Source organism: Brassica napus, chromosome C7 (assembly GCF_020379485.1).
Source record: "Brassica napus cultivar Da-Ae chromosome C7, Da-Ae, whole genome shotgun sequence".
Taxonomy (NCBI): Eukaryota; Viridiplantae; Streptophyta; class Magnoliopsida; order Brassicales; family Brassicaceae; genus Brassica; species Brassica napus.
This window is the reverse complement of record NC_063450.1, coordinates 9366721-9437237: the sequence shown is the minus strand read 5'-3', so window position 1 is coordinate 9437237 and position 70517 is coordinate 9366721. Positions and strand designations below refer to the sequence as shown.

At 36.2% G+C, this 70517-nt stretch overlaps 8 protein-coding genes, 1 long non-coding RNA gene and 1 pseudogene across 13 annotated transcripts in view; 7 read left to right on the top strand and 3 right to left on the bottom strand.

Annotated features, from left to right (window-relative positions):
- Positions 1-7128: 7128 nt before the first annotated feature.
- Positions 7129-8250, top strand: LOC106407473 (glycine-rich RNA-binding protein-like). The gene is made up of 2 exons (XM_013848341.3): positions 7129-7550; positions 7742-8250. The coding sequence occupies exons 1-2, from the start codon at positions 7437-7439 to the stop codon at positions 8144-8146; spliced, it is 519 nt and encodes a 172-aa protein (XP_013703795.2). The 5' UTR covers positions 7129-7436; the 3' UTR covers positions 8147-8250.
- A 2609-nt stretch (positions 8251-10859) lies between these two features.
- On the bottom strand, positions 10860-21171 carry LOC106411390. 2 transcript variants are annotated; one of them, XM_048762831.1, is made up of 4 exons: positions 21024-21171; positions 20402-20542; positions 11182-13169; positions 10860-11095 (listed from the first exon to the last, which is right to left on the bottom strand). In XM_048762831.1, exons 3-4 carry the CDS (start codon positions 13072-13074, stop codon positions 11012-11014), a joined length of 1977 nt encoding a protein of 658 aa, XP_048618788.1. In that variant the 5' UTR covers positions 13075-13169; positions 20402-20542; positions 21024-21171; the 3' UTR covers positions 10860-11011. The 2 variants fall into 2 exon arrangements, with proteins under 2 accessions (XP_048618788.1, XP_013707594.2); XM_013852140.3 differs by lacking the exons at positions 20402-20542; positions 21024-21171 and adding an exon at positions 13503-13910.
- Positions 21172-26170: 4999 nt separating this feature from the next.
- Positions 26171-28110, top strand: LOC106410339 (3-ketoacyl-CoA synthase 9). Its single transcript, XM_013850833.3, has one exon. The coding sequence runs from the start codon at positions 26416-26418 to the stop codon at positions 27958-27960; it is 1545 nt and encodes a 514-aa protein (XP_013706287.1). The 5' UTR covers positions 26171-26415; the 3' UTR covers positions 27961-28110.
- A 149-nt stretch (positions 28111-28259) lies between these two features.
- LOC125590399 lies at positions 28260-31555 on the top strand. Its single transcript, XM_048763959.1, has 3 exons — positions 28260-30094; positions 30451-31314; positions 31403-31555. Exons 2-3 carry the CDS (start codon positions 30463-30465, stop codon positions 31553-31555), a joined length of 1005 nt encoding a protein of 334 aa, XP_048619916.1. The 5' UTR covers positions 28260-30094; positions 30451-30462.
- On the top strand, positions 31529-33515 carry LOC125590012. Its single transcript, XM_048762834.1, has 8 exons — positions 31529-31803; positions 31904-32002; positions 32087-32134; positions 32212-32280; positions 32368-32442; positions 32538-32606; positions 33203-33337; positions 33435-33515. The coding sequence occupies exons 1-8, from the start codon at positions 31588-31590 to the stop codon at positions 33504-33506; spliced, it is 783 nt and encodes a 260-aa protein (XP_048618791.1). The 5' UTR covers positions 31529-31587; the 3' UTR covers positions 33507-33515.
- A 10-nt stretch (positions 33516-33525) lies between these two features.
- Positions 33526-36214, top strand: LOC111203807. Of its 2 annotated transcripts, XM_048762833.1 has the most exons (8): positions 33531-33682; positions 33760-34158; positions 34241-34246; positions 34326-34669; positions 34805-35058; positions 35146-35227; positions 35351-35735; positions 35832-36214. In XM_048762833.1, exons 4-8 carry the CDS (start codon positions 34487-34489, stop codon positions 36095-36097), a joined length of 1170 nt encoding a protein of 389 aa, XP_048618790.1. In that variant the 5' UTR covers positions 33531-33682; positions 33760-34158; positions 34241-34246; positions 34326-34486; the 3' UTR covers positions 36098-36214. The 2 variants fall into 2 exon arrangements, with proteins under 2 accessions (XP_048618789.1, XP_048618790.1); XM_048762832.1 differs by having other exon boundaries at positions 33526-33682; positions 34241-34669.
- Positions 36215-44362: 8148 nt separating this feature from the next.
- On the bottom strand, positions 44363-46779 carry LOC106356532. The gene is made up of 4 exons (XM_048763958.1): positions 46596-46779; positions 46468-46541; positions 46269-46379; positions 44363-46174 (listed from the first exon to the last, which is right to left on the bottom strand). The coding sequence occupies exons 1-4, from the start codon at positions 46777-46779 to the stop codon at positions 44363-44365; spliced, it is 2181 nt and encodes a 726-aa protein (XP_048619915.1).
- Positions 46780-52260: 5481 nt separating this feature from the next.
- LOC106407088 lies at positions 52261-54306 on the bottom strand. Of its 2 annotated transcripts, XR_001281647.3 has the most exons (7): positions 54049-54306; positions 53699-53912; positions 53554-53600; positions 53379-53450; positions 52930-53089; positions 52618-52704; positions 52261-52538 (listed from the first exon to the last, which is right to left on the bottom strand). It is a non-coding gene; the product is annotated as an uncharacterized LOC106407088 (long non-coding RNA). The 2 variants fall into 2 exon arrangements; XR_001281646.3 differs by having other exon boundaries at positions 53699-54249.
- An 11844-nt stretch (positions 54307-66150) lies between these two features.
- On the top strand, positions 66151-68332 carry LOC111198169 (annotated as a pseudogene).
- Positions 68333-70050: 1718 nt separating this feature from the next.
- LOC106410776 (F-box protein At2g16365) overlaps positions 70051-70517 on the top strand; it is a 2287-nt gene continuing 1820 nt past the window's right edge. Inside the window, exon 1 of one of the 2 annotated variants that reach the window (XM_013851377.2) lies at positions 70051-70315. The gene's annotated coding sequence lies outside the window, so the exon portion shown is untranslated. The remainder of the gene's footprint in view (positions 70316-70517) is intronic. The other variant, XM_013851378.3, reaches the window with a different exon arrangement.

The window sequence follows — 70517 nt, the reverse complement described above, 5'->3', positions numbered from 1 at the left end:
GAGTTAAAGAAGGAAAAGTGAAAGCAATGTCTTCAAGTATTTTTACTAATTGGTCGGTTTTAACCAACTATGAATACAATAGTCGAGGGAGAATTTGGGTGGTATGGAAGAGCAATAAGACTTACTATTTTCCTTAAAAGTAGTCAAGTTATTACTTGTTCAGTGAAGTTGGAAGAGCTGGATGATGAATTTTTCTGTTCATCTATTTATGCGTCCAACTTAGCGGAAGAAAGGAAAGAGCTATGGAAAGACTTGTGTGATCACCATGACTCTCCTATCATTGATACTAAATCTTGGATACTTTTGGGAGATTTTAATGAAACTTTGGATATGGCAGAGCATTCAAATTTTGAAAGCTCACCTAGTGTTTCGGCTGGCATGAGGAGATTTCAGAGCATGGTAAATCATTGCTCACTGACAGATATGCCATATCACGGTCCTTTATACACTTGGAATAACAAACGAGGAAACGATCTCATTTCAAAGAAACTGGATCGAGTTCTTACAAATGATGTTTGGAATCAGTCTCACCCACTGGCTTATAGTGTGTTTGAAGCTGGAGGTTGCTCAGACCATCTTCATTGCCGTATTCACATGAAGATGACAGAAAGACAAGCTAAAACGCAAGCTGTTTAAGTTTGTAAATGTGGTCACTGGACTTGAAGAATACAAGCCTTTGGTTGATGCGTACTGGAAAGCTACAAAGCCTCTCTTTCTGTCCACCTCGACACTTTTTCGGTTCTCCAAAAAGCTAAAAGGCCTCAAACCTCTTATAAGAAACTTGGCAAAAGCAAAGATGGGTAATCTGGTAAAGAAATCAAGGGAATCTTATGAGGACTTATGCAGTAAACAGGAAGCAACTATGGCTAATCCAACGCAACAGAACATGGATCTTGAGTCGGCAGCGGCTAGTAGGTGGGACTTAGTTGCTCGCCTGGAAGAGAATTTTCTCAAGCAGAAATCAAAACTCCACTGGTTGAACATTGGAGATAAAAACAACAAGACTTTTCATCGTGCGGTGGCTACCAGAGAAGCTATAAACTGCATAAAAGAGATCTTGTGTCGAGATGGTACTTTAACTCGGGATGAAAATGAAATAAAGAAGGAAGCAGAGGGATTTTTCATGGAATTTCTGCAGCATGAGCCAGAGGACTTTGAGGGTATGGAAGTGGGCCAGCTCCAAGGTCTTCTTTCGTTTCGATGCTCGGAATCAGATTCTGAGCAGCTCTTACGGCCAGTCTCACCAAAGGTAATTAAGGATGTCATGTTTGCAATGCCAAACAAGGTAATTAAGGATGTCATGTTTGCAATGCCAAACAATAAATCTGCGGGGCCTGACGGTTTTAACTCTGAATTCTATAAGTCTGTTTGGGAGATCATCGAGGTAGAATTCACTACTGCAGTGCAAGCTTTTTTCGTTAAAGGATTCCTTCCAAAAGGTATTAATTCAATGATTTTAGCTTTGATCCCGAAGAAAGAACAAGCCACTGAGATGAAGGACTACAGGCCGATATCGTGTTGCAATGTGCTTTATAAAGTGATTTCTAAACTCATCGCCAATAGATTGAAACTGATCCTCCCCAAGTTCGTCGCTGCAAACCAATCTGCTTTCGTTAGTGAGAGGCTCTTGATCGAAAATATCATGCTTGCCACAGAGATTGTTAAAGATTACCATAAGGATAATATTTCATCAAGGTGTGCCATCAAGATAGATATCTCGAAGGCTTTTGACTCTGTACAATGGAGTTTTCTGCTTAACGCCCTCACAGCTATGAATTTCCCACAACAATTCATCCATTGGATCTCACTCTGCATTTCTATTGCATCCTTTTCTGTTCAAGTAAACGGAGAATTAACGGGTTATTTCCAGAGTAAGAGAGGTCTTCGTCAAGGTTGTTCACTATCACCATACCTATTTGTCATAGTGATGGATGTTTTATCTAAACTTCTGGACAAACCAGCAAGTGTTCAACGCTTTGGGTACCATCCTCGCTGCAAGAATTTGGGACTAACTCACTTGAGTTTTTCTGATGATCTGATGGTTCTATCTGATGGGAAAGCGCGGTCAGTCAAAGGCATTGTTGCTGTGTTTGATCACTTTGCCAAGGCTTTTGGGCTCAGAATCAGTATGGAAAAGACAACAATATTTCTAGCAGGCGTCACTGAAGAGGTTCAGCTAGAGATTACAAACAGGTTCCGGTTTGGTTCATGTCAACTCCTAGTACGTTATCTCGGCTTACCTCTTGTTACAAAATGCATGGGTGTAAATGACTATCAGCCGCTACTGGAGACAATTCGGAAGCGAATAGGAACATGGACTAACAGATATCTCTCATTCGCAGGGACACTAGAACTTATAGGCTCGGTTCTCTGGAGTTTATCAAGCTTTTGGTTATCTGCGTATCGCCTCCCGAAATCTTGTACACGTGAGATTGATAAAATATGTTCATCCTTTCTCTGGTCAGGATGTGACTTGAATCCACGAAAAGGGAAACTGGCTTGGGAGGAGGTTTGTAAACCCAAGGATGAAGGAGGTCTTGGTCTCAGATCACTCTTAGAAATCAACGACGTTACTTGTCTTAAACTCTTTTTGCGGTTGATATCTAATAACACTTCTCTGTGGGTGAAATGGATACAAACTAATGTACTCAAGAATGAGTCCATATGGTCAATTAAAGAGGATGATAAAAATGGGTCTTGGATGTGGCGGAAAATATTGAAGATCAGGAACATAGCAAGACAGTTCTGCAAAGTCGATGTGAAGAATGGTGCGACTACATCTTTTTGGTATGATCATTGGTCACCGATGGGATGCCTAATGGACTTAATAGGGCCGAGAGGACAAATTGATATGGGTATTGGCCGGTATGACACAGTTCTCACTGCACTAACAAAGAGAAGAAGAAGAAATCATCGATCCAAAGTGCTTCTCTCTATAGAGCAGAGCCTTAGAAACCTAGTTCCATCTGATGATCCAGATGAGGTATTATGGAAGGGAAAGAATGATGTGTATAAGCCGAAATTCATTACAAGAGACACTTGGAACCACATTCGCTCAACGACGAGTAAGGTTTCATGGCACAAAGCACTCTGGTTCAACCAAGCAACACCTAAATTTCGGCTCTGTACTTGGCTTGCATTACGAAACCGTTTAACAACTGGTGATCGTATGGCGGCCTGGAACGTTGGTATTGATGGTAGCTGTGTCCTCTGCAATCAGCACTTGGAAACCAGAGACCATCTTTTTTTCTCATGCTCTTACACTTCAATGGTGTGGAGGAAACTGGTTCAGAATCTGTATAGAGCCCACTTCTCTACAGACTGGTCTACCATAGTGGAGTTTCTGTCACAGTCGGGGGATGACCGAGAGACACTCTTTCTTGCTCGTTACGCTTTCCAAGCTGCAATTCACATGCTATGGAGGGAGAGGAACGCTCGTAAGCATGGTGAGGCTCCGTCCTCGTAGGGAACCATCATCAAGTTCATTGACAAGGCGGTCCGAAACAGACTGATGTCATTACGAAGGGACCACGACGCTAGAGCTTTGCGAGGTGCATATCAAACATGGATTGGAGCTGTCCAAGCTTAAACTATATTTGATCAAATTCCTAGTTTTTATTTCTAAAAAAGTTAAAGAACAAGTAGCATGAGCTGTAAAAAGTATATTATCTTTTGAATCAAATTTAACATTTATTCCAAAAAAAAAAGATAGTAGTAAATGAAATCCGGGTCAACAATCGTATGTGTTTTCTCTTATTCATCTAGTATCTAGCTAAACAATGAATTGGAACCATAATCATTCTTGATCTGAATCGCGAGTTAGATCGAAGAACAAACATAGATTCTAACTAAGAATTCTAACAAGTGGTATCAAAGCACAAGGCTTTGGGTTACACATCCTGGTTTTTAGTACTTATTAATATGTTTCTAGTGGTTTTCTCTATATTTTTTTAGTCTTCTATCTATGTCTTCAGGTATTATAGGTGTATGGATGCTTTGGGAGACTATGGTGAAACTTTACAGAGATTTTAAGGGATTTTGTGATGATTGGAAGCAAAAAAAGTGCAAAACATTATATGATCAATCGACTGGGTTTCAGAGCACATGTGGATAAATCGATCTAATGCAGAACAATGAAGTGGACGACTCAAATGATCTGATCGATCGATGCACGATCAATGGATTTGTAAAAGATATGATGGCTAAAAAGAAAGATATAATGCAGAACAATGAAGTGGACGACTCAAATGATCTGATCGATCGATGCACGATCAATGGATTTGTAAAAGTTCGGTTTGTGTTCGGTTCGGTTTGTTTTTTTGGATCAGTTTAATTATGTTTTTCTTAGTTTAATTTTTTAAGAGAAATTATGTTTTAAAATATTAATTATGTATAAATAAACTATGTGAACTACATTCAATATAAAACTGAAACAAAATCCTTTAAGAAAGTCACAAAAGTATATAAGAATTAAAACAAATGAAAGTTAACTAAAATTAAAAAAAAAAACCAACATTATTTGCTTTACGTTTTAGGTTTTAGGTTTAGATTTAACATCCACGTTTACATATATGAGAATATAAAAATACATACTTTTTTTTAAATCAAATATTTTGATGATTACATATTAGGTTAGAAGATATATGTTAATGAATGAAAAATGGAAAATATGTGATCTAGTATTAGAATTTTAGTATATTAGTATACTAATATTTTTAATTTAAATAATTACAAAAACACATCGGTATCTCGGGTCGGTTCGGTTTTAAACTGAACCATTCGGGTTGGGAAAATTTTCAACCGAATGGTTTGAAATAGACTTTGGTTCGGTTTGAATCGGTTTCGGTTCGGTTCGGATTTTTTTGTCCACCCCTATTTTAAATACTTATTTTGGTCCAAATGTTTAAACCCAAAAGACCCAAACCAGAATACTTGAATGTCCTTGTCTATAAAAATAATTTCTTTTTATCACTGGCTTCTGGATTGTAGATCAGGTTAAATAAAGTGGGTGAGCACTAGGAAGTTGCTAACCTTTTGGTCATTCGTTTTCAAATTCATACATAATCTTTTCTGACATAAAATAGAGTGAGAGGGAATGACGTATTCCATAAAACAATTTGGCAAATCTTGATCCGTATTCCACCTCAGATGGTAGAAGAAGCAACTCAGCTTTGTCTTTTTCTTTGAGCTAGGAATCTAGGAAAATGCTCAAAGCTATAAAACATGTCTTCTTAGAGAAGCTTTTGCCATTCTTCGGTTAGAGCTCTTACAAATATTAGAAAAAGAATTTCATATCTAAGTTTTCCTCTGAAGTCACCCTTATATAAAAACAATTTTTTTAAGTAAGGTAAGCACTCAATTTCTACAAGATGTCGGATTGCCAAATACGTCAGATCCAACAGCAATGCAATTACTTTGTTCAATCTTCAATAACTAGACCAATGAGTTAATATGCTTTTTAAAAGGAATAGCTGGCTGCTTCCAACCCCGCCTTCTATAAGTTCTTGGATAATCGTTTCAGGATAATGCCTGCTGCATCTTCTATCCGTCGAAATAGACAAATCCAATGCGTACGAAAAGTAAGCAAATTCTAACACTGAACCATTGAATGAGGCAACACATTTATTTTGATTATGATGACGTGGAAGAAGTCATGCGGTGCGAATCGTCACCCACACAACAACAATATTGATGAGATACCACATGAGGAAGAAGATGACGTGGCCATCTCCACAAGGACCAAATCAATTGTTTCCATACGTTATGTTATTTCTGTTTTGCTTTTCACTTAGTGGGATTATATTCCCATAATTATAGGATGTTTTTCTTTGCACACCTCTCACGTAAGTAGTTAGTTATTTAACTTAGTGATTAGGTTCACTCCTAACAATTGGTATCAGAGCACTTCTATCCTGCGGCTTCGCTTCACCGATTTGATCCGAACCACTTAATTGTGGTATCAAGTCAAAACACATTCCACCAAAAAAAAAAAAAAAAATCTTATTGTGATCTATGTTATGGGAATCAATGGAGAGTGCATTGAAGATTTAAAGACCAACCTCCTCAGCAAAGTGCATGATGAGATCCAAAAGATGAAGATTGATATGATGAAGCAATTCATCAATCTTGGAGAAACCATAAACTATCTAGCGGAGATAGTAATAGAGATGAAAGCTGGTGATGGAAGAGTCAATGGTGGTACTGCATCTCAACCAGCTACACAGATCATGAAGGTTGCAGTGGATCTGCAGGTTCCAGAAGAATCCGTGGAGCTGTACGACCGGATCTATGGAGCTCCTATCTTTGATGTCTATGATGACGAAGAGCCAAGCTGTGATGTCCACGGTGATGCGGCTCCGATCTTTGACATGTATGGTGTTGAAGACTTGGCGTTTCTAGGCTTTAAGTATTTTGAAAAAGATATTAATGCCATGGATTCAAAGATCGCTGAAGACATTTGTTGGTTCAGTTGTGTTATGGACAACTCAAGCTTTGCTCCTTTACCAAGGAACAATGAGTTATTCAAAGAATTCATTGATGTGTTCCATATTAAAGCTGTAATCACACGGCTTTGGATCCGAAGTGTTGCACACAAAACATATGGGCTTTCCATTTCTGCTCTGACGCATTCAATCCACAGCCATGAACTACTGACCGCAACACCAAAGAAGCTCAACGAAAAAAATCCAGTCCCTGATAAACCACCACCATTACGTGATAAAAAAAAATTGAAGGTTCACACGAGCTTTCCATGTTTGTGTCCAACCTTGAGGACAAGGTTGTTTGGAGAATGAAAATATTGATGAGATACCACATGAGGAAGAAGATGACGTGGCCATCTCCACAAGAACCAAATCAATTGTTTCCATACGTTATGTTGTTTCTGTTTTGCTTTTCACTTAGTGGGATTATATTCCCATAATTATAGGATATTTTTCTTTGCACACTTCTCACGTAAGTAGTTAGTTATTTAACTTAGTTTGTATTTAAGCATGAGTTGAGAGTTAAATGAAAAAGGAAAGAAAATTGTAGTAACTTGTTTGGTTTATTTAGTTTGTTCTTTCACAAACTTTTTTAGTTTTGAAGAAAAATCTTAATTGGCTTCAAAGCAACTTGTGTTCTAAAGTATCAGATGGGTCTGTAGGTTCACTCCTAACAAATATCTCCGCATCGAAAGTGACAAAAACACTTATGTTTGGATTCAGATCTACATATATCTCGAGAAATCTTTGTACATGTAATCAAACACACATGTTATGATGTACCGAGTCAGTGTCATGGTATCGTCGTCATTGACGCCTATATCTATTTAGAAACGACGTCTCTACACTCTAGGCTTCGGACACGTCATCTCCCTCGTAATTACCGAACCACCAAAATCTTCTCAAGAGTTTTGTTTCTTTGTCTACCTTTTCAGTTTTTAAGAGAATTTGAAGATGGATTCCGCAGAGAGCGAGTACAGGTGTTTCGTCGGAGGCTTAGCTTGGGCCACCGACGAGCAATCTCTCGGAAGAACTTTCAGTGAATTCGGAGAAGTTCTCGATTCCAAGGTCCGTTCAAGACGACCCGGATCGGAATAATCTGACCCGGCTCTGTTTCTTTTTTCGTTTTAATTTTTTTTTTCACTCTGTTTTTAGTTTTGTTAACTCGTTACATCAGTCCGTACGTTTCGTCATCTTCTTATTAGATTCTTGTGTATACGTTTAATTTAAAGATTTAATGTTTTTTTTTGTTGGATCAGATCATCATTGATCGTGAGACAGGGAGGTCCAAAGGGTTCGGATTCGTGACTTTTAAAGATGAGGAATCGATGAGAGCTGCGATTGAGAGGATGAACGGTCAAGAACTTGATGGTCGGAACATCACTGTCAACGAGGCTCAAGCTCAAAGTAGTCGTGGTGGTAACGGCGGTGGATATAATCGAGGAGGAGGTGGTTACGGAGGCGGCGGTTATGGAGGCGGGGGTGGTTATGGAAGTGGTGGGGGTGGATACGGAGGCAGGCGTGATCAAGGTGGATATGGAGGTGGTGGTGGAGAATACGGAGGTGGTGGTTATGGAGGTGGGCGTCGTGAGGGTGGTTATGGTGGTGGTGGCGGAGACGGAGGTTACGGTGGCCGATCCGACAGTGGAAACTGGAGAGAATGAGCCTTGTGTCTCTGTTTGCTTTTGGCTCTGGTTTTGATCTTTTGTTTATTTGGTTTGCATATGTAAAAAAAAAAAAAAAACGTTTGCTGCTTTGTTAGATTGAATCAACTTTGGTACAACACAATAATACAATTAAGTATTCTACACAACACAACATAACCGGAGACAAACGTTACACATAATCTTCATACTGCGTCTGGAAACGCTTGGACTAACTAATTAATGTTTGGATCATTCAAGAGCCAAGAAGAGAGCAACGTTCAAACCTATCAACGTTGATTACAACTCACAAGTCTTCCGTCTCCACAGTGAAAACTCCTTAAAAATTTTCAGTTTCTACTCGTCAAAATGAAGCACATCCACATGTTCATCTACACCGCATTCTCGTATCTCCCATGTGTCTCCGTCAACTTTGAACACAAAGAGAAGCTCGCTCGAACTCACTTTTCCTCGAACTTCGAATGTAAACAAATGCTCGGTCGAAACGAGTAAATTTTTAATTTCATTGTAAGGAGCAGCGAGACCAGTCTGCTTATCAATGATGTTACAAGTTACATCTGCCCATTCCTCGGCACCAGAAGCATCAAGACTCTTTTTAGCCAGCAAGATGCAAGCCATAAACCTCATGGGTGTAGGAAGAGGCCTCTCATCCAACTTCACTGTCACTGAATCTCCAGTAGCTCGGTAAGTGAAGTAGGCAGGCACTGATCCATTGGGTAAGAAGCGCATGTCTACAAGCTGATGCACTGATGATGGCGTCTGTCGCATAATTATTCAGGTCAGAGCAATTAGTATATAGTTAATATGTGTCTCTAAATGATAAAAGGAGCATTCTACTCATGGACTCACAAGCTCTTGCATAGAATAATGATAGAAACTCCGGAAGCTGTGGGAGTAACGAAAGCTGTCTCCACTCGTTGAATATGACTAGACGACGACAAGAGCTGTTCTTTACCCATGCTGAAACCTCTTGTATTTCTGTATTTTTCAAGTACAGCATTGTGATGAGATCAAGGGCATGCAGAGATTTCTGAAGGTTTACACAGTAGGACATATGCAAATCATCAAGACGAGGCCATGATCTTATTAGAGAGGCACTTCTTCTATTGCTGTTCCACTGAGCTTGAGGACTTGAATGTTTGTGGAAATATCAGGAAAACATTTCAGCAAAGAGCAATCAGCGAGATCAAGTTCACTGAGAGATTCCATGTTGATGTTTGTTGGAAGAAACTTTAACTTGGACCTTGCAAACTCAACTTTGGCAATTTACGAAGGGGAGCTCCACCGAGCTGGAGCAATGACTGAGATCCAGTTTCTGGAGATTAGTGGCATTTTTGATGGAACAGGGAAGCCCTCTTAGACTTGAGTAGGCCTGGGCGTTCGGATACCCGTTAGAATTCGGATCGGGTTTTTGGAGTTTTCGGATTTTCGGGCTTACGCTTCTAGGTCCCATACTAAAATTTTATTAGTACGGGTCGGGTTCGGATAATAACACTTCGGGTTCGATTCAAAATTGTATTGCATCATAAAAACCATAAAATAATCATATATCGTACGAATTTGGGTTATATCGGTTCGGTTCGGTTCGGATATAACCAAAGTAAAAAACAAAATTTTTGAAGTAAAATATAAAGAAAAACATCTAAATTAAATAAAAATTAATCTATCCCATATAAAATTGATAAAATAACAATAAAATGTTAAATCAAGCATGAAAACAAACATCATTTGTAAATAATATGTATTGCCTTATAGAGAGTAGACTTTTATTTCAATGAGCAAATTATAAAATACTTATTTATAACTAATTGTGTACTTAAAGCATTTATTAGAATTTTAATATTTATTATTATATATAATATTACCACAAATATTAAAGGGCAAATCTCCAAAATAGCACATTTCTAAGTTTATATCACAAAAATAGCATTCAAAAACTAAAATGACCAAAATAGCATTTTATCTTTTGAAAATTTTAATTTTTTTATTTTTCAAAATTTGAAATCTTATCCCCAAAACCTCATTTCTCAACTCTAAACTCTAAACCCTAAACCCTAAACTCTAAACCCTAAACCCTAAACCCTAAACCCTAAACTCTAAACCCTAAATCCTAAACTCTAAACTCTAAACCCTAAACCCTAAACCCTAAACTCTAAACCCTAAACCCTAAACTTTAAACCCTAAACCCTAAACCCTAAATCCTAAATCCTAAACCTCACCCTTTAACTCTAGTGCTAGTTTGAGAACAAAAACTTGATTTAGTGCTATTTTTGTCTTTTTCTCAATATTAAATTTAATAATTGGAATACTTATATATATTTCAAAATATTTATATTGACTATTAATTTCGGATTTTTCGGGTTATCCGTTCGGATTCGGTTAATAACACTTCGGGTTCAGATATTTTTTGTACCACCCTACAAGATCCGTTCGGATATTTGTACGTTTCGGGTCGGATAACAAGTCGGGTTTTTCGGTTCAGTTCGGATTTCGGGTTCCGGATTTTATGCCTAGGCCTAGACTTGAGCATCCTTGAAGCTCCAATTCCTTGAGATTAATGGTGGTAGTGAGATCAGGGAGTTCCAGCAAGTTAACTAAATAACACAACCATTTTAGATTTTTTCTTTTAGTGCTCATATGAGAGAAGTTGTAGCCTAGAAGGTTTCTGACTCGGCTTGATGCTTTTTGGTTCTTCCACACACAACGATTGTGATTGACACAAGGGAAGCAAACTTCATATCCAAACAAGTTCGGTTACAATTCAAGAGATTAGAACACTCGTAAGAAAGCTAATTCTAAATTCATGTGAAACTAAAGATTGCAGCAGAGTGGTGCAATGACTAGAATAGCAAGCCTCTCTCTATCTCATAGCATAGAAGAAGGTTGGTGGTGTTTCCTGATTCGGCTTGAACGTCTCACAGGTGTTATCATCTCTTCCTCTCCATCTCCCTGCAGATATATATATAAATTGGTTGGTTTTAAGACGATGCAAAACTCTAAAAAGAACTACCTTCAGTGAAAAGCTTTTTACTTACACTTTTGATGGGTATTTTCTCATAAGTAGTGAAACTTCCGTATGAGAAAGAGCCTACGGAGTATTCTGATGCTGATGATGCCATTGATTCTCTCCTCAACTTGCTGCTGCCTCCTAGGCTTTGATGTTCCTTAGGATCTTTGTTGTTGCTGAGGGATGAGCTCTTTTTATGAACACTGTTACTTATCCTGTCATCAACTTCTTCTTCTTCTTCTGCTTGGATATTCAGTGAAGTAAGCTTTTCTTTCACCAGATTCTCCACTGGCACATGAGCCAAGTTTAGCTCCACTGGTTCAGGAGCTGATGGAGCCACGGGCTTTTCCTTCTTGGTGAATAAGAAAGCAACCACTGCGAGTAGAACCATCACGGTCGAGGACAATACTATCATTGCCTTATTAAGTGATCTTGCTTCAGGATGAACATCTTCACTAGTTTTTGCTGCAATTTTCCCAAGGACATTTTCTGATCCACTTTCAGCATTAGCCACAACCTCATTCTCTTGCAGTTTAGGATAAAGACCATCACTTGTTTCTGCTGTGATATCCCTAAAACCTTCTTCTCGTCCACTTTCAGCATCAGCTAAGACACTTTCTACTTGCTGGTGCGCTTTGATGATGGCAGCGGTTTCAACATCATGCTGGTTAGTGTAGATAGCTTCTATCTCAACCTGGTCCGTTTTGATTGATCCAGTTCCAAGACTTTCTTGAGATTCAAGACCTTGTGAACCTTCAGCAAGAATCACCTCAGGTTCTTCAATCACTATAGCTTCCAAGTTCTCTTCTCCTTCCTTCAACTCTATGTCTGTGCTTGGTGACATCTCAGTCTGTTCATCAACTGAGTTTTTCTCTCCACCACTTTCCTCCTCAAGTTCATAGTCATCCTCAAGACTCTTTTCACCTCTGACCTTCTCTTGTAATGGTTCTCCATTGATTTCAACTCTTGTTGGCTGGAAAACAGTATTCTCCTCTTCCAAAGTATAGGTCAAGTTATGAAATTGCAATGGAGCATATTCCTCTGTTCCTCCTCCTAGACGTGAGATCATCTTACCCACGTACACAAGTGATGATTCTGTTGAAGACCAGAGCCTTTCACTCAACTCCTCCAACTTGTTAGCTTCTGCAAACTCTTTGATGCCTTTAGGGAGATTGAACTCGTACGAAGGTGATTCTTCAAGGATTGAAAGTCCAGAAAAGGTCGCTGAAACCAACAGATACCCCAAAGACATAGCCAGAAACCAACCAAGGAACCTGAATGGTCTGAAACCTGACTGTTTTGGAACTCGACTTGTCTCTTCAATGCTCTCACAAACAACTTCTTCATCTTCCAATTGCTCCCCATCTTCAGTCTCTTCTTCCACTACTGCTTCATGAGAAGCATCCTTCTCTTGTTCCTCCGCGGATGACAGTTCAGTGTCGGAAGAAGAGCTTTCAGAGATGAAAAGCTCATCCAGCTGCTTGCACTCATCAAAATGCTTCTCAACTCTTGGATTAGGCCTATAATGAAGGAACTGAGGCCTGGGCGACAGATAATTCTTCTTGGGATCATAAGGAGGCAGCACTGGACCAACTTCACGATCTGCAAACTCAGGAGATGAGTACGGAACAGAAGGGCGAGGGCTAATCCTGAACCTTGGATCAGAATAAACAATCCCCTTGTCCTCATCGAAATCAGTGACAGTCATGTCATGTGGTCGCTCAAACGGCTTCTTTTCAGCGGTACCAATGATGTCTATGACATCTGAAAATGAAACACATGGCTGATGGCTTTTGGTGTCCTCCTCAAAGGTTAGGCCCTTAACGTCAGACAAGGATCGAGTGACTTGGTTTTTATCAGACAAGACTCGCTTCCTTGGAGAGGGGTTGATTTTGGAAACAGCAGAGATTGTTGGGGACATGAAGTTCTTGGAACCTTTTGGAGTTGGAGGAGCTTTGGTCTCGTTCTCTTTGTCGCTAAAGTCTCTGCCACCAAAAGATTTCCTCCGAGAAACATCTGAGCAACACAGACATCACAACACCCAACTATAAGGAAGCTTTTAAGTAAATAAACTTTTTTTTTTTTCCTGAACAAACACTCAGATTAAACCCTAAATTAAGCATCGCAACACTCAATAGTCAATAAACTTATCCGTGAAAGTAAACTCAATCTACAAGATGAAAGCTTTCTCTGAACACAAAGCCAAGGACTTTCGACAATTTTCTACAAAGACATAAGTTAAACCCTAATCTGAGCAAGCCAATCCTCAGTAGTCAAGAAACCTTAAACCCTGGTTTAATTTCGGGATTAAGTGAAACAAGACTATGAAGAAAAGAGAAAAACCCTAACCTGAGGGGACGTTGACCGGGAATGGGTTGCCTCCGAAACTCCGGCGCAAAGGATCACCGGCCTCGGAGTTTCTGGGTTTAGGGTTTGGTCTGTTTGGGATTGAAGGAGAAGCCATGAGATGAGATCTTTTTCTTGTTCGTTCAAGTAAAGAATTAGACCGACCAGGAAATCGCAACTTCTCAAGAACGACAGATCTGACGATTTTGAAAGAGCGAGAGATTGTGGAAAGTGAATCGTAACGGCTACTTGGAAAGACGGATCTGATGATTTTAAACGACGGCTTTGGATTTTTTTGACCGTTGGAGGAATACTAAAAAATAGTTATTCAAAATGTAGAAATCTGCTCAATCATTTTTTTTGTTGTTGAGAAATTGGCAAAATATAATAAAAATGTATTTGTGCCTTTGTATTACTTGATCAATTTTGAACATAACTACCTTCATAATAACAATAATAATTATTAAAAATTATATATAAATCAGAAAATATATAAAAAAAAATATCAATATAATCATGAGAATATTTTACATGTTTTGATATACAAAAACTGATTTCCAAAAACAAATTGGATATGTTGATTTAGATTGGTTAAAATGTATGCTAAACCCCTTTTTACAAGGATAAAATAGAGGTTCAAACTTATTTTCTAATGTTCTATAAAAAATAAAACTCGTATTGTAAAGTCCGTGGTTGATATTATGCTTTTGTTCTCATAATGTAATTTCTTCAACAAGTCTTGTGATTTTTCTAGATCCCAAATTCTTCACAGCTAAGACACCATTTACATCAAGGAATAAATAGTGTTGCAATCTGAAACTGACAATATCTTGTCAAAATTACATTGCAATGAATCTTTTTCACTACAGAGATTAAGAATGCCAGAGTAGAACCGCTGTAATACTGTCCCACACCAACATCGTAACCGAATTCCAATAACCTGTTATGTACTGAACAATGATGCGTTGGACTTGTCATTGATGATGTTTGAACTGGTCTCAGATTGTGAAATCCCAAATTGTGATTGATGATGATCATCTCCGTCAAGTCAAGGCCATTCAAAACTTTGGTTACAAGAAAGAGAGAAGAAACATTATGTATGTGTTTTTCGGATAAGATCCAAAACAATGAACATTATCAACATCGAGATCATCATGAATATGGCTTAGATCATAGAAACATCACCAGAATACATTATTACTGCCTTGATCAAAGCAAGATTCGAGCAGTTGAGAGGAGAAGACAATCGCTTCTATTCTAACCTTATGTATCTGTTATATCATTTTTTTAGGATATGTATTCCATATTTTTGGTTATTCTATTTTTTAATCTGAGAAAATCTAGGAAGCAATTATACCTAATTTTATTCAAACTTATCTTGTTCTTGACTTTGAGTTACATTGAATCACATTGAATTCACCTATTTTTTATTCAACGATCTTCTTCATTTCTTTTTCTTCCCTATCTCTTTCTCATCAAATCAAATGGTTCATATCTATGCAACATGTGGTGCTTGGAGACAGGATGTGAATAACGAGTGGAGTTTCACTTTTGATAAGGAAAAATGGGACAAATTACTCACCTTGGAATCAAGTACTATATTAGAGCAATTGAAGATGATGGTTTTCGGGGATTGTTACTACAGAGTTGAGTTATTTCCCAAGTTCGTAGATCAATAACTTAGGAGTTCCCCTGGTTATTATTACTTATGATTGACAAGTTAACATCTTTATTGAATATACGAAGAAGAATTTGTCCACCTACTTGTGTGTGTTATTTGCAGGTATAGTTGGGAATCGAAACAACAAATTCAATCTGAATAATGAGGCTTCTGACTCAAGTCTTGTTGAAGATTATAGTAATGTAAAGGAAAATCATGAATTTAGCCATTCTCCAAAGATGAATGATTATTTCAAAGGCAAAGCAGAAGACAATAATGTTCACGGTGATTGTTGTGTTGACGACTTAGTTTCAGAAACCAAGGAATATCATGGAAAATTGTCATTTTTGGTTGGCTGATTACGTAAAGAAAGAGCAAGTTTTTAAAAGAAAAGATGTATTGAATGAAACTGTGGAAACTTATGCTATGAAATATAACTTTGACTACAAAAGGTTGTCAAATTGACAAGAAGATGGTGGTGTGCTTTCTGTAAAGATCGCAAAGTCGTTAGAGAATTCTTGCATAATGTTTAGCTGGATCTACATGCTAGATATTCAATAAGTGCATGGCCGAACATACTTGTGCTCTTTCAAATAAAAGTACATTTGGAAAAATAACTTATTCGAAAAACAATTGAAAACCTGATAATGCATAAATACGAAGGTGACAAAAAAGAGCCAAAAATAAACGAGATTATAGTTTACGCGCAAGGAGAATTGTAGAACCTAAAATCTACGCTAAGTATTTGATAGTGATCGGGGTTTGATCTAGGGAAGACAAATAATGTAGGCAACGATATCTTTAGAACACAACGATGTTAAACAGTTTCCAGTAGGTAAAAATGGACTTTCTTGATGAATAAGATCGAATACAATGAGTGGAACTAGATCGAGTGATACAAATGAGATCCGTAAAGAAAGAATCTAAGATTGGGATGAAAACAAGGTCGATGTAAGTGTGTAGCTCTCTCTAGGGTTTTCAACGTGTCCTTCTTCATGTTCGTTCTTCTTCCTTTATAGCAAGTCGACCTCGTGATCTTCGTAACTGCTCCGCGATCTCCGGGACTGCTTTGCGATCTCCGGGACCTCGACTCCTTCGCTTTCGATCTCGATTGCTTGCTATGGGCTTCAGTTCTTTACGGCCCATACCTTTATCGCGGCCCATTAATGTATTGACCGAAATTGGGTCCAACAAGAATGATTGTGAAATATCTTATTCCCAAGTTCGGGAATTCCGTGAGTATGCAGTTGCAACAGTAAGAGGAATGCCAGAGAAGGGTTTTGGTAAAATAATAAAATACTTGCCCATGCTGAAAGAAGCTAATTCAGGTACACATACTCACTACACAACTGAATCTGATGGTAGATTAAATTATTTGTTTCTTTCATTTGGTCAATTTGTGAGAGGGACAAGGCGATTTGGAGGGTGAATATAGTAGATCGTACTTTTCTTAAAAGTAAATACAAGGGAGCTCTACTTATTTCTAAGGATGTAGATGATAACTCTAATATGTATCTAATTGTATTTGGGGTTGTTTATTTGTAGAATGACTATTCATGAGAGTGGTTCTTCATGCAGTTGAAGGTTGTTATTGGTGATGATCCTAGTTTAGCATTTGTGTCAAATAGAAACTCAACAATTGTCAAATCACTCGACAATGTTTACCCACGAGGTGGACATGGAATTCGCATCCACCATTTGTTAAATAATGTGGTTAAGAATAATAGGATAAGAGGAGTGTTAGAGTTGATTGAAAGAGTTTCAAAAGCATATAGGTCTGTCGATTTTGTGGAGATTTTTGACGAAATTTGCAGAATGAGTCATGTTGTTGGAAAATACCTTCAGAGCAAAGATGTAAGAAAATGGGCTCGTTGTTACTTTCCTGGATGCAAGTATGACATAAGGACGAATAATCCAGCAGAATCAATAAATTTTGTACTGAAAATCCCTAAGGGGTATGATATGATTCATATGTTAGACAAAATAACGGAAATACTAACCATGTGTTTATTAGCGTAGATTGTTGAGCTCAAAGAAAAACGATCCTTTAATGATAAAGGTGGAGAAAAAGATCGATAGAAGGATTGGAAAAGCTAAAGGAATTAAGTTTGTTTTTCAATTAGTGAGTACAGCTATCTTGTTAAAGGTGACAAGTATGAATGTGTCATTGATTTGGCTAGAAGAACTTACACATGTGAAAAGTGCCCGTGGGGGGGGGGGGGGGGGGGGGGGGTTACATACAAAACCGAGGCAAAGTGGTTTATGATTGAATCTCAGAGGAATTCTTTTTATTTGGTAGATCCAAGTCCATGGCCTATTTTGGGTTCACTCGTGATTTAGTAAAAATTCTTTGAGACATGCTATTCCAGCTATTTTTTCAAGAGGTAAGGAGATACACCTATTCACAGATGAAATATACATGCTTACTGCTTTATATTAAGTTTTTTTTTAAATCAATTAAATATATGATTACAAATCAACCAATGTCCGATCTATTGTGGGAGGTCATTTTAATTACTTGATATGTTTTTTTGAGTACAATTAATAATAATTATCCATGCGCTTTATCTATATATGGTATCCTAAAAAAGAAATATCATCGTTTCCTTTGTCATTATAATAAATCTTTGAATTTGAATATTCCACATTTAAGTTTTCTTTCATATTCCACTGATTTCACATGGATTCTCATCTAATAGGATATATTAGTGTAATAAATGTGTGTATCATCCCAAAGACACATGCAATGCACATAATGGGGTTTCATCAATTTAACTCCTTGTATACAAGATACTTACTGAACTGATTTTCAGGATTAAAAGCTTTTACGATTGATTAATATGTTCTTGTTTTGCTCTTTTGATTATGCACTTGAGTAAAAAACATCTGAGAACTAATAATCTGAAAGAAGAAACAACAATTTATTTGTAAAATAGGATTCATCTGAATAGGTTAATGTACCAATCAAACTGACCTGGTTCGTTGTAGCAATCCAATTGGACATGTTGTCAGTTTCTGATTTCATATTAGCAGTTTTGAACATCTCAAGGGCTTAGCAAGGTTATACACACTTCATTACTGTTCAGCTCATTTTTAATAGTTTGAGATTTCGACAAGGCAAAATAATTCATGAGAAATAAAATGATGGCAAGGGTTTGGAGATATGCGACTTCCCTTGGTTTTATGCGGCATGTGTATTTCCCATACTTTTGTTCTTTTGGTTTTAGCAAGTTGTTACTTTTATCTTTAACATCGTAAAATAAATTTTAGTACGTAGTCTAAGCTTTGGTCATTTCGGTAAAAAGTTCAAAGTTAAGGGGTATCTAATCTTAAGCATATAAGTCCCAAAATTCAATTTTATCCAAAATGTCGTTCAAGAAAATTCTTAAACAAGACAAGTCATATGTGGAATTTGCGATGTGTTTCTCAAATCTTGTTTATTTATATTATCTAAATGTTTGAAATATAAATTAGGCAAACCAAGTGTGGATCAGATAATCAAATGTTAATAAAATACATAACTAAAACTATCATGATTTTTTTTTTTGGATACCTGAAATTGTCAATATGGTTAACACAAGTGAAAATTTTGCATTGAATTTGATTATGCAATGATCGATTTCTTATTAATAGAGAAATATTTTAAGAAAATAACCTTAATATGTAACTTATTTACACTCATGCTATGTTGAGGTGGCAGTCCCACAAAGCTTCTCAACCTAAATAATAAACTATCATTTCTTTATTAGAGTATTTACAAAATATGCCACTGCCATTGGATATACACATATGCATATTAATATAATTTCGTTTATGATATCATTAACTATGTAATGAACCAAAACAAAAAAGGGACTGACATCATACATTTTGATCACATTGGCCATTCTTGATATTGTGCTTTTGCCTTCAAACCAAAAGAACACCTATATAACCCATAGATACACTTAAACATGTGTATAGAGTTTAACCTATTTAACCATCTCATGTAAACACACATAAGATTTTGTTTTCTATAAATCTCTTTTGGCAATTGACATATGTTTTCGTAACAGTCATTATTGTAAGCATATGATAACTTAATTTAGAATAAGTTATAACATGACTATGTGCTTCATACCGTGTTACATGATAACATGTGGAATATCTTTGATGGCTTTGATAATAAGTAGTATTTTGCCATCTACGGTTCACCTATATACACTTAAAACCACATAACATCATTTCTTTAAAATAATATGAACTCAGTACAACAACACAATAGTTAACATTCAAATCTGAACACAGTAACTGGTTATAACATTAGACTCATATTTAAAGTGTAGTTTGATATTTTAAATTTCTAGGTTGTTAGAAGTTCATCTATATACTAAATGATCTAACATAACAAAACCACCAGAAGATTATAAAGTTCACTACTTAAATCATACTAAACCATTTATTTTATGGTTATCACTTATCACAAACCGCTTGTAATTTGAACAATATAATGGTCGGGAAAAACAGACCGAATTAAAAGTGGTTTACTATAAAAAAAATGAACTAAAAGAATGCAAGTAAGGTAAACATGAATATAGCCTAATAAGTGGCTGTGTACATGCCTTTATTACAGTCTTGATTGCCATCTTTAATTTTAGGAAATCATATATATAGTATTAACTATATAAAATACTTCAATAGCACGGTTAGCCTTATATTTGGCAATTATATACGTGAATCGTAATATTTTCCTATAATTGTACATAGATTTGAAGTCAATGACGTAGATATGGATAAGATTACGGGATACGTGTTTGATGGCCAAATATTTATTGAATGAGCGGTTCACAAGCAAAATATACATTCATAATTGTCAAATTGTAGGAATATATTCTAAAGAAGGACTCTTCAACCTATATAAACGAAGGTGAAGTGAGTCATTCGCTAAACCATAGCATTCTCTTCGCGATTCCTATAACTTAAAGATTCCCTATGGCTGCGATGAACCTTATCTCATAGTTGAAGACATTGGAAAAGATTAGAAGAAAGGTTTCAGTTTTAAGTTTCCAAAAAAAACTTGAAGGTTGATTGAGATAACTATATGTTTTCGTTTCTTTCAGATGAATTTGGCAACATGTTTTCTATATGTTTTAAGATAATTTTTATATTTTCTATTATGATTATTGTTAAGGCAAACTATAACAAGTAACCTATAAACAGTAACCAGACAAATATACAACTACGTAGGTACTGTGGAGCTAACCTTTTCATCGGAAAATATTGTTGGATTTGAAACATTCAGTCATTTAGAATAGTTAATGTTTGTTCTCTGTTCTATCTCCAATCCGTGTAGAACGCATGATCCGCGGGACATATTTGGTTGGTTGTTTAGTCTTCCTCATAACTACAATGAAAAACAGAAAAAAATTAATGGTAAGATAACCTTTATTAGATCATGTATAAAGGTTAATATAATAATCACTGGTTTAGTTAGATGATTAGAGAGTTTCACTTTATGATTTAGTTTAATTACAGAATAACTATTCAGGAAATTGCATGTTACCTTCACAACTCCTTCAATTCAAGAAATCACATGTTAACTATTCAAGAAATCACATGTTAGATAATTAGAGAGTTTTAATTTATGATTTAGACATTTAGTTATTATCTTACCAGCTACTAATATACTACGACGATATAAAATGATAAAGAGTCACTGCAGATAGACGTCAAATTGAAGGAGTTACAATGATCAGAAGTTCACATAACAAACACATAAAGAGGATCTTCAGTTTCGTGAATTGTTTTGCTTCTAAAGAACCGAAATCTTCCATCAAACTCAATTAAATACTGAAATTTATCAATACAAGACAAGGAAGAGATACCTTTGGTTGGAAGAAAACAATAAATGATCTAGCGAAGCATGAACCCTAAAATCCTCTTTCCAATCGATTTTTTTTTTTAGATTAGGAAAGTTGTGTGGCCGACATTAACAAAGCTTCACAAAAAAATCGTAGTTAGAGGAGTGGACTTTACATAATTGATTCAGTCCAATAATAATATTAAACGTTCCTGGCCCATAATGTATTAAAACGTTACTGGACCATGATGTATAGCTACTAATACGAAATTATGTTATAAATAATCTTCTCTCACATGTCGTATATTCAATACTAAGCACTCTATTTTCTACATGTTTTCCAATTGCAAATAATTCACATTATAATTTTAAGTAAATTTATTTATTCATAGTATATGATATAAGACCGAGTGATAGCTATGAATAAAAATTCAAAAATATATATCTTTCGACCGAGAAAAAAAGAATTATTTCATCATGCACAAAGCGCAGGTCTCAACCTAGTCTTTTATTAAATCGAGATCAATATGGTTAGTTTAGATATCCAAAATATGTGCATCTTACCTCTATCCAATATTTTTAGAACAAACAAAAATATATTTCTTAAAAGAAGCAAAAGTAAATTGAGAAACAACAAAGTGCTTGCATCATATTAAACATTATTGTCCAGAATTAAATTAATGATCAAATCATTTTATAATTATGGCAACTAAAAGACATTGAAAACAAAGAAACAACAAAGTGCATTGCATGATTTCTAACATTTTTTCAGTTGCACTGGTGATTAGTACACGTTAGAAATGTGCACGAATCCAGGTTTCATAAGTTCCCTTGCATTTGATATAGATACACCTATAAAACATAATTTAGTCTATGCATTTTCATTCAAATTTTCAAACGAACTAGGCATCGCATATATATATATATATATATATATATATATATATACATAGAGAGAGAGAGAGACAAATATGAGATGAGTGCGACCAGAACAATGGGCAATGTTGCCTTTGATACTCTCATGTCTACTACAATTTTTACTTGATATATATTTTTTATGACTGCGCTTCGAGATTGTCATATGTCTTAGTGTCTATTTATATTATGTTAAGAGACATAGAATCGGTAGGTAACATAGAAGATTTCTTCTCTGAGTAATAAGTTGTAGCCAATACATTAACAATAAAGAAGAAGAAGAAAAGGAATCATAGGAAATGAAAAGGAACAAAAAAGGATAAAATCCAAAAGAGAAAATCAAATACAATGTTCTGAATGATAATCAACCCTTTCCATCTATTGTTTAATTCTTAAATATCTTGTTTAATTTTGTCTCTAAATTTGGTGATAAATATTTTGTTTTATATTTCTTTAATCAAACAAAGAGAATGAAGAAGATAGTAATGTACCAAATGTTAATTAATAATTCAAATTTTACTTCCACATAGAGAAACTATAAAAACCCTACACATATATATATACTGGAGAGAGAGAGAGAGGGGTTCACATGAGAACACACCTAAAAATATTTTTTTAGAAAATATAATCGATTTAGAAATTGGAATGCTTATGCAAAAAATAAAATTCTCTAACCGTAACATTTAAGTTTTATATTATATTTTTTTTAAAAAAATTGTGTATCTTTCTAAAATCGTTTTCGCCTCTTAAAATTCATTACCTTTTTTATAAATTATAAAATAAGTTTTAGATATGTACATTTTGATTCAGACTACCCAACCCTATATATTATTGTAATTATCTTTCTGAATAATTATGTTCGAAAAGCTAAACAACACACATATAAAATAATTATTCAGATACACAGTTTGTCTATTTAGATGGTTAATATAATATTTATAATTATATGAAGTTTTTTAAAATCAATTGATTATATGATTACAAATTGACCAATCGTCCGATCTATTGTGGGCGGTCATTTTAATTGCTTGATATGTTTTTTCAAGAGTACAATTCCTAATACATATCCATGAGCTTTACCTATATATGGTAGCCTCAAAAATAGATATTATCGTCTCCTTGTTATTGTAATAAATCTTTGAATTTTAATATTCCACATTTAATTTTTTTTTGGAACACTTAAGTTTTCTTTCATATGCCATTGATTTCACATGTAATCTCGTTGGATAGGATATATTAGTATAATAAATATGTGTATCATCTCAAAAATACACGCGATGAGCATAATGTGGTTTCATCCATTTGGCCCTTTGTTTACAAGATACTTACTGAACTGATTGAAAGGATTAAAAAGCTTTTACGATTGATAAATACGCCCTTATTTTGCTCTTTTGATTATGCATTTGAGTAAAGAACATCTGAGAACTAAAAACTGAAAGAAGAAACTATCAGTTTTTAGTAAAATGGGAGTCATCTGATAGGTTAATGTACCAATCAAACTGACCTAGTTTGTTGTAGCAATCCAATGGAACATGCCTTCAGTTTCAGATTTCATATTAGCGGTTTCGAACCTCTCAAGGGCTTAGCAAGGTCATACACACTTCATCACGGGTCAGCTCATTTTAATAGTCTGGGAGATCGGCAAGGAAAAATAATTCACAAGAAATATAATGCTGGTTACGTTTGAAGATATGCGACTTCTCTTCCTTATCGTGTAGCTTTCTGTCTTTAGAGTATTAACCGAAAGCAACATATTATATGAAGCATGGGCATTTCCCATACTTTTGTTCTTTTGTTTTTTTTTTGTGAGTTGTTACTTTCATCTTTAACATTGTAAAATAACTTTCGGCAAGTAGTCTAAGTTTTGGCCATTTTGGTAAAATTTCAAATTTTACGGGTATCTAATCTTAAGCATATGAGTCCCTAAATTCAATTTTATCCAGGGTATCGTTTAATAAAAGGTCATAAATATTCATAAACAACGCAAGTCATATGTGGAATTTGCAATTTTTTTTCTCAAAATTTGTTTATTTATAATGTCTAAATGTTTGAAAATAAATTAGGCAAACCAAGTGTAGATCAGATCATCCTATGTAAATACATAACTACGAGTATCCGGATTTTTTGGATACAAAATTATCAATATGGTTAACACAAGTGAAATTTGTGCAAATAATTTGATTATCTAATGATCTTTTATTAAAGTGAAATAAGTATGGTTAGTTTAGATATCCAAAATATGTGCACCTTACCTCTATCCAATACTTTTAAAACAAAAAAAAAAAATCTTATTTGATAACCGAGTTCCCGTAAGGTACCTCTACGGTGAGATTCTTTTTTTCAAAACTTTCACTTTCAAAATGGGGTTTCACTAGAACAAAATTTAAAGATCAGAAAAGAACCAAAGCAAATACTCTCTCTTGATGAAAAATTAAATATATTTTTAATCAATATGCCTAAATCTAAAATGACAACTAAAATGAAACAGAATGAATAACATTTATACTTTTTAGTGCCACATATTAAATTTAGTAAGACAAAACAAATAAATATTGATGATTCATCATATCTATCCTCTGTAATCTTGTACCACACAAAATAAAATTTTACTTTTTGTATTAATTTCCTACCTACAAAAAAAAAAAACAAAAACGGGTTCTGCAAGCACACTACATTAATAAGGCTTAAAGAAAACAATGATAGGCCCACTACAGAATTGCAGTCCATACCTGACTAGTCAGGAAAAATGTCAATTTTGACCCCAACAATTTAGGTCGTGCCAAATACGACCCAAACAATTGATATCATTTTAAATGGGTACACTAACAACTAGATAAAAATATTTTTTTCAAATACTATTACAAATTTGAAATTATATAAACTACTATTATTCTTCATCTTATCCAATTTAAAATTTTGGTGACAATTTTTTCTGATTTATATAAATACATTAACATGTTTTTTATTTATCATATCTTTAATAAACTTTTATCTTACTAAAATATAAATAAATATTTTTATTATTATACGATCTTAAATATGCTTAAAACTTTTAATCTATTTATACAATTTTCTTATTTAAATTATTTTTAATTTTTAAACTTAAGTGGATTTTTTTTTATTTTTCAAAGTTAATATTATATATTTTGATATTTTGTTCAAAAATGTTAAGAGGTCTTTTACCTTTCTTTCACTAAGATATGTTGTACAAAATATTAGACATATTAAACAATAACTAAAATATATAAAGCAATCACCAAAGTTTTAAATTGGATAAGATGAAGAAGAATAGTAGTTTATATAATGGGGAATTTCAATTTGTAATAATATTTCAAAAAATTATTTTAGTCTAGTTGTTAGTGTGCTCCTTTAAGAGGATACTAGATTTTGATAGTATTGATCTTTTGTTTTACATTTTTGTTAAAATTTAATTTTTATATTTGTGTGTTTTAGTCCTATATATGTTTTTCTTTGTATAATATTTATCTTAAATGATTAATAAGAGGTTTTAATAATTGTATTAAAATAGTTAGACCACACATATATTAATAGTCATGTTCCTGTTTTAATAGTATTGATCCCAGCACGGGTTTGAGTCCCGAAATGAACATATTTAAAAAAAATATATATATATATATATATATATATATATATATATATATATATATCAAAACAACGTCGTCTTATCTTGTTAACGGTTGACTAACTTCTGTTAGAGTCAATATAGATTTAGACACGTTTTAAAAAGTTTGAGTGATTTTTCTTAAATTATAATTGAGTTGAGGTCGTTTTTGGTACTGACCATTTGTTCGGGTCCTATTTGGCACGACTAAGAGTGTTGGGGTCGAAATTGGCACTTATCCTCGTATATCAAAACGACGTCGTTTTATCTTGTTAACGGTTGACTAACTTCTGTTAGAGTCGATGTAGATTTATGCACGTTTTAAGAAGTTCAGGTAGTTTTTTTGAATTATAATTGAATTGAGGTCATATTTGGCACTGATCAATTGTTCGGGTCGTATTTGGTACGACTGGAATTGTTGGGGTCGAAATTGACAATTTTCTCGTGACTAGTCACTACCCAAAAGCAAATTAAATGAAAATTAATTCGTTTTGATACCTATAAGATTTGATTGAGTTGTCAAATATAATAACGGTTTCCCACTTTCTACTTGGATTTGACCCTAAAACTTTAATGCAAGCCTTATCTCACTCTCCTTGATTACAATCACTCGTTACCCTCTAACAGATCGTCAATGTGACTCGTGACCAATACCCTTTTAGCTGTATATATAAATACATCTTCATATATCATACACAAGCACACAACACACAAACACACAAACACACAGAACAGCTAAGAAACAAATATAATAAAAGACATAAAACACGAGTTCTCGGCAGATCAACTGTTTTCCTCTTTTCTCCATATACGCGTTCATCAATGTCTGCTTCTCACTAAACACACTTGTCCAGTTTCTTCAAACCTTTTCTACATTTATATGCACGCACCCTCTTCCACCATGGAACCCGTCAATGGAGGATCCGTACAGATCCAGAACGAGAATGGGTCTCGAAAGCTTCCCAATTTCCTACAGAGCGTGAACATGAAATACGTGAAGCTCGGTTACCATTACCTGATCACTCATCTCTTCAAGCTCTGTCTGGTTCCGTTAATGGCTGTCCTAATCACGGAGATCTCTCGATTAACCCCAGACGACTACCACCAGATTTGGCTTCACCTCCAATACAACCTCGTCGCGTTCATCCTCCTCTCCGCTTTAGCTGTGTTCGGCACCACCGTCTTCATCATGACCCGACCCAGATCCGTTTACCTCGTGGACTACTCCTGTTACCTCCCTCAAGCGAGCCTTCAAGTCCCGTACAAGAAGTTCATGGATCACTCTGCCCTCATCGATGATTTCAACGAGTCCTCTCTCGAGTTTCAGCGCAAGATTCTCGAGAGATCGGGTTTAGGAGAAGAGACGTATCTCCCCGATGGCTTACACTGCGTCCCTCCACGTACGACGATGGCGGCGGCGCGCGAGGAGGCGGAGCAGGTGATGTTCGGTTGTCTCGACAAACTTTTCGAGAATACCAAGATTAACCCTAAGGATATTGGTGTGTTGGTCGTGAACTGTAGCTTGTTTAACCCGACTCCTTCTTTGTCCGCCATGATTGTTAACAAGTATAAGCTTCGAGGGAACGTTAAAAGTTTCAATCTTGGTGGGATGGGGTGTAGTGCTGGTGTTATCTCCATTGATTTAGCTAAGGATATGTTGCAAGTTCATAGGAACACTTATGCTGTTGTGGTTAGCACTGAGAACATTACTCAGAACTGGTATTTTGGTAATAAGAAGGCGATGCTGATCCCGAACTGCTTGTTCCGGGTGGGTGGAACTGCGGTTTTGCTTTCCAACAAGGCTAGTGATCGTCGACGGTCCAAGTACAAGATGGTTCATACTGTTAGGACTCATAAAGGAGCTGATGAGAAGGCGTTCAACTGTGTTTACCAAGAGCAGGATGATAATGGTAAAACCGGTGTTTCTTTGTCCAAAGATCTTATGGCTATCGCCGGGGAAGCGCTCAAGGCGAACATCACTACTTTGGGTCCTTTGGTTCTTCCTATAAGCGAGCAGATTCTGTTTTTCGTGACTTTGGTTTGGAAGAAGTTGTTTAATGCTAAGCTGAAGCCTTACATCCCTGATTTCAAGCTTGCATTTGATCATTTCTGTATCCATGCTGGTGGTAGAGCTGTGATTGATGAGCTTGAGAAGAATCTGCAGCTTTCGCTGACACATGTCGAGGCGTCGAGGATGACTTTGCATAGATTTGGGAACACTTCTTCGAGCTCGATCTGGTATGAGCTGGCTTACATAGAAGCTAAGGGCAGGATGAAGAAAGGGAACAGGGTTTGGCAGATTGCTTTTGGAAGTGGGTTTAAGTGTAACAGTGCGGTTTGGGTGGCTCTGCACAATGTCAAGCCTTCGGTTAGTAGTCCTTGGGAACACTGCATTGACCGATATCCGGTTAAGCTTGATTTCTGATTCAATCAGAGAAACCATTTTATTTTGGTTTCATTGGGGTTAGTCCTAGTCTACTGCTTCACTCTGTCTGCCTTATTTATTGTTTATTTTCTTTTCTTAATTGTTCTATTGTTCTTCTCCTTTTAATGTGATGCTTCTTGGATTATTACTCTTACGTTGTGTTCTTTGGAAAGTGGAACGATACCCAATCTGCATCACTCTTTGACCTACCAGTAGGATCAAATAATAAGGCTTTATGGACTTGATTCGCTTGCCATAGGTAGTAGGTGTGTAACTATTTGCTAAGCTTCGGTAACATGTACACCACATACTGTATTAAGTAAGAGGCAAATAAATATGTTTCTTGACAACATTAGGTTCATTGCGGCTTCACGAAGATTACATCTGAAATTTTCATTCATTACTTTTTCACATCTGAAATTTTCATTAGATTGACGCAGAAACACAATATTCTGCTTGAATTACATACTTCACATTATGTTTGGACTCTTGAAATTAAACACTTCTTGATTAGATTTGGACATACGGATATGGGATAACTTCAAATTCCTTTTGCATACTTTTATTTGCTACTATACTATTTCTGCCTTCCCATAACAAAAGAAAGTAAGAAACTGCTTAGAATCCGTTTTAAACATCTCCAGTGGTTTACTTTAGTTTCTACTCTAATAATAAAGCTTTCTGAAAACAGAGACGTAGTTTGCTTTAATTGTTCCCTCTCTTTTTACTCTAAAACATACAAAAATACCATTAGTGTATCACTAAAACACACTCGAAATAAATGTTGGATGCAGTACTAGCAATCAACCAAAATATATAACAGATGTTCAATAAGTCCAATAGATGTTTAAACTTGTTATGAAAAATCAGCTTAGTGAACATATCAGCAGTTTCTACATTTTTCGCTCGAGTCCTCTTCTCATCTCTCGAAGATAATATCTCATTTCAATAGGCTTGGTCATTTTATGATGAACATGATCATGCATTTCAAGATCACTGAACAACTTTCTCAAGCAGATAGTACTCAAACTACCACAATACATTGTAATGATCATGATGCATATCAAAATTACTTAACAATCCTCTCAACCATCCCCTATTTTTTTTCTTTAATAGTTTCAATCAACACCATATACTCTACTTTAGTAGTACAGTTGACTGCAAATTTTCTTTTTAGGTAGCAGTAAACCACCCAAAGTAAACACATAGGCAGTCATAACCGATTTAATGCATATCAAAACTACAAATGAAAATATGGATACAACACGTGCAAACTGTGATATCACACAACTTGCAGTCACATCTGAATTTGATCCAGTTTGAGGTCACTTAGGCCATGTTCCTTATTTGATGCAACATCTAGATGCAGTATCTGAATACAAGATATGGATGTTGCATTTGACGTTGTTCAGTTTATAATTAGTATTTGCGTCAAAATAAAACATCTAGATGCCAAGTTGTTATTTTTTAATTCTTCGATAGCATTTGAATGCTATTAGCTAAAAAGAGTGTGATTGATATTATTAAGGGCAATTGTCCAAAAGAACACCTTTCAAGTTTATGTCACAAAAATGACACCAGGAAATGAAAGTCACAAAAATGACATTCATTAAAGGGTAAAATGTCACTACTACCCTTCTGTTATAAGAATAAAAAAAAACAAACAATTCATTTCCTTCACTCGCGACTCTTCGAACCGTGTCGTCTCCGGCTCGGGAATCTTCAAACCCTCACCGGCACTGTCGTCTCCGGCTCGCGAATCATCGTCTCCGGCTCGGGAATCATCGTCTCCGGCTCGGGAATCATCGTCTCCGGCTCGGGAATCATCTTCTCCGGCTCGCTAATCATCTTCTCCGGCTCGCTAGTCATCTTATTCGGCTCGCTAATCATCTTCTCCGGCTCGCTAATCATCTTCTCCGGCTATCTAATCATCAGCGTCACACTCTCTACTCTCAAAATCGGACACAAATCACTATGTAACTTTTTAAAATTAGGGTTTTTGAATTAAAATTTGTGAAGCTTGCGTTTTGATTTTGATTTGTTTGTTACTCTTTCTTATTAACCAGCGAAGCAAATGAAAGACTTTTGAATTGTGGGAACACAAAGTTGTTGGAGCATAATTCATCTCTTTGAGGTATGTTGCAGATTCAACCTTCTGTGTGTTTGTACAAATTTATAAAATAAAAGTTTGTTGTCTCTTGCTGCATCTATTGAATGTTTTTAGAAGATTTCCAGAAAGCATTTGTTGCTGCATCTATTGAATGTTGAATATTGAAACTCGGATGGTAACACATTTTGAAACTTTTTTGCTTGGAGTCTTGTTTTGATTAGGAATGTTGATATTTTTGATAGGGTCTTGAATTTGCTTATGAGTCTTTTGTTGCTTGTGAAACTGTCTAGTGTTTATAATAATTTCAGGAAGCATTTGTTGTGTTATTTCAGGAAAGCCTTCCAGAAAAGTTTGAATTTTTTTTTTCCTTGTTTACGCAGGATAGAAACAAGATGGGAGATTCAGTACCTCTAAAACTAGCACTGCCAGAGCTGAAGTATCCTATTGGTTCACAGCCAAAGCAAAAGTCAGCAATCAACCAATATTCCGGCTCAGAGTATATCTCCATTATTGACAGCATCCTAAAACCAGATGAGATGATAAGAGTCCGAGGATTATTTCTGGGACCTATAATGAAGCTCAGTGAGAGAGGATTGAAGTTATCAGCAAAGATAGTCTACGCCATTCTCACTAGAAGCATCGTTTCTGCCAAGGAGAATGAAGCCTGGTTCCATTTCGGTGCGCAGCCAATGAGGTTCTCTATAAGAGAATTTCATATGATGACAGGCTTGAAATGTAGTGGTGCATTAGAAGGACCACGAAGGGAAACCGAGAGATTTAATTGGGAATTGCTAAAGGGGCGTAGTCATAAGTTAAGTGACGTGGTGGACCAGCTCAGAAACACAAGAGAAGATGCTTCTGAGGAGAGAGTATGCCTCGCAATGCTCATCCTGGTAGAGAGCATATTATTGCGGAAGAGCAAAGGAGGGAGTTTTCCTTTGGAATATGCGAAAAATGCACAGGATATGACATATCCATGGGGAAAAGAGGCTTACATTGTGCTCCTGAAGTCAATTCAAAACGCTGTCGCGAATCATTTGGAGAATAAATCCAAATTTGAGTTGCAAGGTTATCCTCTAGTATTCCTTCTTTGGATACTAGAGTCGATTCCTTTGCTAAGGAATAAGTTCAGTAAGTGTGTACCAACAGTTGAGGTTCCTGGGCCGACTTACTTGTGTGAAAAATACACTGAGGTAGAGAATCCATCACTTGATAGGGTTTTACAGGTTGAAGCTGATACAAAGGTAAGCTTTTCCAAGTATATGTTTCTCAGTTTATTTGGCTTCTTCTTTTTAATATGTTTCTCATTGGTCTTTTTTAAAATACTCTCAGCTGAAGGTCCATTGCATACTACCTTCTATTCCTCATGATCCAGAAGATGATATCTCCATTGAAGACAAATATAGTGACGAGCTGGAAACACTGAAAGATGTAACAAAGAAAGGGTACAAGTTACAGCCGATGACTGGGAAAATAGGTGTGTAGACACATTTGAAACATTGGATGCTCTTATTCAAATGATGGCAAATAAGGAGACTGGCCAAGCTTCTACTCCGATTGATGAGGATTCAGTAAATGAAAAAGTGAACAGGATCATCGAGGTAATGGAGGAGAATCTGAAGAGCATGAAGGATCGAATGTCATTACTGGAAGAAGAAAACATGCATCTTAGAGCCCGTGTGTCAGAGTTGGAAGGAAACAACAATGTTTTTCCCACTAACGTGACACAACAGGTAAATTCTCAAAACATCTTCTTTTACATTTGCATTTTCAAGTATTTTTTGGAAGATCTTGTACATATTCTTGAATGCCTTCCTAATATTTGACAAACAGCGATCCAGTGGGACACCTTTATCTCCAATGTCTCACACGCAACCATCGAGTGAGACGCCTTTATCTCCAATGTCTCAACAGCCTAATTTGACACATGAGGTATGTAACAAATAAATATTGTTGAGTTTTGAAGTAATATTTGGAAGCTTTTGTACTTCTTGAATGCATTCCTGATTTTTGCAGGAGACAATGATTGAATCAGCTGCATCTCCAAAGTCTCAACAAAATGAGGTATATGCTCAAAAATTTTTAAGAAAATATTTGGAAATTCTTGTACAAAATCCTGAATGCCTTCCTGATTTTTGCAGGATTACACGCAACCATCGAGTGAGACGCCTTTATCTCCAATGTCTCAACAGCCTAATTTGACACATGAGGTATGTAACCAATAAATATTGTTGAGTTTTGAAGTAATATTTGGAAACTTTTGTACATATTCTTGAATGCATTCTTGATTTTTGCAGGAGACAATGAATGAATCAGATGATGACACTCCTGCCCTTGATACTCAAGTATTCTCTCCTAATCTGACAAAAGAGGTATATGCTCAATGATATTGTTTTCACAGTTGGAGTTTACAAATTAGTTTTGGGTGATTTTTTTTACATATAAAGGCTTTTCTGATTTTTGACAGAAAGAAACAAGTGAGTCACCTGCTGAGAGGCCATCCAATCCTAATCAAGATGGAAAACCAGATGATGAGGTAATATTTATTCTAGAAATTATAGTTGAATGTATTCATGATGGCCTTTCCTGATATTTTTTTGCAGATTGTGAGAGAGAAATTAACAAGTGAGTCACCTGCTGCTCAGAGTCAAGTTTTGCAGAAAGAAACAGTGGAAATGAATGAGACACCTTCTTCTCCAATAGCTCCAAAGAGTATTGAAACTCCCGTTTATACTCCAAGTCAAACTCAGCAGGTACATGTTCAAAAAAAAATCTTGGATTTTTAAGTTAATGTTTGGAAGCTTTAGAACGTACTCTGGATTGCCTTCGTGATAATTTTTACAGATTGAGAGAGAGCCATCGGATGACACGCCTGCCCTTGATAGTCAAGTTTTCACTCCTAATCTGACAAAAGAGGTATATGCTCAATGACAGTTGGAGTTTACAATTAGTTTTGGGTGATTTACATATATAGACCTTTCTAATTTTTGGCAGAGGGAAACACAAACCTCTACTGATGAGACGCCACCCAAAACTAATCAAGAAGAAGGAAAAACAAATGATGAGGTAATATTTACTCTAGAAATTATAATTGAATGTATTCATGATGGCCTTTCCTGATATTTTTTGCAGATTGTGATTGAGTCACCTGCTGCTCAGACTCAAGTTTTGCAAAAAGAAACACTGGAAATGAATGAGACACCTTCTTCTCCAATATCTCCAAAGAGTATTGAGGCTCAAGTTTTTACTCCAATTCAGAAACAGCAGGTAAATGCTCAAAAAATCTTGGAGATTTCAAGTAATGTTTGGAAGCTTTTGTACGTGTTTTTGATCCCCTTCCTGACTTTTTTTGTTTTTTTTGCAGACGGTAACAGAGGGAACGTATGAGGCTACACAGCCATTGACTGAGATCATTTCAGCAAACAATAAAAGGTAAGCATAGAAATGTCTTTCATAAGTACAACTTGAATTTTAAATTGTAGAAACTTCTTCATAACTACCTCTTTTATTTTATTGTTATTACAGGAGGATACACATGCTGTGCATCACACACCTTCCTCTCCATTGTCTTCACTAATTGCACTAGTTATTGAAGAAAATAAGAATGCTTTGGTAAGAAGAAATATTTAAAATGTTTATGTAATATTTTTCTATTCAACTAACTCTTACCATTTACTTTTGTCTTATAGAGTGAGACAGAAACTGCGACCCAATATTTTTCTCTAAGTGAGGGAGAGGAGACACAATCAAGCAGAAAGAATCAAGCAGAAGAAAATCTCAAGGATACTACAAAACATACAACTGAGCTAGTTTCCACAGATGTTTCGAAGACATAGCCTCTTACACAGCCTCTTACTCAGCAAACACAACACCTTCAGACAAGTGAGGGAGAGCAATCCGATGAGACACCATCAGAGCAGAATCAAGCAGAAGAAAATCTCAAGGATACTACAGAACCTACTACTGAGCTAGTTTCCACAGAGCCTACTACTGAACCTACTACTGAGCATGTTTCGAAGATACCGCCTATTACTCAGAAAACAGAGCATCTTCAGACAAGTGCTATAGATTTTTCAGAAACAAACGAGGTATGCATCGAGTATATTTGATCTTTAATTATTATTCTAACAATTTGAAACCGCTGATGTTACTGAATCTTCATTTTCATAGGTTGAAGTAAGCAGGCTTCTAGCTCACTTTCAAATAGGCGCAGAGGTTGAGATTTTGTCTACTGATGACGAAATATGGTATCCAGGAAAGGTTGTTGATCTTAAACTGTGTGAAGGACTAGAGGAGCTGACAGTTGAGTACACGACACTCTTCGCAGACCAACATAGACTTCAGAAACTTCAGGATACTATCACGGCTGACAAAATACGTCCTGCAACACCAACTAGTGACCAAAAATCCTTTGAGATGATGGATAAGGTAGAAGTCTTTTACAACAATGGCTGGAGCAGCGGACAAATTAGCATGGTACTTGGTGATAACACATACTCGGTGTGTCTCTATACTTCTATGGAAACTATTCTATTCAAACATTCAGATTTGCGAATTCATAGAGAATGGAAAGATGGAGTCTGGAAGATGGCAGATAAGGTAAATCATAACTTGAATTATACTTCACGTGAATTGTTTGATATACATACATTTTAGTTTCAGGAATGGTTTCCAGAAATTCCGATTGCAACAAATTTGATAATATTTTGCTTGGTGTCTATTGTTTGATTAAAGGTGAAGCCTGATAAGAAAAGGAAAGCTGCTGCCTCATCACAAAATTCAGGAATGGATAATGTTTTCCTAAGAAGGAGCGAGAGGGTGCCTAAACGATCTAGAGACACAAAAACTCCATTCAAGTCTGACAGAAATCCGGCTTTAACTGTAATACCTGAGATTATACCTGCAGTTGATCCGTTTTCAACTCCTGCGGAACATAAGCTTTCAAGGCTTCAAAATTGGATGACATTAAAGCCCGGCATGCATGAAACGTAAGCATGTTTCTGTCCTTGTCTATATATTCTTATATTTATGTATAAGAGGTTTAGTAATTCCTTTGAATCTTTAATCGACTGTAGGTCCCTATCAATCAATGATAATAAGATAAGGAAATCTTTCTTTCAAAGCATGGAAAATGCAAAAAAAGACCTTAAGAAAGAGGTAATTTCTTTACATATGTTCTTGCCTTGAGCTTTTTTTTAAAAAAAAAATTCAGGAAGGATTTGTTTAGTTTCAGGAATTAGATAGTAACAAAATAGATAATGTTTGCATTTTTTTTTGCAGCACATTGATGGAGCCTTTGCAATGCTAAATTGCAGAAGAAATGAGAATGCTGCTTGGTTCCACAACTACAAGATTCCAAAGGCGTGCTTCCTACCTATGGAGTTCTTGCATTGCTTGCTCTCTCATGATTTGGCTTACAAGAAAGAAAAGGTCAAAGGTAAAAAGATTTTCAACGATTTATTTAAAGATATTGTAAGAGGGAAGGTATATCCAGAGAAGACATGGGGAGAAGATGTTGATGTTGTGTATGGGATTACTCTTGGAAAAAAAAGCAATGTCTGGATTGGGATGGAAATTCATTTGAAGAAGAAAAGAATCACAGTATATGATTGTTTTCAAAAGGAAAGCAACAGCATTGATATTCCTCAAGTGAAAAAGTTGGCAGGTATGTATAAACAATTTGTATTTGATGTATTCAACTGTTTCTTGGTTTGAAATATTCAACTGATTCTATCTTGATATTGATTTTTAAATATGACAGTGTTGATTTCTGATCTGCTGGTGGAATCTTCTGGTGATGAGGTAGATAAAGTGAAGATGATTCCATTTGAGGTTGAGCAGGCACAAGGTTTACCCAAGACAAAACATCCTTTCAACTGTGGGATATTTCTTGTCAAGATTCTGGAGTGCCAGTCATTGAAGATAGGAGACATGACAAAGATTAATGATGACAATGCATTGGAGCTAAGGAGAACCTTGTCTTGTGAGATCTTCAACCAATTTGTGGATGAGAGCTTTGGGAAATGAGAATGATGCATCAAAACATTTTTTGTTTTAGTTAAGACTCGGTTTTAGTTATGACTGTTTATTTTGTTATGTTGTTGGCGTCTGGTTACATAAGAAAGATTGGAAGGATATCAAGTATTTCTTTTGGGTATCATATATCTTGGAAGGTTAAATAATGTTTCTGGATGGGTTTCCAGAAAAAATTGTACGCTTAAAATTGTGATGTTTACAGACAAAAAAAAAAAAAATTTAGATCCAAAAAGGATCGAACCCAGAGGGAGAGAGTTTGCGTATTTGGATAGTGTGGGATTTTAGCCACTAGGCAAAGAAGAATCATCTGTTAATGGATTACATTTAATTGTATTTAACTCCAAACTGTAACACAAAAAAAAATTAAAATTGATTTTGAATCCACCACTTATCGAACCCGGGGATAGAGAGACTTTTGTGTTATGAAATGCCTCGGTTTAACCGCTGGTCTGAGGAGAATCATCTGTTAAAGAATATTACATAAGCATACTTAAACCAATTAATATAGGATAGGTTTCCAAAACAATACATTTCGATTGGAAAAAGACAAAACTCTTGCCGTCTCAACACTCTCGCCGTTTCAAACTTCTCGAATCTCACTCGTCTCCGCCTCTCGAATCTCTCTCTCATCTCCATATCTCTCGATCTCCGACGAAAACCCATCTCCAGAACTCTCTCTCTCTCGATCTTTTACGCGAGCTCTCTCTATTCTCCGAGAAAAACCATTTCTAGAGCTCTATCTCTTTAAGGTATGTTGCAGATTCAACCTTATGTGTGTTTTCTTTCTGAGAGATTGGTCTCCTGGTTTTTGCTTGTGTATAGACTTGCTCGTTTTAACCTAATATGATTGGTAGAATTCTAGTTCATGTGAAAGCATGTGTATAGACTTCAGGAAGGATTTGTATTGTTTCAGGAAACCCTTCCTGAAAATTGGATTTTAATTAATTTAGACAATAAAATTTTTCTTTTTTACGCAGGATAGAAACAAGATGGGAGATCCATTACCATTAAGACTAGCACTGCCTGAGCTGAGGTATTCGATTGGATCAGAGCCAGAGAAGACGATATTGATAAACCAACACTCGATAGTTGCTTATATCAAAACTGTTAAGGAAATTCTAGGAAATGATGAGTTCAACAGAATAAGAGGGACGTTTTTGGGACCGGTGATCAAGCTTGGAGAGAGGTCTTTGAAATTATCAGCTAAGATAGTGCACGCAGTTCTCACCAAAAGCATCAAGACAGTGAAGAGACACGAAGCCTGGTTCCATTTTGGTGCTCAGCCAATGAGGTTCTCTATAAGAGAATTCCACATGGTGACTGGTTTGAAATGTAGTGGTGAAGCAAGAGAACCACGAGAGGAAACCGAGAGATTTAAGTGGGACTTCCTAAAAGGGCGTACTCATACAGTAAAGGACGTGGAGAAGCAGCTCAGAAACACAAGAGAAGATGCTTCTGATGAGAGATTCTGCCTTGCAATGCTCCTCCTGATTGAGAGCATACTACTACAGAAGAGCCTTCTCGACGGTGGCACAACTTTTACTTTGGATTATGTGAAAATAGCGCAGGATATGGATGTCTTGATGACATACCCATGGGGGAGAACAGCTTATAATTTGCTGTTAAAATCACTTCAGAGAGCTGTCGACAAAAGCCTCGACAAAAACAATTATGATTTGCAAGGATTCCCTATGGCATTTCTTATATGGATACTTGAGTCAGTACCTTTGCTACAGTATGCATTCAGTCAAGTGGTTCCTATTCTGAGCGTTCAACCGTCTACCCCAATATTTTTGTGTGAGAAGTACCTTCAAATAGCTTCTCCACAGCTGATAGATGTTCTCCTAATTGAAATCAAAGATCATGTAAGTTTTTACATTATTTTTTTCTTGTTTCTGTTTTGCCTTATGATTCTCCATTTAAAAGCTAATTATTTTTATGGTTTCAGCTTAAGGTCATATGCATCCTACCTCCTATTCCTAATGATCCAGAAGCTGATGTTTGCATGGAAGACGAAGCTAATAAAGATCTGGATGACATGGCCGATTTATCCAAGAGAGGTTATAAGTTTAAAATTAGAGATTGGCGAAACATGTCAGTAGACCTATACGGTGCTAATGAACAAATAAGAAGAGCATCTTTACTGTTTGGGAATGGAGGGATGAGTCAAGCTTCTTCTTCGTATCAGGAGGAGTCTTTGGAATCAAAGATCAACAGAATCAGCGAGATGGTGGGAGATAATTTAAGGATCATGAACGATCGTTTGTGTTTGATTGAAAAAGACAGGAAACAGATTAAAGAACGTGTGACAAAACTAGAGAAACTACAAAGAGTTACTTCATATGAAACTCCAAACAATGAGGTAACTTTTTTTTCGGAAATTAAAATTAATGTTTATCTAGTTCTTGATTCAGTTTTTTTTTGAGTTGTCAAGTAATTTTGGAAGATGTTATACATATTTAGGATTGCCTTCCTAATTTTTGTTGTACTTGCACAGACTGACACAACTCCATTTCATGAGACGGCTTCCAGACAAGGTGAAGCCAATACAGATCAAGCAGATGAACAACTTAACAATGAGGCAAGTATAATTTTGAAAACTGTTGGTATTTATAAAATTATGAATTTGGTTGTACTTCAATTAATTTTTGGAAGTTCTTGTACGTGTTCATAATCCCATTCCTGACTTCAGGATACACGAGAGCCTATGAATGAGATCACGAAAGAGACACCTGGTTCTCCAATAGCTCAACAGAATATTGAGACTCCAGTCCTTACTCCAATTCAGACGCAACAGGTACATTCTTTAAAAAATTGGACTTTTCAAGTAATTTTTGGAAGCCCTTGTACGTGTTCATGAAACCATTCCTGAATTCAGGAGACTCACGAGCTTATGAATGAGAACATTTCACCAAACATTCAGGAGACTCACGAGCAAAATAAGGTATTACTTTTATTTTAAAACCTTTAATAAATATAAAGCAACTATCAAAATGACTGGATATCCTTGAATCTAAACCATCACAGGATGTAGAAAGCAGAGTTCAAAATACCTTTGAGATCGGAGCAAATGTGGAGATTTCATCACAAGATGACAATACTTGTCATAAATGGTATCCAGGAAATGTGTTGGCAACATATTTGGTTGATGGGGTTGAGATGGTGAAAGTTGAGTACTCCGCACCGTCTCTGGATGAAAAGAAGAGGAAAAGAAGTGTTGAGACACGTGTATCAATTGACATAATACGTCCTCAACCACCACCTGAGAGACCTGGAGTGAAGAAAAGTTATGAGCTAATGGATGACGTAGAGGTGTTCGACAATGGTGCCTGGTGCGCTGGAAAAGTTAAAGTCATTTTGTTTGATGGCACGTGTTTTGTCTCTTTGAACAATTCTACTGAAAAAATTTACTTCAACCATTCTGAGATGCGAAAACCAAGAAAATGGGTAGATGGTGTTTGGAAGATGACAGAAAAGGTAAAACAAATGCCTTGGATAACTTGAATTGAAAAATAATGTCATTTGTTTAATATCTCGGTATTGTTTTTCAGATAGAAGAAGAGCAGACGCAGAGTGTGAATCCAAGTGAAGGAGATGGTGATAAAAAGGTATGAAATATTTATTCATCATACTAGGAATTAAGATATAAATGTATCTGAATTTTTGTCATTCAAAAAGGGGAAGGCGAAGGCTGTCGCTTGTAAGAAGAAGAAGAAAGCAAATGCTCAGCCAGTAGATTTGCTTCCTTTTCTACAGCGAGAAGAGAAGAGGCCAATACGACCTAGAAACCCTCCTATGCCTGTAACACCTGAGGTAATCCTTCCAATTGATCCATTTGTGACACCTGAATTTCCTCGGTTTTCAAGGCTTGCACACTGGATGGATCTACGGGGCATATATCGTGTGTAAGCAACTTTTTGTCCTTGCATAAATATTCCTAATTTATTTTGTAAAAGTTTCGATTGATACTAGTTAATTTTATCAACTACAGACCGTTTTATATCAATGGAAGAGAAATTGAAAAAGAGTTCTTTCAAAAAATGGACGATGCAGAAAAGAATCTCAACAAAGAGGTAATCAACACTCTGTTCTGTCTTCTATTTATTTAATGTTAATAATTAATGTGGTTCTGGATGATGCAATGTGATTAGGAAAAGGATATGATTGAGTTTTGTATTTACAAACTCTGTTTCGATTCTTATTGAGTGGTAATAATGCTTTGTGGATATTTGATTGTGTCATATGTTTAGGAAGAGGTTGAGTTGAGCTATGTTAGATGTCCATGTTATAGCAGTTCTATATGGAGTTTCTAACTATATTGTTACATTGGCAGCACATAAATGTTGCATTTGAAATGCTAAATTGTAAGAGGGTTGAGCAAGGTGCTTGGTTCCGCAACAACAATCTTCCAGCAGCATGCTTTGTACCAGTCAGATTCTTAGAAGTGGTTGGGTACGCTTATGAATCTGTCAGGAAGCCACATAAGAAAAAACAAACGTTATTGGAGGGCTGTGTAGGCGAACTTGTGAAAGGTTTAATACATCCAAAGAAGGTATGGCTGGAAGATGTTGATGTTATATATGGTGTCATTGAAGATAAGTTGAGCTATCACTATATTGGGGTGGAGATACAATTGATTGATAACACAATCACACTCTTCCATTGTGGTCTTCCAAAAGCAAATATCAAACGTGCTCTTAATCAAATCCAAGAACTGGCAGGTAAAAACTCTTTGTGATTTATTAATTTTATCATTCAGTGTAGAAAAATCAGTTTTATTTATATTGTTACATTGATTATGGATAGGATTGTGAAAGTATGTGTATCCTGAAAAAAGAATTTTAGCTAATTTAGAAAATAAAAATTTGTCTCTTGCTGCTTGTGCTTGTGATGCATTTTTACATATTCATTTTGTTGTCTGTTGGTGATTAATTTATTGTATAATTTTGGGTATTTATGACAGTGTTGATTAGTGCCATAAAGATGGAACTTCTTGGTGAAGAGGTTAATTTCGAAGATATCAGTCCATTTCAAGTTAAGTTTGCAGAAGGGCTTCCAAAGATAAAATTTCCATACAACTGTGGTATTTTTGTTGTGAAGATGCTGGAATGCAGGTCACTGGGATTGAAGAGCATGGCTAATATAAATGATGAAACTGCGATGGACTTACGAAGCAAGCTATGTTGTGAGATCTTCGACCAGTTTATGGATAAAGATTTCCAGGAAGGTCAAAGGAAGTGAAAATGTCATATTTGTTCTGTTTTTTACTCTGTTTTTCTACTTTGACGTTAATTATCCCGAACGTTTAAGTTTAAGTTTGTAATGAATTATCCCTAACGTTTTTTTCATTTAGATTGTTATTGAAAATTTTTTAGGATGTCTTGATGAATTGTCAAATGCTTATGGTACTTTTAGGATGGGTTTCCAGAAAAAGAGTGAGAAAGCAAAATGCACCATAGCCTAGCAAATTCCTTTAAAGTTTACAAAAAAAATGAAAAAGAATGTGATCCGATGTGAATTGAACTCGTGAACTCTCGAAAGATGAATCAAAGTGTGCAGCCGTTGTGTCAAGGGTGTTATACTTGCTATAATAAAACGAATATAACTTTTGAATATTTAATTAAAAACAGAAAAAAATGTGAGTATACACAACGGGGATCGAACACAGCTTATTAGGTGATAAGGGTACACTAAGAGTAGAAGGGCTTGCCACTAGGCTATGGTGGATATTCGATAACAGTGTAAATGTGAATTTATTTAATCACAGACGATAGATTTATATAATCTGGATATCATTTTAGGTATTCAGGATAGCTTTCCAAAAACAAATTCCTTTAATGTTTACAAAAAAAAATGAAAAAGAATGTGATCCGATTTGCATTGAACTCGTGAACTCTCGAAAGATGAATAAAAGTGTGCAGCCGTTGTGCCAAGGGTGTTATACTTGCCAAAAGCTATAATAAAACGAATATAACTTTTGAATAATTAATTAAAAACAGAAAAAAATGTGAGTATACACAACGGGGATCGAACACGGCTTATTGTGTGATAAGGGTACACTAAGAGTAGAAGGGCTTGCAACTAGGCTATGGTGGATATTCAATAACAGTGTAAATGTGAATTTATTTAATCACAGACGATAGATTTATATAATCTGGATATCATTTTAGGTATTCAGGATAGCTTTCCAAAAACAAATTCCTTTAATGTTTACAAAAAAAATGAAAAAGAATGTGATCCGATTTGGATTGAACTCGTGAACTCTCGAAAGATGAATAAAAGTGTGCAGCCGTTGTGCCAAGGGTGTTATACTTGCCCAAAGCTATAATAAAACGAATATAACTTTTGAATATTTAATTAAAAACAAAAAAAAATGTGAGTATACACAACGGCGATCGAACACGGCTTATTGTGTGATAAGGGTACACTAAGAGTAGAAGGGCTTGCCACTAGGCTATGGTGGATATTCGATAACAGAGTAAATGTGAACTTATTTATTCACAGACGATAGATTTATATAATCTGGATATCATTTTAGGTATTCAGGATAGGTTTCCAAAACCAAATTCCTTTAAAGTTTACAAAAAAAATGAAAAAGAATGTGATCCGATGTGAATTGAACTCGTGAACTCTCGAAAGATGAATCAAAGTGTGCAGCCGTTGTGCGAAGGGTGTTATACTTGCCAAAAGCTATAATAAAACGAATATAACTTTTGAATAATTAATTAAAAACAGAAAAAAATGTGAGTATACACAACGGGCATCGAACACGGCTTATTGTGTGATAAGGGTACACTGAGAGTAGAAGGGCTTGCCACTAGGCTATGGTGGATATTCGATAACAAAGTACATGTGAACTTATTTATTCACAGACGATAGATTTATATAATCTGGATATCATTTTAGGTATTCAGGATAGCTTTCCAAAAACAAATAAGCAAATCAGATAACCCAGATACAAGAACACTAGGCCAAAACCTTACAAAATAGTGAAAAACATTGAACAAGTTTTTTATTTAGATTGTTAATTGAAGAAACAACACAAGAGAAACAAAAGTACTTATTCATTTAAAATAAAAACTGAAAATCAAACATAATGTGGTCCTTAAAAACATAAAAAGAGAAGATGATAACATGAAATTACTCATGACACAGCCAACTTTCGCCAAGTTTATCCCAATCAGGGACTTTGACCTTCACATCAGCAAGCATTCCTTCCGCTTCCGAGTGCTCTTCTTTGAGTTTCTCCAACTCAGCAGTTAAATCAAATTTTCCATCAGCTTTGATAATATCTTCAAGCAACTCGATGTCGTTTGGAAGAGACTCTTCGATTCCTGAGATATATGCTTGAACAAAAAAAAAAAAATCAACCATTACTCGTAGGAGAGTCAAACCCGGGTCGAACAAATGTTTCGGTATCATAGGTTTGGTGGTTTAGCCGCTAGGCTGAGGAGAATCATCTGTTATTTGCTTCCACATAATTGAATTTAGCCATACAATTTATAGTATAATACATTGGAAAGATCTTTGATAGTTCAGGATGGGCTTCCAGAGTATGCATGAATAATATACATGAATATTAGTGTGCTTCTTTCTTAAACTAGAAAAAAATGAAATGAGATCAAAACTAAGGATTAATATCTACATATTTGGAAAATTTGATAATGTGATTTGCAAATTTTGGAGGAAAAAAATATATATATATACACATCTACTAGGATTCGAACCTGAAGATGACTAGGAGAAAAGAGGGAATTAAGGTGTAGTAGCCACTAGGCCAAGTTGATTTCAGTCATTACATGTTGTAAGTAAAGTAATATATTTCTTTTATTTTTATTCAACTTAAATTTTTTTTAAAAACTCTGATTAGTAGGGGCATCGAACCCGGGTCGAGTCAAGCGTTACAATTTCGACAGATAAGTGTTTTAGCCGCTAGACCGAGGAGAATCATCTGTTACACTTTTCCACATAAATATTCTTAACAGAAAATGTTGTATTATAAACCTTGGAAAGGAACTCGGGATTTCTGGATGGGATTCCAGAATAGTTGAATATTACTGTGTTTTTTTCTAGTAAAGAAGTTTAAACTAAGAATTGAAATGAGATCAAAAGATAATGTTGTATATTACAAAAGTTGGAAGAAATCATACTTATTCAGGATAGGGTTCCAAAAGAAAAAATGTATATGGTCTGGTGCATATCATGTAACCATCAAATAGCCAACATCCAAATAATAATCAATAAAAATGTAGAACTTCATCCTATAGGCCTCTCGCATGTGCTCTTGTTGTGCCCTCCTGTGCCACATCTGCTGCACTTGTGGGACTGAGATTTAGATCCAGGAACCCCAAACTCGCCAACGGATCTCTTTCTCTTTGTAGGAGGGCGTCCACTTTTCTTTTTGGTAGCTGGAGGTGGGCAAGACAGTTCATCAATATTCTCTGGATAGGTGGACGTTGACAACTCTCCACTAGGATGTATGCTTTCAGCATAAGCTTTAGCCCACGTTTCTGTCAAGTGAGAAGCATCAACAAAACGGTTTTCATCTCTCTTGATATGCTTAGCAGCAGCGATGGCATGGATGCAGGGGATCTTGTCAATGTCGAAAACATTACATGTGCAATGCCGCTTCTCCAAGTCAACAACAAACTTCATTGTTTCATTCTTCACCTCAAACTCGCTTCGATCAACTTGATACACATTCAACAACATTGCGGCCCCTAACCTAGATACCAATTTCTGCACAACTTTTGGAGTAACCAGGTGCTTATGTTTCGCAGCCGCTTCGCGTCGCTCAAAAAACCAAGTGGTCATCGTCAATCTGATAGTTTCAAGGAGAGAGATAATGGGCAACTCACGAGGCATCCTCAACATAGAATTGAGAGACTCTGCAATGTTGGTAGTCATGATATTATACCTGTTCGCAGGCGCATAGCTTCGTGCCCACTTCCTAAAATCAGAATCTTCCAGATACTTAGCCAATTCAGGACATTTATCCTTTATGTCCTTGAAGATTAACCAGAACTCATGACACGTATAGGCATCAGCAGCGCTTTCCACCAGAGATAGCAACCCAGTCTTCGCATATGTAGGAGTGATGTTGCGGAGCAGATGGATCCTGCAAATTCCATGGTGAGATAAGGGATATACATCCTCCAACGCTGAAGAAATGGAGTTAGCCCTGTCTGATACAAAAACAAGATCCGAAGCGTCCGGGATCTTCTGGCTCATACCTCTAAAGAACCATTTCCAAGAGGCGCCATTTTCTGCGTCAACCACTGCAAAGGCGAGAGGATATAGATGATAATTCCCATCTTGAGCACAAGCTGCCAATAAAGTCCCATTGAATTTTCCCTTCAGAAATGTACCATCTACTGCAATAACTCTCCTCATCAATGAGAATCCCCTTATCGAAGGACCAAAAGCCACAAATGCATACTTGAACTTTCCTGCAGCATCCACATGTTGATAAGTCAAGGAACCAGGGTTTGTTTCTGTGATTTTATACAACCACCTAGACAAATTGTAATAGCTGTCTTCAGGAGTCCCTCTAACCAAAATCTGAGCTTCTTCTCTCACTCTCCAAGCTTGTTTGTAATTGATGTGAACACCATGCAGCATCCTGACCTGTTCAATGATCTGTTTCGGTTTGAGACCTTCCTTTTTTTCTCCATAATTGCTGCAAATCAAAGAACCCAACAACTTTGCAGATGCTTGTCTGTGGTTGGCTTTCCTGTGTGTTGTATCACATCTATGCTCATGAACATACTTTTTAACAACAAAAAAATCTGAAAGAGGTAGCTTGATAGCACGCATCCTCCACGTGCAATTTTCATCAACACAACTCAAAAGCACTCTTGACTTGTTAGAAGAGACAGTCTTGTACTCAAACTTCCACTCTAAAGCCCATTTCTTCATCCTCAACATCAACTCTCTCTTTGTCTTAAAATAGCTATTCACCTTAATATCGCCAGCTCCTCTCGTGGTTGGTGAAAGTCCAATATGGACAGGGCTAAAATCCGGAAGAGCATTCAGAGGAACTGTAGAAACACCTTCATATAGAAGACTCTGCAAAAGTCGAGTAGTTCTGTAAGGCATAATACTTGATTATGAAGCATATCATGCAAACACAAACAGAAAAAGGGAATTAGGGACAATGTACCTGTTTTTCTCTCTGCAGAGTAGAAAGAATCACTGGATTGGCATTCAATGGAACAGTAGAAGCAAATGTATCAGAAGCTTGAGTGTTACAGCTAGCTGGATCAGTACTAACCTGCAAAAGTCGAGTAGTTCTGTAAGGCATAATACTTGATTAGGAAGCATATCCTGAAAAGTCTAAGGAAGAAAAAAAACATATAAACCTTAACACACAAACGACAGGTTCCATCAAATGCTCTAGTCTTGGAAATGAAAGTTCTGAGCTGACGAGTATTACCTATCGAGAGTGGGGGGAAACTTTCAATAATACATTTCATATCCAATGAAATACCATAACTCAAACTGATTTCTTCCTCTTTAACACTAAAATCTTCAGAGACAATCTTCATCAAATCTTCATACAGTAGATCTTCTTCTATGGAAATGATTGATGCATTCCTCTTCAAATCAACAAGAAACTCCCACTGGAGAGATTCTTTTGAGATCCATTGTCCACAGATGCACAAAACTTCCATTGTTCTACAAAATCAACTTCAATTCATCAACAAATGAATAATATATAACAAAAACTAGATAATGTATAACAAAATGAAATGATTCAAACCTTAATCAAATCAGACACACGAGAGAGAGAATGAGATGAATAGACGTAGAAACGACAGATCAATTGAGAAACGACGACGACGACGACGATAAATAAACGGAGAGACGACGACGACGGATCAACGGAGAGGCGAAGACGACGACGGAGAGACGACGACGATGACGACGACGGAGAGACGACGACGATGACGACGACGGAGAGACGACGACGACGAAAGACAGCGATGAGGAGAAGAAGAAGCGATGAAACGAGGACGGCGACAATTGATTTCAAATTTTTCTTTTTAATTACTTAAAGAAGAGGGCATAAGGGTAAATTACCCCTTTAGTGAAACCTATTTTTGTGACTTCTGATCCTGAGTGCTAGTTTGGGGAGGAAAAATTTGTTTGGTGTTCTTTGTGTCATTTTCTCTATTATTAATAATGAACTAATTATAATATTTGGATAAATACATATATAATTATATTTGTAACAAAATAATTTATGATTTTCAATTTTGACAGAAAACCTAAATTTTCATTTTCAAGAAAAACCTGGTTTTGTCATTTTGACGAAAATCAAAATTTTGCAATTATGATCGGAAAACATGATTTTGTCATTTTCACAAAAGTTGATTTTTTGATTTTTGACAAAATAGCCGATTTCCCAGTTTTTGGAGGAAAGCCTTGTTTTCTAATTTTTGACAAAACCCCGATTTTACATTTTTACAGAAAAAAATGTAACTATCCGGTTTTGGTGAAAATTTGATTTTTTGAAAAAAAATTGACGGGTTACTTGATTTTGTGACACTGGCGAGAAGATTCATTTTTGTGATTTTGGCACGAAAATTCAATTTTTATGTTTTGCCGGGAAAACTCAATTTGCCGGTTTTGGTTAGAAAACTCGGTTTTTGGTTTTGGGAGAAAGACTTGTTTTTGCGGTTTTTGCGAGAAACTCCATTTTTTTATTTTGCCCAGAAAACTCATTTTTGGTTTGGCGGGAAAATGCCATTTGCAGTTTTGCCAAATAAACTCAATTTTGTGGTTTTGCCAAGAAAAATCGATTTTGCGGTTTTGGTGGGGAAACTCATTTTACGGTTTTGAGTGGAAAATTTGATTTTGTGATTTTGGTGGGAAAATTTATTTTTTAGTTTTGACGGAAAAACACGATTTTGCAGGTTGGAAGGAAAAAAAATGATTTTATGGTTTTGGCAAGAAAACTCCATTTTTTTTATTTTTACAGAAAACTTGATTTTATGTGTATGAGGAAAAATGCGATTTCATGTTTTGACGGAAATGCCTGATTTTACGATATTTACGAAAACATGATTTTGTAGTTTTTGGCATAAAATATGTTCTTATGGTTTTGGCAGAAAAACATGAACTGTAATTTTTGCGGAAAATTTTGTTTCTACGGCAGGAAAATGCAATTTTCAAATTTAAAAATATTATATAATAATTACAATAACTAATATAATATAACTAATATAATTAATTTTCATATTTGTATAAATAGTATTTATGTCTTTTGGATTTTGAGATGCAAATGTTGCTCTAAATTTTACATTTTTATGCATCTCAAATATCTAAGAACCCTGATAAAAAGGACGCTGAAACATTGAGAAAACCGCCAGAAATGTACTACCAAAATAGTGTCAGCTAAAAACACCACCGGTTATAAATCTTTAAAGCTTGAACCGAATAAAGCTTGTTGCTTCTACCGGAGAAAAGAAAAATGGACCAGAAGCAAAGGGAAAGAGAGAATGCAGAGGACACCCTTCACCGCACAAAACTCCACCACACAAACCTCCACCTAAACACAACATAGAGACCACATGAGAGAGAAACGCCTCACAACCGACTCACCGCCTCTAGTGACCACCAACTCGATGCTCCGCCTACCACCCTCAAAACATGAAAGTGGGAGAGAGAGGAAAACTGAAACCATTCAGACCAAAGGAGTGAATTACTTTTTTAAATAAGAAGTTCAGTTGTAGTACTTAAGGATCGATTTCTCAGGGAGCTAGATAACCTAATAAATCTAATCAGATTGATTAAGCTAGGTTGATTATGTTTAAATGTAAAAGACAGGTTTGTGTGCAAGGCAGTTGCTCGATTGATTGATTGGGGTTTTGGTACTTAGATGAAAGTAGCTAGACTTAGTGTTTTTATTCAGGTAATCAGGATTATAATCCTACAGATGCCTAATAAGTTATATGCATGATATTGTAGAGCTCAACACTTATAAACAAACCGTTAAGCACTCGCTTTCTAGGTTTGTCAATTGACCAGTTTCGATCGATGATTCTATAAGAATATCGATCGATACACTTGTTGAACCGTCGACCGATTATTCTATTGGAATATCGACCGACGCGTTTAGTCAAGTTTTAATGCGAGGGTTGAATGTGTTCACAAAGCTTCCTAAATCAGCTCTCGCCTTACTCTAGCAATCTTAGCTCAGTTAGGATGGATTCAGGGTGAGATGCAAGCTATCGCTTATGTCTACAACTCTTAGGGCAAGTTCTATGTAGCTAATCTAGAGACATGCATCAATGACAATCCTAATGATGAATATCACAACTTAGCAATCTATAGTTGGGGATAATCCCTCATAACCTATTTAAACCCTAAATCTAACAAGAGAACTACTCAGATATGGCTAAGCAATTCATAACAGCAATAAGGTATAAAAACTGCATAGATAAATAGATAGATATCAATGGAGTTCCAATCACAATTCTCTTTCGATCTTCTCTCCAATCTACTAGAAATCCTCGAAAACTTTTTGCTGTGAAAATATTAAAACAAGAAAGCACACTTTGCCTCTAACATGTTGGCAAAGTTTATATAATTAGGTTAAAACTCGTGAGGAGTAATTGGTGAAGACTTGGGCTCTAAGTCGGCTGGGTCCAAACGGGCTTTCTGCGCGCTTCGCTGTCGATCGATATCAAGATGTGAACATCGATCGATTATTCTTTTTTAATATCGACCGATGGTCGTGCTCGATGGTCAGCTCGGATGTTTCCTCTAAATATCTCCAAAATGCTCAAAAATCATCATTTTTTCCAAATCACTTATGTTCCTATAAATATACTAAACTAGGGCCAGTCCGCGCTACGCGCGGGATATGCTTTTCGTGTCATATATATAATTATATTATTGTATATTTTCATTATGTGTATTTCATATTAGCATTTTCAAGAGAAGTGTAAATAACGTTTATGGTTTTTAAGAATGTTATGGTATAGAAGGATTATGTATACGAAGATTAATTATGTTTGATTTCGTTGTTTGTGTTAATATCAATAGTTTGCTACGTATAACATATTATATAGGTTAGATGCGGTTTACGTGGTATTCTAGTTGTATGTTTTCAATCCATGATTGGCTGGCTAGTTGTGGTTTGTTATATTTTGGACTCTCAAAGCTGAATATGTGGTTGGCATGATTATCGTTTGTATGATGGAATTGAGTTTAGATGATTGCATTTAGTAACAGTTTATCTGTATGCTGAATATGTTATTGAAAAGTTGAGTTAAATAGCAGAAGTGTAACGTAAAATAAGTAGGTGTTATTAAAGAAGAAATGTATTTTTAGACGATCACTGTTTGAAATACGTATTTTAATTTTTGTTGTCATTTACTTTTTTTTTTGTTTATAATTTTATTTTTTAGCATTCCGATCAAATTGATTTGTTCATAGAATCATAGAGTTCATAATTAACAAATTGATGTTGCATTTCTTATAAGAAGTAATTGAAACTCAAACACCGTATGTGATGGGATCAGCAAAGCAAAACTACTAAAAAATTGAAACCATTGGAATGGAAAATTGAGAAGAACGGAAATGGATCCATAAATGGAGGCTGTTCTTATGGAGGGTTAATTGTCTCCAAGAATTTCTCTATTTGCTTGTAATATAAACAATCAGTGCATCTACTTTCAAGATCGTTGAACTTGCAACTTCTTGGTGGCATTATAAAGATCATGTTAGTTCCATATGTCTGTTCTTCATAATAGGGACATCGCGCAAGGAACGTTTGATTTCTATCATATCGATATCCTAATATTGTTTCATTTGTAATTATCGCAATTCATTAGTTTTGTGTTTATTTGATTACCAGAAAGACAATCTCATATGTGGTTGATTATTTTCTCTATATTCAAGTTAGTGTGTATTTTTGTTTAAACCATTTTCATTTGACTTATCTAAAATACGTTTATACTTTTATCTTCATGTAAATTTTATCGTGTTTGTTTCTGAAGATGTTAGTATTATCAAAGTTTTAATTTAACACGTTGTTTTCTTTATTCGTTCAGTAAGAAAGCTGGATGTGTTTCCAATAATTTGATAGGATGCAATAGCCTTAAAATTGTGCTTGGTATCACACATTTCTTTTGCAATTGTTTTATTTTTTTCTTGCTTATTTTTCGTACTTATTTTTTAACTCTTGGTTTTGGTTATATACAAATTCTTGATTGCGGTCTTCCAAGAGTTTGTTTTTAATTTCCATTATCTTAAATGTTGCCACCATAAGAAACAGAAAATTCCAAAAGATCCACTACTTTCCTTTTAAACTCTGGCCCCGCTTGGTTAGATTTAACGTGGAAAAGCATTATCATAAATAATTTTTGATTTTATGAGTTTTTCCTATGTATTATTGGAAGTTATATATTTTGGGTTATATTGTGAATTTTTATTTTTTCTAAGTGTTTCTTTTTATTTTAAATTTTGTTTATTCATCATTTTTTCTTATTAATTTCTATAAACTTCAGTTTGGTGACTAAAAATAGAAAAAAAAAGTTATGTAAGATTCACTATTTTTTTTATTTTTGCTGTCTTTGGTTTGATAAACGTTAAAAACAATATCATAAATGGATTTCCCTTTTAAATATTTTTGATTTTCTCTATGTATGCTTGAAATTTATATATGTAAAATGATATGATGTATTTTCACAAAATTATTAATCGTTGACTAATTTTAAAAATTCAAGCTATATTGTGCACTTTCAACATATGTTTTATCGCTTCATTTGTATTTTTTTTTTTTTTTTTTCATTTTCCAGACTTTCTAATTAGATTTATGTTCTGCTTATATATTAGTCATTAGTTGTGTTTATTTTTTAATTTTTCTTGTTAATTTATGTATACTTTCGGGGAACAAACTATTGTTTTTTTTTTTAATGTAGGAAGCACCTTTTAATCTCGTGTTCAAAAAAAAAAACTTTACATCTCTTACTCTTATTTTTTTTTCAGAATTCTATATATTTTTGAATTATATTTACGTATTTACTATATTATTATATGTTCAAAGAAATTTTGGTGAAAAGAACTTGGTTCGATTCAAAATAATTAGAAATATTTCATCAATTATTAAATGTGTCGTTAATAGATTTAATCTAGATACTAAAAAGATGAAAATGTAGATTATTTTTCAATTTTTAAAGTTATTATGAAGTATGAAATCTTTAGATAGCGGTTGACAGAAAAAAAAAACTCTAGATAGCTTCTTAATGGAGTGGTAACATGAAAAAGAGAGAGTTGGAGTATATTTTATGTTCATTGATATCGGTAGCATTATTGTTGTCAAATGTATGGCATCTCCGTGATCTCCACACAATCCAGATGAAACCACTGCAAGAGTTTTAGATGCTGCAACGATTGAAGGAAAAGGCTCTGCAGCTTTGACCTGAAAATTGATGAACAAAACTATATGAGACAAACAACGAACTATCTATGTAGATCTACGGTTCAAGTTGGTTACTCACAGAGACCATAAGCTTCTCCACAAGTGTCTGAGATAAGCACATTTGGTAGAGACGGTAAACTCAAGGCAGCCATTGAAGAAGAACATCCTGGAAGAAGATCAAAATCAAGCAAAGGACCACTGTGGAGTAACTCTAATGGAGAAATGTGCCAATCTCCCACATTTTCAGTATGTAAATTATACATAAATAGTATATATAAACCTGTGAGCGTGTGAGTTTGGTTTGGTGCAGGTGGGCAGAGTGATATACCCATTTGGATATATATTAATATATATAAATAGAATTTAACTAATCGTATTATTAAAGTCTGACCTTTTCAAGATCTAAACGATTGCATTTTTCAGCACTTTATCAATTGGCCATTTGGTTGTGTCTTTCCCCTTTCCATCACTTTTCTCTTCTAACTGAGCGTGTCTTGTTGAGATGCACTGACAATCTGGTTCATCTCAGGTGTCCAGTCCAAAGAATAAACCTGTGAATCCACACATGTTAACGTTAAAAAGTTGGGATCTTTATCTTTACCAAATCCTTCAAAAAAGAAAACTATTCAAATCTTAAAGAACGTTCAGACTTAAACTCCAGACTTAAACTCCTCCAAGAATGAAGCTTTAAGATTGGCTACACTAAACACTTAATCACAAGCTACAAAACTCCATAAAGATGCATACTTGGAGGAATAAAAAGATATACCTTGCAGTGGAGGAATAAAAAGATATATTTGCAGAATATATGTAACCAATGAGATGAAACTTCTCACTCACCTTTCTGATGTGTTCCAAAAGAGTACGACGACAAATCAGATCCGTCACTCTGCGCCACCAAGTACTTGGCCACTATCAAAATTCAGTTCTAAAGAAATCAAAACATGTCTAAGAACAAATAATCCCAAATCACTACAGATAGATTGGGAAGAATAAGAAGAAGAGAAGCACAAACCATCTGTATCGAGGAGCTGGAGGCGTCTCTGTCTAAGCACAAACCATCTGAAGCAAGGTCGATAGATCTCAGTATCAATAAATACAGAGCAGTTGGCCGAAATTATTTGAATACACTACAATCAAGATCTGAAGAAGTAACTTACATTGCCGTTCAATGAGACCTCGTCGTTGTGTTCTAACAAACTTGCACAGCATCTCTTTGGTCATGGCCAGCTGCCCAATCAATGGCATGCTTTGAGAATCAACAGGAACGCCTTCCGACAGAAACTCCTTTAGCAAACCGCATGGTTCTTCCGGTTATAACGCCATCTAATCGCCGCAGCTTGCCGGAAATGCAATCCACCGCCGGAGTCCGTTCTGGCTCGTTCCGTTCAGAAAGAAAAACAATGCAAAGGAGCGGAGAGGATATACGGTGGTAAATAATTTGAAAATAGTTTCCACGTTAGTATAAGAGATACGAAGAGATGATGAGTTCAAGGTGAGAAATACTCACATATATTTATACCGAACGCATACAGCCTCGCAGATCTAACAACGCATTCAAGACCACATCGTGGGCGTCTGAATAAATGAGATTAATCATGAAGAAATTAATCGGACCGTTTCAGATTGCACAGAGAAATTCAGGCGTCACGCTGCGACCGTCGAAGGAGAGAGATGACACCCATCTCATCGAGTCTGTAGAATTAGGGTTAGGAAAGAAGATATCTAATCGGGCCGCAAAGCACTCTTAACCTAGAGCCCAAATATCGTTAGCAAACGGGTCACGAAAGCTCATTTTGCTTGCTGCAGTTTAACTGAAACGGTGTGTTTTGCTTTCCGTGTGACACGTGTCATCACAATATCATCCGAATTAATGATGTGGAAGATGATGTGGAAAGCCTAGGAGTGAAACAAACTGTACTTTATATATATATATAGACTCTAGAATATAATAAATAGTAGTTAAAACACTTATAAACCATGGGTAAAAGTGAGTCAAATCCATGGTCTATCAACTCCTCCAGACTTACTATTTTGTTTGTCCTCAAGCAAAACATACATGCAGTCTCTCTGAAAGAGGTTTGAAAACAACAGGGACTCACAGACTTTAAAACTTAGAATCAACACCTTAGAAAGTCATAGTCTCTGAAGCACACTATACCATATCCTAGTCTAGCAACCAAGTTCATCTATTCAACAATTTAGCAAATCATGTCTAATAATCCCCTCTAACAACCTCAATACTTGCATAATTTAAATTGTAGGCTTTACCTTGAGGGTATCGATCACAGGATGCAAAGATGCTCAAACAAGTATCTGGACCTGCAGGTAAACAATACTTTTTATCCTCTCTCTCTACTAATTTCTTCCCTAGTCAAAGTCTGCTTTATTGCAAGATCATTGACCAAGGTTGGATAGGCTTCCATGAATCAAGCTTTAATGGTTTTAGCCACCAAATCCTGTTCACTTCTTTTTGACTTATATCGTAGGATTATTTGTGAATTAAGCCTTAATGGTTGTAGCCACCAAGTCATGTTCGAATTCTTTCCTAAGTTTTTCTATTTCTAACTATATTATATATATATAAATATTATTATTATTATTATTATTTTAAATATAAAGACCTAAATTCGAAATTGAGAGAGAGAGGGTGATAAATCTACACAATACTTTACCTTCCAGACTTGTTTGAAGAATCTGATCCCACGTATACCAAGCCCCAAGACAAGCAGAGTTGAGCTCAATTAGGTTAGAGGTCAGCTTTGGTTCCTTCAAACATTCTAAGTGTAACATAGTTGCCAGATTGATCCACTTAGGTATCTTTAGTGCTATCTGCAACTAGTAAATCTAGAATGGTATGGTTAGATAATAAGAAAAAATCAAAAAGTTCATTATCCCCATCTTGACTCAATAAAAACTCTTTTTGAAAACATTAAAATAAGACTCATGAATAAACTAATATCAGTAAACATCCCCCAGACTTAAACTACACTGTCCCCAGTGTAAATTCAGTTGGAGTTATGGTGATAACTAAAACATAAGGACTCAATATAACAAGTTAGAACGATATATCAGACCAGAATTAATGTCGATCGATGTAATTGTGTTGTCATCGGCCGCGGTAGGTGATGCTCTGTCAATCGATGTCGGCAGTGTTTCGTCGGTCGATACTCATGGCAATCGCCTACTTGGATCTTTTTATTTTGTTTTTCTTTTTATGACCTGCAATAATTTAAAAACTAACATAAATACTAAACTAATAAAAACCAATTAGATATTAATAGTGGGTTGCCTGCCACTCAGCACTTTGTTATAGTCATTTAGCTTGACTTTGGTGGTGATTTGGCTAGTCATGTGGAAAGCTGGGACTTGCTGGGAAGAAAATCTCCATCTCTTCTCTGTGCTTATTGAACCATGTTCCACTGAAGTCTCGCATTGCTTCATCTCCTATGTGCCATTTATCCTTCATTGTTTAAGTTTCATTATCTATCTTCTGCAATCTTTCTCCAAGACTCTCAAGTTGGAACTGATTCCTGATGAGAGTGGCGTATGTATCTTCTGAGATCTCCTCTTCATGGTTGTTTGTATCAGACATGTCTGATTTCATCTTTGGTACTAGCCTCCCTTGGGTTGTAGCTCTGTCGATCGATGTCCGTCTGCGGCTGTCGATCGATATGTTGTTGCGTCTGTCGATTGATGCTAACGCCTCTAGTCGACGAGCGATGTATCTCTGAATCTCTATTAACTCCCTATGTATTGCTTCTATCTGAGAAGTTAAAGAACTCATTGTAAGGTCCATTGGGAAATAGATGTCATCACATCTCCTATCAAGCCTCTCTTCTGCTGATTCCAAAGTTCTGTAGATCTCTTCTACTAACTGATCAATCTCTGCTCTGGTGTAGGAATTTGCTTGAGACTTCATCGGATTTGAATGTGTGAGGTTGTCGTCGATCGATGTTGAGATCTTTCTGTCAATCGATGCTGGTGCAGTTGCTTCGGCCGCACACTGTGTTTGAATTCTGGCTATGTCTTGCTTCATCTCCTTTGTGCATGTAGTCAACCAACTAATGCTATCATTCAGTGGGTAGTACACACCATCAAGCTTCATCTTGAAATCACCTTCATTCTTTTCTTGGGCTCCACAGACTCCATAAAACATCTCATTGATCTCATCCTTGGTGTAGATCTTTGGCACTAGCTTGGTTTGTGTGAATGACCTAGCATATTCTAGAAAACATAAGTAGTTGTGCTCTTCCATTGAGGCTCTTTCCAGAAGACTTCTGATATCATCCTTGGATACACGGATGATGTGTCCATCTACATCTCTGGCATGTCCATAATCATCTCTGTAGACTCCATATTCATCCTTCTCCTCCCAGTGGAATCTCCTAGTGCCATTACGGTCATAGGCTCTTTTTCCAAACTCGGGGCGTCTGTTGATCGATGTTGGGACGTCAACGTTGATTGACGGTCCAGTATGCTGTCGATACTTCGGCTTGAAACGATTATCTACTCCACCAGCTGTGTCATAGAACTCGTTTGTAACCCTCTGCTGGTGTGTTGAACTGTTGCATTGTTGTTTGAAGATATTTTCTGCTCCATTAGCCATCTGAAGAATTTCTGCAATGTCATCTCTGGATACTTGCAGTGCATGTCCATCCATTGCTCTTGCATAGCCATCTGGATCCCTGAAAATAGCAAACTCATCCGATGTTAGATACTTATTATCATATGTAGCTTTTTTGCTTACAATGGATGGTGGTTGTGGACGGATGTCGATCAACATTGTGGCTCTGCCGTCGATCGATATATGACTAGCTCTGGCGATCGATTGTTGTTTTTCCCTGTCGATCGCTGCGCGTCTATCTGCTTCACTTAATGCATTGAAACGAGTTCCTTTCCCACAGGCTTCTGCAAGAAGTGAATCACTTTCTGCTCGCGCCTGGTAGTTGAGAAGTTCCTCATATGTGAAGCCTTCATGAGGTTCATCTACCCCTCGGTCATGTACCGCTGTTTCTACTGCATAGCTCTCGTGATAGTGATCATCTGCCCAACTTCCAATTGAGTAATCTCCTTCTCGTGCACGGGCGGCTCCAGTGTCGATCGATGGGTAGTTGGCAATGTCGGTCGATGCTCGTTTGCAGCTTGCCTGATGAAGATGAGTGTCAATCGATGTTGGGATGGTTCTTTCGATCGACGTTGCATTCCTTTTCCAAGAGGAATGGTGGATAAGTCTATCTTCCTCAGCAAGAATGGCTCTGTACTCTATAGCTCGTTCCTCCTCATAATCCTCATCATACTCCTCTATATGCAGGGTAGTAGTGTGCATCGCCATGGTGGGATTGTAGTAGTCATTCTCTCAATTGCCTGGACTACTGTCGATCAATTCTTCCTTACTAATGTCGATCGATTTCTGTTGGCACTGTCGATCGATGTTGTTGTGTGAGTTTTGATCGACGCAGAGTACTCTGTCTCGTACTCTACTCCATAGTGTTATGCTGCAATGAGTCCTGCATCATCAATTCTTCTGGAGGACGTTTGTGGCTTCATGACTAGAATATGATCGTACTAGACATGGGGGTCTATGAGCGTCAGGTACAACTAGTTGATTCTCATGTTGCACACTGCTCCTACTGTTGACAAGAAAGCTCTTCCAAGAAACAGAGAAGAATTCTAGTTTAGCTTGATATCCAAGACATGGAAATCAACTAGAACTAGGGCATTACTAATCTGCACCTCTAGGTCTCTTACAATTCCTCCTGTGCTCCTCTGAGAACAATCCACAAAAGTGAACGATTCCCTGGAAGGCTCCACCTGCAGACCCAGATGGTCTGCCATAACCCTAGGTAGGATGTTGAGTGATACTCCTGTGTCGCACAGTGCATGTGGGAACTCAATACCCATCACTGTACATGGTACTGCAAACTTCCCAGGATCACTCTTCTTCTTCAGTGTAATCATATTCTTCATCTTTTCTCTGGCCTCACAGAACATTCTCCTAATGTCCTCTTCAGTTTCTTTGTTTTCTCTGAAGAACATCCACAATCTATGGGTAAAATATGCCTCTTCGAATGGTTTCTCTAAAAGAATCCTGAAGACTCTCTTTTGAAAAATTTCCATCTCTTTCTAATTAGCTGCTCTTTTCAGATGCTTAGCAACCTTTCCTTTTCTCTTCCTCAAGGTTCTCCCCATAGGAGCCATATCAACTTCCATAGGCTCTCCTGCATCATTTGACTGTGTGCTGGTGGTCTCTAGAGGGTTAGCTTAAGGTTTGGGTTGTGGCTTGAGTGCATTGAGACGAGCAACGTCTATCTTTCGCATCTGAACTCGGTATGTGAGAGGTGCGCGTTGATCGATGGGCGATGGAGGTTGTCGATCGATGGCGGTCTCTCATTGTCAATCGATGGTAGGACCATTTTGCCGATCGATTTTGACATAAAAAAGGCTGGGCGGATGTGGGTGTTTTGCTGCGAACTCCTCGTGAGTCATGATCCTCACGGCATTACAAGATGCGGTCGACTCTGTAAGAGTCATCGATCGATGCTCTGGAATGGCTATCGATCGGTTTTGGTTGACATCTGTCGATTGATGTTCGAGATCTGACGTCGATCGACACCAATGCGATCCGCCGAAACTCATCGAACTCTCTACTTCGAAATCTCCTTCTTACAGCTTCTCCTGCTTCACCACTTGCCAGAAATCATCATCTATGATGGCATTCACGTGGTGATTCATCACATCATCTCCTACCCCTCTTGTTAAGGCTTCTTGCCTCTTAACAGCTTCTCATGTCTCAACAACCTGCATCTCCAGCTTCTTCACATGAGTGCTCAAAGTCGCAAACTTTGTGTTCAGGTTGTTGTAGACAGAATCGATCTTCCCATTGAAGTCCACCGTCATACTCTGCTGTCCCTCAAGAATCCTATCAAGCATTGCTTCAATCTTGCTCTCTTGAGTAGGTGGTGGTGGCTTCTGGTAAGATGAGTTTCCATAACTCATGTTGTTGTTGTAGTTGTTGCCGTAGGGTTTCTGGTACTACAAAATCTGGTTGAAGTTACTCATCTGTCCATTGCCATAGAAGTTTCCATTCTGGTTTCCAGACCTCTGAAATCCAGTTCCTCCAATGAAGTTCACATTTTTTTCTACCTCTGCTCTACCCTCTGTGTCTACAGCTTCTGTTGCGATGCCTGTGAAGAAAGTGCTGAGCAGCTGCACCTCATTGAATCCATGGTGTGGACAATCCCTCTGATAAGGCTTGAATCTGATACAAGAGCTTCTGAATGACTCTGTAGGCTCCTGCGCGAATGTAGCAATCTTGCTCCTCAAGTCTTCAGCACGCACCTCATCAAAGAAGTTGCATAGGAATGCATTCTTAATGTCGGCCCAGGATGTGAGAGATCCTGGTGGTAACTTCTTAAGCCAATGCGAAGCCTCTCCAGCAAGTGAGTACTTGAAGAGCTTAGAAAGTAGGTAGTCCTCAGGGACTCCCTTGACTTGTATAGTAGATATAAGATCCTCGAACCTCTCCAGATGGTCCATAGGATGCTCGTGAGATAACCCACAGTAGGGTGTCTGTCCCACGAGTGTGTAGTACTGCAGCTTCAACTCAAAAATCGCCTATCTGGATAGCTGGAAGACGAATAGCTGATCTATTGGCATAGAACTGATTTGGACGGTTGTAATCAGCCAACGTTCTGGGTCGAGCAGCCTCATCTACAGGTAGAGTAGTTCATGTAGCATCAGTATCAAACTCAGGGATTGCAGCCCCCTGAGCGTATATCCTCTGACCTGCTGCATTACGCAGATGACCCTCCTAGTCATGCAGGTCTCCTTTCTCATCACATATAAGAATCAAAGTCGCATCCATGTCTCGCGGCTCAGTATCGATCGATGTTCGGACTGAAGTATCGATCGACTTCAGCGGGAAGATATCTGTCGACGGAAGAGTGTCTTCGGTCGACGGTGGTAGACGACTATCGGTCGACAACACTGGTGTCTGGGTCGACGGTGGTTGATGAGAATCGAGCGACGAACTGGTGTTGTTGTCGATCGATGAGGAGCGTCTTCTTTTACGGATCGAACTTTCCAAACTTGTAGGATCTGATGAGAATAGCAGTTGAATTTCCTTGTTGCTTCTGGTACTGCTGGGCATGCACCTGAAAAGACAAGAAAAGTTTTTATCAGAAAGTGGTTTAAGAAGAAACCTAGGCTAAATCAGACTAAATCTATTAAGCGAACAAAGCTCCCCGGCAACGGCGCCAAATTTGATCTCACTCAAATTACCATAAGGAGTGAATTACTCTCTCAAATAAGAGGTTCAGTTGTAGTACTTACGGATCGAATTCTCAGGGAGCTAGGGAACCTAATAAATCTAATCAGATTGATTAAGCTAGGTTGATTATGTTTAAATGTAAAAGACAAGTTTGTGAGCAAGGCAGTTGCTCGATTGATTGATTGGGGTTTTGGTACTTAGATGAAAGTAGCTAGACTTAGGGTTTTTATTCAGGTAATCGGGATTATAATTCTAGAGATGCCTAATAAGTTGTATGCATTATATTGTAGAGCTCAACACTTATAAACAAACCATTAGGCTCTCGCTTTCTAGGTTTGTCTATTGACCAGTGTCAATCGATGATTCTATAGGAATATCGATCGATACACTTGTTAAACCGTCGACCGATTATTCTATTAGAATACCGACCGACGCGTTTGGTCAAGCTTTAATGCGCTGGTTAAATGTGCTCACTAAGCTACCTAGATCAGCTCTCGCCTTACTCTAGCAATCTTAGCTCACTTAGGATGGATTCAGGGTGAGATGCAAGCTATCGCTTATGTCTACAACTCCTAGGGCAAGTTCTAGGTAGCTAATCTAGAAACATGCATTAATGACAATCCTAATGATGAATATCACAACTTATCAATCTATAGTTGGGGCTAATCCCTCATAACCTATTTAAACCCTAAATCTAACAAGAGAACTACTCAGACATGGCTAAGCAATTCATAACAGCGATAAGGTATAAAAACTGCATAGATAAATAGATAGATATCAATGGAGTTCCAATCACAAATCTATTTGGATCTTCTCTCCAATCTACTAGAAATCCTAGAAAACCTTTTGCTGTGAAAATAGTAAAACAAGAAAGCACATTTTGCCTCTAACATGTTGGCAAAGCTTATATTATTAGGTTAAAATTCGTCAGGGGTAATCTTGTAAATTGGTGAAGACTTGGACTCTAAGTCGGCTGGGTCCAAACGGGCTTTCTGCGCGCTTCTCTGCCGATCGGTGTCAAGATGTGAACATTGATCGATTATTCTTCTTAATATCAACCGATGGTCCTGCTCGATGGTCAACTTGGATGTTTTCTCCAAATATCTCCAAAATGCTCCAAAATCATCAATTTCTTCCAAATCACTCCTGATCCTATAAATATATTAAATAGACTCTAGAATATAATAAATAGTAGTTAAAACACTTATAAACCATGGGTAAAAGTGGGTCAAATCTATAGTCTATCACCCTCCGTCGCGCTCTTAAGCCTAGAAGACTCCACCGCCACACCGCTCTGAAAAAGAAACCTTCTCCGTAGATCTGTGAAATGATCCATGAGAAGGACATGGTAGCAGATCCGGTCCTCAAAGATCTACACTGTGAAGCCAGGAGAACCTCAGATCTGCATGCCGGCCACCACATCAACAAAACCCCCTTAGATCTACACCACTAGAGACGAGCATGAGAGAGGATTAGACTTGAATGAAGCGCATGGAAAAAGGAAAAAAAAACGAAAAACAAAAGAAAAAGAACATGGTGGGCGGAAAGGCGAAACAAAAATCGTTTTCTTTTTCCTCTAAGAGAGATTTTATTGGATTCCTTCTTTCGAGTGTTGCAAAGTTGTAACGCCCCGACCGCCTACGGCTAATGGGACCAATGCCAACTCACTCAGCTCGTGGGATCCATTCCATGCAACAGGCGGTGCGTTAATTTTTCAAGGCTTTATAGTATTGGTTACTGATCCTGCAGTCACCACAATATTTTTCCTTGTGGTTTGGTCTCACTCGCACGAAATCGCGAATCAGTTTCCGATAGGTCACCCATTCTTCTACTACTCCAGCTCAAAACACTTAACTCTGTAGTTCTAAACAGATGTGTGTCCAAAAAAGTAAGTGCACTTTAGTGACATAAGTAGCCAAATCAATTCTTTTAAGCCATTCCATATCCCAAAAAACGGGGTGTTACAATTCATACATTTTCAAAGAACGCAACGTCTTTGTCCACAGGTCTTAAGACGCCTTTTGGACCAGAACCGAGATGGCTAACAATATCTGATACCACTTGTATTGACACGACTGCCAACGGCTAGTGGGTCACCCATGCTCGTTCACTCGGCCTGGGGGTCCATTCCATACGAAAGGCTGTGTGTAATTTTCCAAGGTTTTAAAGTATTGTTTACTGATTTTGCAAATCATCACATGATATTTCCCCATGCTTTGGCCACATTTGCACGATATCGTGAATCACTTCTCGATCGGTCACCTATCTTACTACTTCGGTTCAAGCACGCTTAACTTTTAAGTTCTAAATGGATACATGCCCGAAAAAAGTAAGTACAATTTGGTGACACATGTAATCAAATCAATTTAAGCATTTCCATATATCACAAACCATCAATCCATAATGTTACAAAAATGGTCTGGAATTTAAAAACCGTATACCGTCAGAATACATGTAATTGATTTAGTTTAAGAAAGAAATCATATTTGGGTTCTGCATTTTTGTTTTTTTTATAAGTTGTTCTATTTGTTTTTTGGATTCTTCATTATATTTTCTTACTTACACAATCATTTATACTCGTTTATAATCGCATTTAAAAAAATTCTAGTTCTTGTGGTTCTACAAGACTGACTCTCTTGATTCTCGTTAATCTCTCATGATTGCTCTGATAGAATCAAATGATATATGGAAGTAAGAAATGCATAAGGAACAAACACTTGAAGAGATGGACATCAGCCTCTAGATGCAAATGCAAGTTTACAAATTAACCAAAGAAAAACATAGTAGAACACATTGACAAACGAATGATGAAAATAAACGATTTTGGAACTCCCTTTGAGTCATATCTATCTTATTAAAGTATAAATACTTTAAGCTTTTGTTTGGCAACATAGATAGCAGTTAAAAAAAATAGTGCTATTTGGAAACATAGATAGCACTAAGTTATGAAAAAAAGTAATGGGCTTATGCTATTAAAAAAATTGGAAGCTTATTACACTATATTACAAACAATAATTTAAAATTGATTTATATCAAAAATTCATTCAAAAATATACATATATTCAAAATTTGATTTTTACTAACATATTTTCCAATAACCATTATAAAAATGTTTTCAAAATATATATGAAAAATACAATACAAAGCCCAATTTCAAACACCAACTTAAATTATGGTTTTTATATTTCCCATTGAAATTTAAAAATATAATATATGTGATTATTTATATGATTGTACGTATAAAATATTATTAATTATAAGATTACTTATTTGATGGTACGTATAAAATATGATTAATTATATGATAACACATATTTTGTAACCTATGATGGATGACACATATAGTATATATAATAGTGATTGGGGTGGGATTTCGTGTTCGGTTCAGATCTTTGAAGATTCGGTTCGGATTTGGATAATCAATTTAAATTATTTTAAAATTTAAAATTTATTATATGCTTTAATCTTCAAAAAATCTATAAACAATAGAATATCTTTAATAATAAAGTTAAACTATCTGCCATTTCAGGCCGTCCACGTCGCTCAAGGAGGGTGGGGGTTTTCCGCCACGTGTCGCCTCGGTATGGAGACGGTGTGTTTCACGCGATCTGTTCAGGAGTGCGCGTGGTATGACTTCCGTTTGAGCTGCACACGTTTTATGTAGCTTTGGGCTTCGGTTTCGTGTGTTTTTAAAAAGAGCCCAATCTTAGGCCCAGATGATCAGGGTCGTTTACAGCCTGCGTAGATTTAGGGTTATTCTGTGTTCTTCTTTTTCAGACGATTCTTGACATTCGATGTGTTTTTTTTTTTTTTTTTTTTTTTTTACCGTAGCTTAACACATTCGATGTTACACCGACACAACCCACTCCCTTTCCTACCCGTAACGTATGTTACATCTCACACTTCTCCATTGACAACTTCATCTGATTTCACTTCTTTTCACTTATTAAGTTTTTTTTTTGTTTTATTGTTGTTGCGGGAGTGCGTGATGTGAGGTCCCAGAAGATTCCACAACAGACAGACCTTAATCGGCCTCCTCTATTTACAGATTTCCTGAGAAATTTTTGTCCAGCTGCAGTAAAGTTCAGTATTTTGTCCCATTTACAAGCTTTCTCCAAATTTTTGATCTCCATTTCTTTGGCAACGATTTTTATCTTCTTCACATTCCTATATCTTTCAGATTGGCCTAATGGAGACTGAAATGATGGAGATTTGATGCAGAGTACGTGTCCTTCATGGGAGACTCGCCACAAATAGTAAGGGGACAGAGCACAGAAACCAGGTCTGGTAAAATTAAAGCTATCGCCAGCATATACATCTTCTAGCTAGGAAAAAATTGGGAAAATATAAAATTAAAGTCTAGAAACAGATTCCTCTTTTAGATCCAGACTCTTTGCTTTGCTTTACTTTATTTTCTACTAATTCTAATTATCGTATCTGAATATGCAGGAGACGATGACACGCTACATTTAGATGCTTCTGTGAACAAGTTTTCCAGCAGAGTATGGATGACGACATGAGGCAAGCTATGAACAAAAAAAAAGTTAATTGGTTCTAGCTAGAATGTGATTGTGTGTTTTGTCAAGTTATAGACAAGGAAAAACAAAAAAAAAATTAGGTTGGATTTGTTTGGTTAGATATGTTTAATCAATCAAATCTGATTGCAGCAGCTGATCTCAAAACATATAGAAGTTAAAAAGGACTCAATAAAGATCACTGGAATTGCTCTAAGTTTTGGGTGAGACATCGTGAGAAGTTTAATGAGCTTAAACTATTCTTTTGCAAGGATTAGCTTTTGTTTGGTCTTTTTTACATGAACAGATATGATAATGTGTCCCATTGGTCTCTTAAATTCACACGGATTTGTAATGGTATTTCTTTTCAGGTGATATTCATGGACAGTACTCGGGTCTGTTGAGGCTGTTTGAATACAGAGGCTTCCCTCCTACAGCTAACTGCTTATTCTTAGGAGATTACGTGGACCGAAGGTAGCAGAGTTTGGAGACGGTCTGTCTTCTACTTTTCTACAAAATCAAATACCCGAGAACCTTTTATTTCTGAGAGGAAACCACGAATGAGCTTCCATCAAGAGAATCTACAGATTCTACAATGGATTCGACCCTAGATTCAGTGTGAGACTCTGAAAAGTGTTTACAGATTCTTTTGAGTGCCTCATGTAGCTGCTGCAATAGCCATAAGATATTATGCATGCATTCCTTTCTCCTGATTTGACAACCGTGGAACAGATTACAAACATTAAGCGACCTACTGACGTTCCAGACTCTGGTCAGCTCTGTGGTTTGCTTTGATCTGATCAAGCAAAGATGTCAAAGCTGGTGAATGAACCACCGTGGTGACTTCGACAATGCTGGTGCAATGATAAGTGTTGGTGAGGGTACTCTTTCCAAATTCTTAAGCATGTGGATCGGAGGCCCTGGTTCTTATGATCAAAAGAGGTACTTCAATTACCTTCTTGATTCGATCTTTTAGATTCGCAGGTTGCAGTAGTCTTTCATCTAAAATAACGTAGCAAGCAACCTCATAGAAAAGCTGTTGTATATCAATTCTAAAATTGTGTAGAGTATGACACCAGCTCTCACTATTTGCGTACACAATGCTTAAGAATTGTGATGACAAGAAGATCAAGAAGATTTGTGATGTAAATTCAGATCCTTCATGAACTACTGAAAATGTGAACGGAGAAGTACCTGAAACGAACAGCTCATCGCTGCGGTTGCCAGTGGTAGTTGTACTCTCAACTATTTGTTTTGAACATTTTAACATTCTAATATTGCTCATTTGTAGACTAAAAGTTCGTTTGGCATATACAGGTAACTAGCCATGAGTCGAGCCTTGTGGCTAGATGTCGAAGAGTATATTCTCATGCTCATAATTATCATATCAATTCTATCTCAAATAACAGGTAATTTATTCATATACCCTTTAGATATATACTCCCATTGTACATGTTTTGCTCCTAATAATCGTTATATTAAAATCAGTGACGGCGAAACATTTATTTCTGCTGATGATTTGCGAAGAAATCTTTGGAATCTGGAAATTACCAATCAAAGTTTCAACATTGTTAATGTCAAGCCAGAGAAAATGGAAGATCTATCTGGTAAGCCATGGTTTACTGTTCGTTCTGTCCATCAAGCAACTGAATCGTGTGTATCTATTACTTCATTCTTTGTTGCAGAGGTTATTACATCAGCAGTTCTAAAGGCTCAATTCGCCTGATTGATCTGCGCCAATCAGCTTTATGTGATTCACATTCCAAATTATAAGTTTTTCTTAGACTGGCAATTCTGAAGAGTTATCTAGCAGCAAAGGCTTTGACATTGCTTTTGTTTCTGTAAGGTTTGAGGAACCAGAAGCAGCTGGTTCTAAATCGTTCTTCACTGAGATCATTGTTTCAGTGTCAGACATCAAACTTGCTAAAGAAGGAAGATATCTACTTAGCCATGACTATATGACACTTAAGGTCCATATGCCCTTAAAGCTATCAATGTATGCTTTCAGATTCTTCTAAACTCAAGGTTTTGTGTTTTTGCAAATCAGTTATGGGACATTAACATGGATTCAGGTCCGGTAGCGACTTTCTAGGTTCATGAACATCTGAAACCGAAGGTAAGTTTCCTATGCTTTCGAGAGAGATGCATTTAACGAGTTGGGGCGTAGCTGATTGGTACTCCTTTTTCCCATTGGCTATATTCAGCTCTATGATTTATATGAAAATGATTCCATCTTTGACAAGTTCGAGTGTTGTATAAGTGGCGATGGATTGCGAGCAGCTACAGGTTCCTACATATATGCCCTGAAAAAGCAGAGCATATTTTATGTTATTAGACTATGATTCCATGTATAAGTGTTCCCTCTCTGTGTATAGCAATCTGTTCCGTGTGTTTGGTGTTTCCCCGGGAAGTACTGAGACTGCAACCTTAGAAGCAAGCAGAAATCCAATGAGGTAAGCTTGCTGTGCTCAAACTTCTCTTTCTTCGCTGTTTTGATGTATTGGATTTTTGTTGCTGTGGTTTATCATAGGAGACAGGTTCCAGTTCCCTCGAGTCCATATCTAAAGAGTAGGACACGAAAGTAATGAGCAGATTGTCGATTGTATATATATTAATACAACTCAAGATGTCTACACCGCGCACATCTTCGTATTTTTTTAAGATTTGATTGATCAAAAAAGAAACTGGCTTTGTTTGTCTGCTAAAACTTTTGAACTTGATGTTCTGTGTTCACTTACATAAGAATTCTTTCATTTTGCAATACGCAGTTTGAACCTCTCGGGGAAAGAAAACGAAATTGGCAAACATGAAACCAGACAAGAGAATTATGACGGTACTTGAGACTTTGTCATTTTAGGCCTTGCAAGGATGCTTAAAATGCATTTTACATGTTATACCATATCTTTATGAACACTCACTAATTTTTTTCTCAAAACTTTGTGTTTTAATGATTTTCTCTGACTCATATTGGACAGTAAAAAGTCTGCAAAGTTTTATTTTTCAATCAACTGAATGACTCAGGTCATGTACAACCTTTATTACTGTATGACTGTATCAAACACCCATACTCAGGCATCTTCGGTCATGACAGAGTAAAACCCCAAAGGAATGATTCAGCAGAACTAACTGTTAATAAATGTAAGTTAATTCATTGACTGGTTGAACTTAACCAATATGCTTTCAAAGAGGTCAGTGGTTACATTTGAAACTGTTGAACTCTGAGAGTGAGTGGAAACTAAATGTGTCACTAGCTTCCTAAATTTAAGGTTAACCAGGCAGGAGCCTATAATATGCAATGTGTAGTAATTTTTTGAGTCCTCTCCCTAATTTAAACTTAGCCACTCTATTTGTCCTTTCTTTTCACAAAAACCACATCAAAAATGTATTAATATAAAAAACTGTATTTCATTGTGTAATAACCCGTCCGTAGGGCGGGCCAAATCCTAGTATTACATATAAATTTGAATAACATATGTCAGAGTACCTAACTTAACATATAAATTGGGTTGGTTTAAATATTTGGATAGAGAATTAATAATTATTTAAGTATTTTTGGAGTTTTGAGTATATTTTAACTATTTTAGATATTTACGTTTGATTATTTGTATATATTTTCAAGTATTTAAACAAACTTAAAAGTATCATATATATTCTGGATGTTTTTATATAAATTAAATCTAAAAATAATTAATATATATAAGTATAGAAATCTATTTTGGATACCAAAAATACTTCTGTTTGGATCGGATTAGGTTTCACTTCTTCAAATACCAAAATTTTGAATAATTCGGATATTTAATCAATTTCGGTTCGGATTTAGTACTATTTATTCAGATTGTGATCGGTTCGGTTCTTCGAATTCGAATTTTTTTGTCTAACCTTAAATAGTGATATAAAAAATAAATAGCATCATATTTTTTTAAAAATACATCCGCACGGGCACGCAGGTCAAAATGTAAATATAGATTGTAATTGGTGGATCTGGAAATGTCAGAGTTCCACATAACACCAGAGATTCTCGATTTTCACCGAATGCGCCAATATAGCCTCGGCACGTAGTAAACACTCCAGCTAATATTGCAAAACTTTTACCATCAGCACTATCTAGGGGAAGAAACACAACTTTCTTGCAATAACTCTCAAGTCCTCGTATCCATTGGAGTTCAAAAATTTTATATATGTATATGTGTAATTATGGAATCCATTATTTTACGCAAAACCCATTAGAGATGCTCTGAGGTCTACAATTTTATGGAGCTTACAATTAAATTTTTTTTTTTTTGTATTTTTATTAAAGTATTAATATATTAGAATAAAAGATTTTAAGTAAGAAAAATAAGCATATTAATTATGTAACATATTGATATATGAAAATATATGTTTCAAATGGTTATTTTAAAAAGAAAAATATGTACTATATTAGATAAAATTTTGTATAATTATTTAATATATGTTATGATATTTTTTCTTTTTTAGTTTTGTACGAGGTGCCGGGCATGATTAGCCGTTTAGAAAAGATGTCAACTATTCTTAACTGGATGGGAAGAGAAGATATTTGTCACCTGACACGTATAACAAAAAAAATATCTAGATACATGTACAGTAATTGTTGTGATATGAATCATATGATTGTGCCCATTTGCACTAAACAAGGCAGGAAAAGGAACACGTCATTTTTTCACTTAAAATAAGATTTGAATTTAATAAAAAGAATTCGGATATAATTGTGGCTCGTTGATGATATACAAAATACGAGGTTTCTTTTTAACACCTTGTTGTAGAAGTGGATTGGAGATATTCTTAGCCGTCTTCTTCTTCTTCTTCCTCTTCCTCGTTTCCATTTGATTGTTTTTTTTTTTCTTTAAGAAGAAGACACTGATAAATTGTAGTTAAGACTATTACATTTCTTCAGAAAGAGAGGGAATAAATCGAGCTTTCATCTTTTTATATTCGTTCTTTGGACAGTGTCTCTCCACGTATTCTGGTCTCTGGTAATAATCTCAACCTCAGATCTCTAAATGATAAAATCTGCTCATCGCTTGCATAAATTGTATGTTCTCTAAGTGAAAACTTATGCAAATTGCTCGTCTTTTTATGTTGGAGAATTGATTGAAAGACAAATGTGTTGATATTAAGTGTAATAATCCACGAAATACGAATCAAAGTTTATATATTTGGGTGAAATCTTGAAAC

Bases quoted from the DNA above. Each gene is read 5' to 3' on its own strand.
- LOC106407473 (XM_013848341.3), top strand. From the start codon at position 7,437: ATGGATTCCGCAGAGAGCGAGTACAGGTGTTTCGTCGGAGGCTTAGCT. The intron at 7,551-7,741 runs GTCCGTTCAAGA...TTGTTGGATCAG, and splicing joins GAGAAGTTCTCGATTCCAAG to ATCATCATTGATCGTGAGAC.
- LOC106411390 (XM_013852140.3), bottom strand. From the start codon at position 13,617: ATGGCTTCTCCTTCAATCCCAAACAGACCAAACCCTAAACCCAGAAAC. The intron at 13,170-13,502 runs GTTAGGGTTTTT...TGTGTTGCTCAG, and splicing joins CCCGGTCAACGTCCCCTCAG to ATGTTTCTCGGAGGAAATCT. The intron at 11,096-11,181 runs GTAAGTAAAAAG...ATATATCTGCAG, and splicing joins AGAAAATACCCATCAAAAGT to GGAGATGGAGAGGAAGAGAT.
- LOC106410339 (XM_013850833.3), top strand. From the start codon at position 26,416: ATGCACGCACCCTCTTCCACCATGGAACCCGTCAATGGAGGATCCGTA.
- LOC125590399 (XM_048763959.1), top strand. From the start codon at position 30,463: ATGGGAGATTCAGTACCTCTAAAACTAGCACTGCCAGAGCTGAAGTAT. The intron at 31,315-31,402 runs GTAAGCTTTTCC...AAATACTCTCAG, and splicing joins AGGTTGAAGCTGATACAAAG to CTGAAGGTCCATTGCATACT.
- LOC125590012 (XM_048762834.1), top strand. From the start codon at position 31,588: ATGATGGCAAATAAGGAGACTGGCCAAGCTTCTACTCCGATTGATGAG. The intron at 31,804-31,903 runs GTAAATTCTCAA...TTTGACAAACAG, and splicing joins CCACTAACGTGACACAACAG to CGATCCAGTGGGACACCTTT. The intron at 32,443-32,537 runs GTATATGCTCAA...GATTTTTGACAG, and splicing joins CTCCTAATCTGACAAAAGAG to AAAGAAACAAGTGAGTCACC.
- LOC111203807 (XM_048762832.1), top strand. From the start codon at position 34,487: ATGATGGATAAGGTAGAAGTCTTTTACAACAATGGCTGGAGCAGCGGA. The intron at 34,670-34,804 runs GTAAATCATAAC...GTTTGATTAAAG, and splicing joins TCTGGAAGATGGCAGATAAG to GTGAAGCCTGATAAGAAAAG. The intron at 35,228-35,350 runs GTAATTTCTTTA...TTTTTTTTGCAG, and splicing joins AAAAAGACCTTAAGAAAGAG to CACATTGATGGAGCCTTTGC.
- LOC106356532 (XM_048763958.1), bottom strand. From the start codon at position 46,779: ATGGAAGTTTTGTGCATCTGTGGACAATGGATCTCAAAAGAATCTCTC. The intron at 46,542-46,595 runs GTATTTCATTGG...CACTCTCGATAG, and splicing joins AGAAATCAGTTTGAGTTATG to GTAATACTCGTCAGCTCAGA. The intron at 46,175-46,268 runs GTACATTGTCCC...CGACTTTTGCAG, and splicing joins CTCTGCAGAGAGAAAAACAG to AGTCTTCTATATGAAGGTGT.